The 72,089-nt window shown below is 40.9% G+C and overlaps 4 protein-coding genes and 1 pseudogene across 4 annotated transcripts; all 5 read left to right on the forward strand.

The window, feature by feature from the left end:
* The first annotated feature begins 4,773 nt into the window (after positions 1-4,773).
* Positions 4,774-5,746, forward strand: LOC124251840 (olfactory receptor 52H1-like; annotated as a pseudogene).
* A 16,257-nt stretch (positions 5,747-22,003) lies between these two features.
* On the forward strand, positions 22,004-22,951 carry LOC124251839 (olfactory receptor 52H1-like). The gene has a single exon (XM_046684734.1). It carries the CDS (start codon positions 22,004-22,006, stop codon positions 22,949-22,951), a length of 948 nt encoding a protein of 315 aa, XP_046540690.1.
* A 10,096-nt stretch (positions 22,952-33,047) lies between these two features.
* On the forward strand, positions 33,048-34,007 carry LOC124251841 (olfactory receptor 52H1). The gene has a single exon (XM_046684736.1). The coding sequence runs from the start codon at positions 33,060-33,062 to the stop codon at positions 34,005-34,007; it is 948 nt and encodes a 315-aa protein (XP_046540692.1). The 5' UTR covers positions 33,048-33,059.
* Positions 34,008-56,061: 22,054 nt separating this feature from the next.
* On the forward strand, positions 56,062-57,897 carry UBQLNL (ubiquilin like). Its single transcript, XM_046684732.1, is given in 3 exon segments — positions 56,062-57,638; positions 57,640-57,770; positions 57,773-57,897. Coding segments are annotated over 3 exon segments (1,833 nt in total).
* A 4,953-nt stretch (positions 57,898-62,850) lies between these two features.
* UBQLN3 (ubiquilin 3) lies at positions 62,851-64,827 on the forward strand. Its single transcript, XM_046638193.1, has one exon. It carries the CDS (start codon positions 62,851-62,853, stop codon positions 64,825-64,827), a length of 1,977 nt encoding a protein of 658 aa, XP_046494149.1.
* The last annotated feature ends 7,262 nt before the right edge of the window (positions 64,828-72,089 follow it).

Below are 72,089 nucleotides of genomic sequence, written 5' to 3' on the forward strand. Positions count from 1 at the left end.
ATTTACAATGTCTACTTTGGGAGAAAGGAGGCAGCTATATGTTTTATGCTTTTTCATCTGCCATTGTGAGCCTAGATTATTAAAATTAATTTACAAATTATTTCTCTGTCATAATTTCTATCCAATATCATTCAAAAAACACCTATTATATGAAAGAAAATGTATACAAACTGGGAGTAGAGACATGGAGCAAGTACACACGCTGTTTACAAAGAAGTTTATGACTTAGCAAAAGGAGTAAGTCACATACATAGAGACTTTTCTCAGATAATCCTATGTATTGCCATGATTGGGATAAGGTGTTAGGGAAGCACAAAGGAAGCATACTCAGCCATTCCTTGCAGTCAAGGAAAGTTCCCTGGAAGAGTTCATTGCTGTGATAGTCTTGAAGAACAAAAAGAAGTTGAGCCCCAAGAATAAAGGGAATGGGACCTGCCAGCCAGAGGGGATGGCCTGAGCATAGGTGGGAGACAATGTGTTACAAGTTTAGGTTGATGGAAGTATGATCCATGATGATGATGACCTTGCTCGGAAGGGTTGTAGGGGCTGGACATTAAGAAACATGACAAACACGAAATAAATCAAAGTCTTCAGTAAATATAGGAAACTGGTTAGAATATCAGTAGATGACGTTTATAAACTGTCTCATAGCTTGATGCTATTGTTGACTTTTGAAAATTAATAATTAATCACACATTCTCTTTTTCCTCTTGCAAACTAATTGTTAGGCATAGGAGTCAGACATGGAGAAGAGACTATGAACTTCATTTCTGGTAGTGTTGAATTCAATAATGTGATATGACTGTATATTAGATTGGATTTCTACTATTTAAGTACAAGTCTAAATTTGGGAGGACACGGAAGAATGGGTCAGGATCCATGGAACAATCATGTTAGCTCGTTCATCTGCAGAAGGACACCATTGAATGACAAATGTGGAGATATATATATGTAGACATATGTAGAGAAAGGCCTCCAGCTCTTCTCAAACTATCACTGAGGAAGGACGAGGTTTTTTTTAATTTTACAAAACTGTGGATTAACACTTTTGTAAAAATAAATTACTAGAAAAATAAAATTTAAAAATAACCATGGAACATGCAACTCTCATCTCTATTATTATATTCAAAGGCATAAAATATGTTACAATAAGTATAATCGAAATAAACACAGGAAAAAAATAAAAGACTTACAGAATTTGTACACACTGCTTCTTGAAAGTGCACAAATGAGTGGTTAATGTACAGAACTTACGTCACATTCATGAGATTTGTCATTTTGCATAGATTAAACAAAAACCTGTGAGTGACATAGTGAAAGCCGCCAATTAAAAGCCTCTATGTGCCTTTTGAAGCAATATCGTGTGTATCAATATTTAAAATTTTTAACATGTCAAATGAGCTTGCATTTTGCTTGTTAATTTATCTGACCTAAGTTGTATTTGATGATAGTGCTATTTGTAAGTAATAATTTATGATTAAACTATTTTTTTGTATGTTTTGTTTGGTCAGATGTTGCTGTTCTAATGTTAGTGTGAGGGAAACCTTTCTCACAAAGATCTATTAATAGGAATGGAATCAATGATTTTAAAGCAATTTCATCATTTCAAGGACACATTTTTGTATTTCATTCAAAATTAGCAAGCAATGCTATATTTTCATTATTTATCTTCAATACTTCATTAGTACCTAGTTCCCACGATTTGTCCTATAAGCTATATTTAAATTCAAATGATCATTCAACGAAAGAATTTGATTCTGAATCCTTGAACTTTGTATGTGTGGATTTTGTCGTGATGAAAAATAAAATTTGAAACCTTCTATTAAATTTGTAAGGTGTTCAGTGATAATTTTGTAGATGTGCAATATAAAGCTCATCACTTATTTTATTGAAAACTGTTATTTTATGAAATATGATATTTTGTAAAGCATTTATTATATGCCAGGTACTGTTATAAGATATATATATATATACACATACATACATATATCTTATATGTATTATATAATATATACTACTCATAGAATCATTAAGAGAAAGGTACTACTACCTTTACTAATACAATTAATATTATTAGTAGTTTTATTTTAAAGATAAGAAAGTTAAGACATAGCAAGGTGAAGTAACTTGCCCAAAGTCACAAAGTTAGTAAATGGAAGAGTCAAAATTCCACAAAGATCCAGAACCTAAAAACTTGACCACTACTCCTGATGGTTTTCTCCTCCACATAATAAGAATACTAATAACTTCTTCCTCTAATTCCCATTATATTGTCTTGAGGATGCATAAAGCTATGTGGAAAGAAAGAAGAGGAAAATGAACTGAGCATTTATTGAATGCTCACTGTGTAATAGATAAATAGGTTATATCATCCTCATCTTCTTTATAGATGAGTAGAAAATGGAGTTCATTCAGAGATGCTACCTCTCAAGTGCATTGAATAATTGAGTAGTAGATTCAGGCTTTAAATCAATATCTCCTGGGCCTAATACAGTTCTTTCCTCCACTTGACACTGAAACCCAGGGTGGAAAAAAACTTCCTCAAAAGAAGAATAAATGTTAGGCAGAAAAGTGATGTTAAAAAAATTATTTAAAATAAGAATTTTATGCATAAGCACACATATTTGCATTTTTATTATGATCAGCTTCTTATGCATTGGGACACTAAGGATAAAAAGCCCTTCAAAATAAACTTTTTCCTCAAGGAATGCAGTCTAGAAAGGGAATAAAGGCACAAACATGAAAAGATCTCTAATAAAATAGGAAGGAATGTTCTCAGGACACAACAAAAGAGTGATTTAGTTGAAAAGAGGTGGAGAATCTCAAGAAATGGATCTTCCACTGTGGGCTGAGTATGGGAGTGGGTAGAGATGAGATGTGAACCAGGTTTTCAAGGATGAGTTTGTCTTGGGCTAACCTTCAGGTTGAGTTGCTCTTCTCAATCTCGGAGAACTTCAGGATAGATTACTCTCTGGTATTAATAATGATTAGCAAGCAGTCTACTAAATTATGTACAGATGTTTCTATTTCTTTAACAATTCATTAAAGATTACATAAATCAGTATCTATTAGGTATGAATAGGTATTTTGACTTATTTTAATGATGAATATAATTTTTAAATACAAAATATATTTGGATATAAAAGAGTACTCTATTCTTATACAATTATCTACATTTTAAAGAAAATTCTGTCTGGAACAGACAACGGGAGCCCAGGTTTATTTGGTAAGGGTTTTTGAAATGACATGATCATATTTAAACTGATGATAAACGGAAGTGTCCACCTACATAAGCTGCTGTGTGTTAGCATCTCTGAATTTGGGTATATACACATATATGTTTATGGCCATGTGTAGGTGGTAATAAAAATAAATAATATTCCATGGGATGATGAATTTTAGGCATGACAATTCTCAAATGTTCCCCTTGTGAGAAAGATGTTGAACTGGCAAAGCTAAGTGCCAAAATAATACACAAGTTATTAGATAACATATTAGGGAGAAAATGCAAGTGCATAGTTAGAAAAGTCCTATTTGGATGGTGGATTCCAGATAAGTTATCATATTTCCGCTAATTAGTTTTTTTTGAGATGGTGGCATATCAGAAGGTATTAGAATAATAGGTGGAAGGAAGCAGGGTGGGCATTACTGTAAATTTCTAAAACAAGAAATCAAAAGTGAATTTGAGGAGAGCATGTATTTAAATGCATTGAGACAGAGATGAGAATAACATGGGGATAATAGGAAGATGTAGAGATAAGGATAGGTGAATATAAGACAATTGCTAGGTATAGAAAAGGATTAAGTCGAGGTCAAGTTGGGAGAATTTATTTGGATTTCTTAGCAAGATTTGAAAACATCTGTTTAGCCCCTTCCAAAATCTGCTGGGTCCTCATTCCATAAATAATGGGATTGAGCATAGGTGGGACGACCGCATAGAGGTTGGACAAGAGGTTATAGACATAGCGTGGGATGCGTCACTCACCAAACCTGTAGGCAAAGACAGAAAAGAGGGCAGGGATGTAAAAAGCTAGGATGATACAGACGTGGGAGCTGCAAGTGCTCAGGGCCTTGGCCCAAGCATCTCGAGAAGGGAGGTGGAAGACAGCTTGGAGAATGTGAATATAGGAAACAGTGATAAGGATGATGTCCAGGCCTGTGGAGAGGTCGCAGGTCCTACAAACACTGTGGGCTCTGCACACAGGCATATTCTCTATAGACAGTCACACATGAGCTCTGTGCAAAGTGCACAGTGAAAGGCTCTGCCTGCAGACAGTCTCTGCATCCTCATTCAGAGGCTCTTCACAGAGCTGCAAGACTTTCAGACAACTACAGGACTCAAAAGCATCGCCATAGTCACAAAGTGCTACAGGTTCTGGAAAGAGCAGGAATAGCTAGAATGTCAAAAACAATCTCTATAATCTCTAGCGGCATATGAACTGTAATGAGCTCTGCAAAAGTCCCCGGCTTTGTGCAGAGGGCTGGAGTCCCGCACCAATGAGCAATGCCTCTGCTTAGCAGACTAGGTGGAGGAACAGGGTGGGGGGCAGCGGGTACTGCAGACTCTATATCTCCTTTCCCCCAGGCACAGATGCTGTGACAAGTATGGAGACATTGAAGGCAGCAGTGGCATGTGGAAAGAACACTGGACAGTGTGTGAAAAAAAAACCTGATTCTGAGATCTGCTTTGTCACTTTGAATATGATCTTAGTTGTGGAAAGGACTTAAAGGGAATTTATAGCCTGTTATTCTCAGGAGTCAAATATGATATTTTGTCCTCAGGAAATGACAATCACCATGATGGCCACATTAAATTTTACCAGTTTCAATCCAGGCTTCTTCTTTTGGTGGGGATTCCAGGGCTGGAGCACTTCCACATCTGGATTGGCATTCCTTTCTTCACTATCTATCTTGTGGCCCTTGCAGGTAATGGTGTCCTTCTCTACCTCATCACTATGGACAGCAGCCTCCATGAACCCATGTTCTTCTTCCTCTCAATGTTGGCCTCTGCAGACCTCATCTTATGCACCACGTGTGTCCCCAAAACACTTGGCATCTTCTGGTTGAATGCTCAGGAAATCACATTTCCTGGCTGCCTCACCCAGTTGTTCTTTCTCCACTTCAGCTTTTTCCTGGACTCAGCCATCTTATTGGGCATGGCGTTTGATCATTACATGGCCATTTGCTCCCCTTTGAGTTACACGAGCATCTTGACACCTAAGAGAATTGTCAGGATCATGGTGGGCATTGCTGGTCGGAGCTTTAGTGTTATTTTGCCTGTTGTTTTCCTGGTGAAGCGTTTGCCTTTCTGCAGGACACCTACCATCCCTCACACATACTGTGAGCACATAGGGGTGGCCCGCCTCGCCTGTGTTGTTATCTCCATCAATATCTGGTATGGCTTTGCTGTGCCTGTAATGACTATTATCTCAGACCTCATCCTCATTGGTATTTCCTACACTCCCATCCTTCGTGCTGTTTTCCACCTTCCATCCAGAGATGCCCTCCAGAAAGCCCTCAGCACCTGTTTTCTCATGTCAGTGTCATTCTCATATTCTACACACCAGCCATATTCTCTGTCCTTACTCACCGCTTTGGTCACAGTATCTCTCGCACTTTTCACATTTTATTTGCCAACCTCTATGTGGCAATCCCTCCTGCACTCAACCCCACCATTTATAGTGTGAAAACAAAGCAGATCAGGGAGAAGGTCATCTTTCTGTTCTTTCCTAAAGGGATGTACTGACCTGGGGATGAGGACATGGACAGAGAGATTGTGGGAAGTCAAGTACTCATATTGATTTAATAGAATTACTTATGTAAATGCCTAGCATAAAGCCCTCCAACAATGGATCTAACTCCTCTGAATTTGAAGACCTTAATTCTGTTGGAAGAATACATAGGTAGAATTAGAGAGAGAGAGAGACGTAAGGATTTTTTAAGTCTCAGGAAAATGATAGGCAGCAGATGAAAATATCCTAATTTTCTACCATCAAAAACATAAATGCATAAAAGTTTTACACTTCCTTTGGCACTTTTATCCTGTTTCAAATTCCTCATTTTAAAATAAAGGAACAAATACTACTTAATTCATAAGCTTGCTGTGGGGTTAAATTTGTTTAACACACATTAAGCAAATAAATGCAATAACTATTTGTGTGTTGAAAGTTCCAAGTCTAAAGCTCTATTCTCGATTCTTTCTCTGTCTCACACAGCCAACTCTCCACTTGACAATTTCTCTTGGCTCTCCTACTAAAACTTCAAAATCAACGTGAAGCAAAAAAATTACCTTGTCTCCTCTTCCTTTCTTCACAATCCACCCATTTTCTTGATTTCTCTCTTATTAAATGGTATGGAATTCAACTAGTTTCCCAAGCCAAAGCCTTTCTCTTTATCTCATTTATTTTCTTTAATCATTTAAAAATTGGTTTACCATTATGTCTCCCGAATAGCCTTTAAGTTCATTTACATGTTTCACATTAAAACGTGATCAATACTTTCTCTCTCTCCTGGATTTTTTCAGCAGCATCATTTAGGAATTTGCTACTTCTGAATTCTTTTCTCTGCCAACCATTGTTTGTTCAAAAACTAGAGTGGTCTTACCAAACTCCAACTAGATCATGTCAATCATCTGCTTAAAACACTCAACAGTTTCTCCTTCTGCTTGGAATAAAACCCAAATATCTTATCATAACTTCCAAGCCTTATATGGCAAGATTGGTGCTAACCAGTTATCCCTTAGGGTCCACTGACTCAACTTTCCCCTCTCCTCTGCCTCATTCCTTTACGTGCTCTTTATGTTATAATTACCCTGTATTACTTTCGGTTTTGCAAATAACCTATGTTCTCTTTTCCTTCTGGACCTGCATGTATGCTATTCCCTCTGGAATCTGAAACTAAGCATGAATTTGGTTAGGAATGAGAGTAAAGGGAAGTAACTTTTCAATCTCTTTTTCTTGTTCTGTTTCACACCTACTAGCATAGCTGTAATTTTTGTTTTAAATGGGAAATAAGTATTGATGAGAGCATGGAGAAATTGGAACATTGATACATTATTAGTAGGAATGTAATATGATGCAGTCTCTACAGAAATCAGTTTGCCAGTTCCTCAAAAAGTTCAATATAGAATTATCAAATGACTCAGCAATCCTACCCCTAGGTATATACCAAAGAGAATTGAAAACAGGTGTTCAAACCAAAACTTGTAAATGGATGTTTATAGTTAGCATTGTTTATAATAGCCAAAAACATGGAAACAACTCACATCAAATATACATCAATTGATGAACGGGTAAAGTGAATGTGTTAAATCTAAACAATGGAATAGTTTTCAGCTATAAAAAGGAACGAAGTTCTGGTACACAATATAATGTGGATTTATCTTGAAAACATTATGTTAAATGAAAGAAGCCAGACACAAAAGGCTGACATATTGTTTGATTCCATTTATATCAAAAGTCCATGATAAGCAAATCCATAGAGACAGAAAGTGATAAGTAATTGCCAGGTGAATGGGGGAGGGTGAAATAGAAAGTGACTGCTTAGTGAGTATGAGATTTATTTTGGGGTGATGAAATGTTCTGGAATTAGATAGTGGTGATAGTTGTACAACATTACAAATGTACTAAAAGCTACTAAATTGCACACTGCAAAATGGTAAAAATGGCAAATTTTATGTTATGTGAATCTTACCTTAATAAAAAAGTTAAGTAATATGCTCAATGTCATACAAATAACATCTGATGAACATGCAGCTAATAAATCTGCCTGATTCCAAAGTCTTTGTTTTACCCACTCACTATCCTACCTCCCAATGAAACAGGATTTCTCCAGCATAGTGATCTCACCCTTTTACATCTTTTTGAGAGTCCTTAATGTCTATCTCACAGAGTTGTTGTATGAGGATCCAATGGGAAATTGGAGGCTAGAGCACTTTAGAAATTATAAAATTGTATACAAATGTATTGTGCCACTGTCATTAATGTCATTATGTTCCCTCCTATTAGCTTTCGCTCTCCTTACGGTCAAAGGTTAAAAACAAAACAAACCAAAAACCGCATCCTGTGTCTACAGCAAAGTCCGTCTATCTCCCTCCTCCTTTCTTTTCCCACCAGAGTTCATTTAGCTACAGTGAAGTGTCCTCCCACAGCTTTTCCCTATCATATGGGTACCACCCACTTTGGATGGAGGATGACAACAGACACTACATGTGCGGATCCTCCATCTGCACAGCCCATATTCCAGGCAGTGTGGGCCAGTCTTGCACTTCCATCCTTCAGAAGCCCTTGTGGGAATTTTCAAGGCAATTTTGCCTTGCTACATAATCATAAAACTTCCTTCTTCTCAGCTGTCTACTCAGATTCCTGGCATATTGTGGGTTGTATAGAAAATATTTGTGTGTTTTTCCTGAGTTGACCTTTCTAAATAAATTTTCTCAACATCTTAGGATCCTAGGACAAGAGCAAGTCTTGAGAAATTAATTTACAACCATACTTAGTGGGATAACTACAGATAATGGGAGAACTCTTGAGAGATTTACCTAACTCCAGAAATAAGAAGACATGGCTGGGTTTTAGAACTGGAGATAATGGTCTTATCTTTTCCCTGGAGAGATTTATTTCCCATTAGTCTGAAGGAGACTTTCTCAAAAGGAGAGAAGGTAGGGGGAGGAGGGATAGTCTCTCTGGATTTTATAAGCAGAAAAAATACATTTTTCTTCATTCCTTAAATTTGTAAGCATAAGGCATTTGTATGCATAGGACGTTTGACCTGGCCTGTATTATATAGACCTAGGGATAAGAATTGGGTATGGGAAACTGTTATTATATGCTTTTTAAGTGAATAATGATCATCTGTCCCTGATCCAGAACACTTTGTGTGTGCATTCAGGATAAATTGATAACATGAATATTTAAAACTCAGCACATGCTCAGTACCAGCTTCCAGTATAAATGGTCTTCTACTTCCAACTCAACCACATAAATCTTGAGTGGCTTCTATCTCTATGCCTATACCTGTCTATCCCTCTCACTCTGTTCCCTGTAACCACATACATCCACATATCTAAAAATGCCTATCTAAGTCACAGTAAAATAATGTGTTACCCACCCCCAAACAATACTACCAAGCTTAGGAATATGAAGGGTCATTGGGAAAAAAATGACCAAGGGGAGGTTATCATGAGAATTCAGAAGAAAAGAACCCGGTAGAGTGGCTGAAGCTCAAGGGCAGCAGTAAAGGTCTGAAGTCGTGGTCTGAGCCATCTTTTCGGAGTCAAACCCAAGCTGCAGTTTTTCAGGTTTATTCTAATCCCAGTGTGCCAGGCCTAATAAGAACTAGTGCAGCTAGTGGTGTTGCTGGAGTCTGCTCCTACTGGCTTGAGAGAACCAAGGGTTCAATTCTCAGGAATTTTGTCAGGAGGTCACCATCATATTGGTAGCTTGAAATCAATCATAATGGGAATATCTACACCCCATGAATCAGCAAATCTACTAATCAAACCCCCAAAAGCCAGTTATTAAGCGGTCACCAGCATACCACTGGCTATAATTCTCTTGAAGCTCAGAAATAACAGGCACCATATGTGAATTAGCAAATCTAAAATTCTCAATGTATTATTAGGACTCTGGGAGAGCCAATCTACTATTACCTACTTACCTTCACCTCTTTAATATCTGGAAGAAAATTTCCATCTAAACATTCTTCTGTCAATTCATCAAAAGTTCTCCAAGACTCATTATCTTCTTCCTTCTGCCAATCTTCCTAATTTGTGGTTGAGCAAGCCTGATCGGAAATAAGTAACTGGAGCAAGTCAAAAATATACAACATAGATATAATTGGCTACAGCTACCAAACACTTCTTATTTAAACTTCTTTTAAAATAGATTCGATAGGTTCTCAGTTGATTTTTAATTCTATAAAATTTTATTTTTTGTGTATTCCAAGAACAATTTTGAAAAACATTAGTAAACAAGGACATTCTGTCCTTCAGGGAACACAATCCAGTTGATCTCCTCAAATTTCCCCTCCCAGAGATTTTTGAGAAACTCCCTACCCAGTGCTGAATGGATTTCATCACTGAAAAAGGAACTTATAATGGAATATACTACACTCTTTTTTTTTTTTTTCCAGGAAGATTAGCACTGAGCTAACATCTGCTAAACCTCCTCTTTTTTCTGAGGAAGACTGGCCCTGAGCTAACATCCGAGCCCATCTTCCTCTACTTTATATGTGGGACGTCTACCACAGCTTCGCTTGCCACACGGTGCCATGTCCACACCCAGGATCCGAACCAGTGAACCCTTGGCCCTGAAGGGGCACATGCGCACTTAACTGCTGCGCCACTGGGCTGGCCCCTACTACACTCTTTAAGAAGATAAAAATAAAATTTACAACTCTGCCATCACTTTAAATTGTCTCAAAATTATTAAGTAATCTTCATTAGAAAGGAAATTGATTTTCTCATTAACAAAGAAAAACCTTTTTATTCTGTATCAAGAAAGATCAACTTATAAACAAAGAAAGCATAATTATTAATTATTTAAAAGATAATTACTATTTAATGCTCACCATTTATTGTTAAATTAAAAAAAGAGGTTAAAAACATTCTTATGCTCGGGGTCATTGTTGGACAATAGCAATGCTACATAAACATATATTTGCAATGATAGGAGGTCTTGTAGATGAAACATGGAGATATTAACTACTGTTTCACCTGAGTAGTGAACTCAGGTGATTTTGTTTTATTTTTGTTTTATCTGACAGTTTCTATTTTTCTATTATATGAAAAAATTGTATTATTTTAATGTCAAATATATGGTAAAAATTTGATGAAGGTTGTTTTGTTATTAAAGGGAGTACTAAAAATTTACGCTTTCATTAGAAGTTACTTAATTGGTGCCTTCAGCTCTTAGAGTTTACTCCATATTCCCTTTAATCCATAGTAATGTAACTTCTTTAGGAGGAGCTCCAGGCTCACAAAGCATCTGAAGTTGTCCTTTGACTTTTAAAAATAAACCAGGAAGTCTGGTACTGATTACTGTCACTTGAAATATTTGTTGATGCTATGAGTGAGCATGGCAAAGAATAGGGAGTTACATTTACCAAAGAAAAGAGATGTGTATGAGACAATATACACATATTCTTTACTTTATATTAAGGTATATCCCTAATATTACTTAAAGTTAAAATCCAGTTCATTTTCCCTGCTTACAAAGATCAACTTGCTGGGCAAAGTAACATCTTAGATGTGTTCTCTCAAGCTTTTAAAGTGGAAGAAGCAGTGTGTGTGAGCCCGTACTGCATAGACAGGCAACCAGGAATTCAAAGTCAGGATCTAGCCACCCAGCGAGGTTAAGATTTGAGAAGCACCCATAGAATCTCTAAGTTCCCCAACCTATCAAGAGCTCCCTTTCACCATACCACTGACCCAGGCATATCTCAGATCTGGAGTCCTACCTTGGGTTAAAAGATTAAAGCACTCTCTTGAAATAGACCCTATTAAAAGCCTGTCTCATTCTGGGGCTCCTGACAGCTCATATTCTCATTATAAGTGTTTCCGTGAGTAGAAAACTAGAACAGGATCATCACAGCTGCAAAATATCACAGAGGAGGGCCCTCAGAGGAAGGTATAGGAGTAGTCATTATTCCTGAGAAAGAACATAAGAAGGCTGAGCCTAGAGATAGGGAAAAATGGCTGCAGGGGAAGGAGGGAGAAAATGCAGATCCAGAGAATTTAAAGTATGGAGAAGGGTAGTGAAAAAAGTATACACTAAAACACTACTTACTTTACCTCCTGCCCATGTGGCCAGTCCACAGACACAGGAATGGCTTCTTGCAACCTAGATGGTTACAGTAACTGCTTCAAGACCGTGTATTCAAGTTCCCTGGAATGTTCCACCTGCTGCCACAGCGACCTAGCTCACTCATCTGCATCCATTCCTTCAAACACAGAAAGGAGATCTCCCCTAAGGCATAGAAGGCAGAATGAGCCTGGGATCATTTATTGCTTCTGGAAAGTCCCAAGGGAGGGACCTCTGTCATCTGGTGCCTGGTCTTGCCTCCAGCTAAACTGCAGACAGGGACAAATGAGTCAAGAAAATACTTAATTCCTTTTCTGCTGAATAGGCAATAACATCTTGATTGTCCTGTACTGAGCTGTGAGCCCCAAAGAGGTGTGTGGGCTCAAAATTTAAGGGAGCACTGAAGACCTTGAGAGTGAGTGCCTCCTTAAATTTTTTGTATCCTAGGCATGGCACTAGCTTCTCCCTAGCACCAGCCCTGGAGGGAACACTACTTAATTCACTCCTGCAGCATCCTCCCAGCATACCCAGTGCCCCATCATGTCTGCCTGGACTACAGTGAAAGTTCTCAAACTAATTTTGCTGCCTCTAAAGCTTCATGCTAGGTGCCTCTTACTTCATTCCAGTAGCAAGTCAACACGAGAGCCAGAAAGAACATTCCAATAGGTCAATTTCATTCTCTTACACTTCCAAGTAAAACCCTCCATCAGCCCCTTCATCCTTTATTCTTTAGAGTAAGATCCAAGTTCCAAAGCACAAGAATCGAGTTCTTGCTCAGCTCCCCACACTCTTCTTCTGATCTCGCCTTCCCTCTTCTGAGCCTCGTCCACACCAGGATGTGAAGACAGTTCCCCAATTCTCACCGTGTTCTCATTGGCCTCTTCACATCTGAAATAAGGTTCTCCCTGCCTAGCATGTTACCATTCCCACGGTTTGCCTTGAAAATTCCTATTTTCCCTTCGAATCACAGCTCGAATATAAAATTTGTGACCCTCCAGCTCTCTCTCCTAATTATTACCAGCACACTCCTCTGTGTCCTCATAGCAATCTGTGCTTTTTTAGGTCATATCTCTTGTCACTCTGTATTGGAATTACTTGCTTCCAGTGTGTCTTCCCCACTAATCTGTGATCTCCTTGAGGATGGTAAAAATTGCCTTAGCTGTACCTATATCTGCAGCACCTGTTACACATTAATTAGAGTAAAATCTAATTTAAAAAACTGACTGTTATGTAATGCCCCAGACAATGTGCAAAGCACTTTATAAACAACATCACAATCAGTCCTCAAACCTTGTGAGATGGTTAAGATCTCCATGCACACATGAGGAAACTGAAGATTGGATAGTTAAATAAATTTCCCAATTTCATCCCAAGGGGACTAATGGAGTTGGTGAGTTGCAGCTAGCAGTCAGTGTTTGGCCTCAAGCCCTTTCTCCTTGATCCCTTTTCTGTGCTGTCCCATAGACTGCCCAACAAATGGTGGTTGGGGGAATGCATAAGTGAATGAAAGGCAAACTAGGGCAGGGAACACACTGTTAAGATGAATGTCATCTTCAAGACACTTCCTTGAACAGGTTATTCACTTACTAAAAAAAGGCTTCCATCACCCATGCTTTTTGATACTTGTATTTAATGTTTTTTTAACATGAACCACAAATGAAAAACAAAATATCTGATTCTAAGGAGCTTATTTTTGCATATTCCTCCTTCTTGCCAAAGGGCCTTTGCACATGCTTTGCTCTGTGTCTGGAATGCTCTCCACTTTTCCTTTAGCCTACCAAAGATAATGTCACACAATGCGAAGTAGAAATAGAATTCAGGAATCAGACTAAGTTAGAAAATTCTCAACTTAACAGCTGAACAATTTGGATAAACTTTCTATCTGTCATTTCTCTCACTTGTAACATGGAAATAACCAGGAGATCTACCTCATTGGAAAGAAATGAAGACTAAATTGGATAATGTTTCTAAAGGGTTTGGCTGTGTAATTAACATATAGCAAGAGCCCAATAAACATTATTTTATTACCTTTCAGTTAAAGTTTACTTCATCTTTCAAATATCTTCCTCAAAGAATTTTTTCTTATCCCCCCAGGCATGATCAGAGACCTTTATTGTTTACTCTCATTATACTCTATAGATTTCCATAACAATAATCGAAAGTAATGATTATTGGGGCCAGCCTGGTGGTCTAGTGGTTAAGTTTGGCGTACTCTGCTTTGGTGGTGTGGGTTCAGTTCCCACGCACAGACCTACAGCACTCATTAGGGGCCATGTTATGCTGGTAACCCACATACAAAATAGAGGAAGATTGGCAACAGATGTTAGCTCAGGGTGAATCTTATTCAAGCAAAAAGAGGAAACAAAAGTAGTAACTGTTTTCACACATAAAATCTGTTGATTATTTGAATAATTTCTGTCTTCCTCAGTAAACTGAATACTCCATGATGAGAGACATGGCATCTCTTTTGTTCTGCACCATGTTCCTGGTGTCTAGCACAGTGCTTTCCTCCTAACAGCTGCTCAATATGTCTGTATTGAATGATTGAATGCATGCATGCATGAATGAATGATCTGTTGCCTCCCTACCTCAGCAGATTCATTTCACAGCACTTCTTTAAGTATCTCTGAGTCTACTAAGTGACACAAATTTCCCAGAACACATCAGATCCTCTTACATTTCCAAGCCTTTGCACATGCTGGTCTCTTGGCCTGAAATGTCTTCTGTCTGTCTTCCTCTAATCCTTAAGACTCGTATAAATTAAACTACTACTCAAGATCTTTTCTGATCCCTAGGCTGTGGTCTTACTCCTCTACTCAGTTTCCATGGACATCTTTTGCTTTCCTGTGGCTCTCATTCCGCACTGAAATTTCATTCTATAAATCTATTGACCTCAGTTGGTTATGTCCTCAAGTGAATTGATTGATATTTGTCTCTGAATAAACAGGGCCTACTATAATGCAGGGTATGCTCGACCTGACACATTATTTCTAGTTTTAATAATTGCTTTTTGTGTGAAAGAAGTGATCTTGAAATCCTTTTACAGATATCACGCATGGTGCTTACTGTATTTTACACATGTTAGTTACCTCCCCCATTGAAGTGAGTTTCAAAGTGGATTATTACAATAGAATTATAGGTAACCATCTTTAAGCAGCCTAAGTGGCTAAGAACTCCAATTCCCCTGCCTTGACCATCAATTCCTTACCCACAGGGAAGACTATATAATGATAACTTGTGCTCTTTTTTATATTAGTTATCTATGTTGTGCAACAAATTACTTCAAAAGTTAACAACTTAAAACAATGATAAGCATTTATTGTCACAAACAATTCCTGTGTGTCAACAATTCAGGAGTGGCCTATCTGGGCAGTTCTGTCTTGGGTTTCTTATTAATAGCAGTCAAGATGTTACTGGGGTTGCAGACATCTGAAGACTTGGCTGGAGGGGATGGTCCGGCGGCACAGCAGTTAAGTTTGCATGTTCTGCTTCGGCAGCCCGGAGTTCGATGGTACGGATCCCGGGTGCGGACATGGCACTGCTTGGCAAACCATGCTGTGGTAGGCGTCCCACATATAAAGTAGAGGAAGATGAGCATGGATGTTAGCTCAGGGTCAGCCTTCCTCAGCAAAAAGAGGAGGATTGGCAGCAGTTAGCTCAGGGCTAATTTTCCTCAAAAAAAAAAAAAAAAAAAGACTTGGCTAGAGCTGGAGGATCTGCTCCCAAGATTGGCCACTTATGTAGTGCTGTTTGTTGGCAAGAGGCTTCAATTCCTCCCAACATGGGTTGGACCTGTCCTAAAATCATTGATGCTGACATCTCCCAGAGTAGGCAATTCAAGAGAGACAGTAAGAAGCAAGCTTCAGTGTCTTTTATGGCCTAGTCTCAAAAAGGCACACCCTATTACATCCACCGTATGCTATTTGTTAGAGATGAATCACTAAATCTAGCCCACATTTGAGGGGAGGGGAATTAAGCTCTACCTTTTGAAGACAGAAGTATCACAAAATTTGTGAACGTATTTGAAAACCACCATACTTGTTGTTTATCTGTATAAATCACCTGAGTTCTTCGTCTTTCTGATGTTTGGTCATCTAACTTTGGGAGACCTTTTTGCACCAGGCTATCAGCATCAAAATGCCCTGGCTCCACAGAGGAACCACAATTCGCATATTATTTTTGCCATCATTGATTCTACTCACAATAACAATCGTTCCCCAAAACGTTCTATCTGAATAAATAAAGCACTTATAGGAAACATGGACAAACACCTCCCAAAAGACCAAAGTAAGTTGAGGGCAGCCATTAGATTCCCCATTTTCTCTTTTCTTGTCTAGTAATCATGTTTGTCATGGTCTATAAATTTTTCTGGAAAAGGAAGTGGGGTAGGGGTAGGGGTTTGAACTGGGAGAATATTACAAAAATGTTACAGTAAAAAAGAGATTTTAATGTAAGGTGCACTTCTGTCAAATTGTTCTACTTTGATCTGAGTGTTTTATATCACCATAAGCTTATAAAGTGTTTCTTAAGGTTCAACAATTCAGTATTATCGCTTTTCTTTTCTATATTACGCTATAACCTTAGGAAGACTGTGATCACAAAGGGGTGAATAATCAGAAAGTGAGTATATTTGTAAATGATACAGATATAACTTTTAGGCCTTTTTCAGATGCATAAAGAAAAAGAAAATTATTTCCTAATTGGCATTATAATAGTAACTTAAATGTATAAAAGTGTTATATAAATAAATGTGATACAAATAGATGATAATATTTCTACTACTAATAATAATTGAGAGCATAGATTGAATGCATACTTTGTGAACAACCATGGAAATCCAATGATGAACATTAAGAGTGAGGTCCTTGTCATCCAGGAACTTGATTTCTGGAAGCAGAAACAGAGATCTAAACAGATCATTGCATTATGGTGCAATTAATGTTAAGGCAGGGGTAAAGACAGGAGGGGGCGAAGGATGGCTATTCAAAGGAGAAGATGCTAGCTTTTAAATTGAGTCAGACAGAAAAGAATAGGAAAGATATTCTAGAAAGAAGGAGCAACATATACAAAGGAATGATGCTTGCAAAATTATGTGTTTGTGGAACTCCAAAGAGAGCCATTGGAATTGAATCTCTTCAATTCATTGGAACTAAAGGGTGTTTTGTGGCTGAGTGGTAGGAGATGAAACTGAGGATGAAGTCAAGGGCCTGAAACTGCTAGATCTTGTATGTTATGCTAATGGGAATTTATTTTATTATAAAGGCTTTATAAATTCTCTGCAGAAATGATGATCATATTTCTATTTTGGAAAGATTATCATGGCTTCAGAAGAGAAGATGGATTGGCAGGGTGAAATTGAATTCCTTAGATTAATGAGGACCTAACAGCAGAAGTGACAAGGAACTGAATAGCGGTGATGAAGGAGGAAAGTGGTTCTAAAGATATTTTGAGGTCTAAATCTACAGGACTTGAAGCGTATGTGTGAGGAGTTTTATATGAAAATTCAAATGTTGGATCAATATGATTGATTTCTGATCACCAGGACATTCTCTCTTTAGGCTTGAGTCAGAAAGAAGCACCTGTACCCCTCTTTCATAGATCCATTTGCATTTTCATACTAAAATCACCATTATATGCACTTACACAAATGATTAAATATTATATTAATTATAACATAAACAAAATAACTCACAGACACACGCAGTCCTCTCAAACACACACAGATTTCACTGTAAATGGCTTTAGCAGAAGTGTGGACAGCAGTTGTCATTTTGGAAGCCCCAGTGCATTCTGCTTGCTCAGGATACTGCCTGTCTTAGAGGACCTGAGCCTGCAGGGACTCAATTCACCCTAGCCTTTGGGAACTCAGAACCTCAGGAGCCAGACTCCTGGGAAGTGCCTCATGGTGCAGTCCACAACTCACTGATTGGGTTTGTGGCCACGGTCTCACAGGAGCCCACAAGCTTGAGCACCTTCTCTGAACTCCAGGAAGAGGAATAAGAGGATTGGTTGCTTGGGGATGCCATTTCTGTCTATCCCTTGATCCCCATCAAAGGCCTGGGATTTGGTGAGTGTTAGATGTTTGGCAAGGCAGGCATGGTTTGGAAACCAAGGACAGAGCTCAGGCCCAGATCCTGGGGAGGCTAATTGAAAGACCTAAGGGGGGGGTGGGGGGGGGGCAAGGAGATGCTAAGAAAAGACAGGATGGACTTAGTCCAGTTTTCCCCATGAAATTGACTCTACAGTCTTGGGGTCCAGCTTGTAAACTGTCTTAGAGGTTGGAATACGTTGGGTAAATGGAGCAAACGGGAGCAAGTAGGACTAGGCTGTCCTGAGGACACAATTCAACAGCCCAAATCAAATGATCTGAGAGCTTGGATCCAGAAGAGCAGACTGGGACTCTCAGGTTTCTGTGTGATTTGAAACTTTCTGTCATCATGTGGGTTTCTGCCATCTGTGTGTATTTTCATATGTTTGTAATAATGATGATATTACATAATAGTCGTTATCTATTGAGAGCTTAATATTTTTCAGTCACTGAGTTGAGAACCTTTATCCTGTAATCCTCATGAAAATTCTATGAGTAAACAGACGTTTTAGAGAGATCAAATAACTTGTTTGATATAATAAAGAAAGAGGCACAGATCAAAAGGAAATCCAAAATACTTGACTATAAAATATAGTTTCTTGGGGCTGGACTGGTGGCTCAGCAGTTAAGTGCACACATTCCCCTTCGGCAGCCTGGGGTTTGCAGGCCCGGATCCCGGGTGCGGACATGGCACCGCTTGGCAAGCCATGCTGTGGCAGGCGTCCCACGTATAAAGTAGGTATAAATGATGAATTTCAAGTTTCTGCTTTGGGTCATTTAGTTAATGATATTGATAAACTCTGAAATATTAGACACAGTAGGAAGCAACAGGCTTGTGAAGAAATATGATAGTTTTTAATTTTAATTTTTGAAAAATTAAATTTAAGGTGCCTATGAGATACCCAAAAGAGGATATTGAGGGTGCAGTTGGATAAATGCATCCTGAAAGACCTAAATGAGGGTACAGAATTGGGAGGTGTCAATATATAGCTGTAATTGGGATCTTAGGAGTCGCTGAATTAGATCAAGAAAAGTGTTGAGAGAAGAAAAGAGGGCTTCAGCCAGAACCTTGAGGAATACCGAGATTAAGAGACAGAATAGGAAGAAGAGACAAAGGATGAGATGAGATGCCAACGAGGTTCAGGAAAAATTCAGTGTTGTGATAAAACATTAAGAGGACATTTCAAGATTGAGGGGATCGACAGTGTCAAATGCTGCTGAGTAGTCAAGCAAGCAGTGGAAGGTGGGGCATGGATGTCATTGGTGACCTTAGTGAAAGTGGCTTCAGCAGAAAGGTGAGGAGAGAAATAAGATTAAATGGATAAGAGAATATAATTATATCTTCATAATTTAGACTAGAAGACATTTGAGCTTGTCTTAATTGTTTAAATCCTGAAGGAGCAGAATTTTTAAAAGGCTAGATTGAAGACAAAGGTGAGAAAAAGAGTGAATGATATAGGTACCTGACAAGGTGGAAAGAGTTGAGATAAAGGATATGGGTTTGTTTTTGGCCCCAGATGTGAAAGTGTTTTTTTTTTTTTTCCCCCAATCGTAACAAGAAAAAAGAGAGAGAATAAGTATTGAAATATATATATGTGTATAGATGTGATGTTGTCTTACATAATTTCATATCTAATGACTTCTAATTTCTTTGCCAAGTAAAGTAAAAAATTATGTTTTGAGAAAGAGGGAGTCGGAAGTGGTGGTTGTGCTTAGAGGAGATTCGTAGAGGGAGACTGAGCTGAACAAGACCACGTTATTGGAACACCAGGCATTGTCAAAGGTTAAGTTTAAGGTTGATGATCACAAAATCATGGGAATACACATGTGCCTAGTTAAGAAGTGTTTTGCCAAAATGACCTAGAGTTACTTATTGGACTGACTATTCTAAGAATTGAGTTTTACCAAACATACATGACGGAAGGTCAGTGGAGCTAAGGCAAGCAAATATTTGTAAAACAGCGGTTGAAATGATCAATCATAGAATTTAACCTGGATAAAGAGGAATGCAAAGACACTTGTGTTCTAAATGAATAGTAGTGAAAAAGCGAATGCCCTAGAGGACACAAGGTTGTTGATGGAAGAACAAATTGAAAATAACTGTATGAGATTAGTCAATATTGATTTACAGTATTTCAAGATATGGTCCTGGAATTGGGTGGCTGACCTTCAGTAACAAAATAAAGCCTTCCAGGATGATGTTATGTTACTTTGAGGAAAAAGCTTAGGATAGGTGGGTGACAACGATGTTAAATTCACTGCAGCTAGTAGCTAGACATGTGTCTTCAAAGAATCAAAGGAATTACAAGTAAGCCTGTGAAAGATAATAATAAGAAAGGAGTAAAAGTGAGTAAATGAATAGATTGTTGCTAAGGAACATTTATTTAAAGAGGAGTCCTAAGACTAGATGTCTGAAGGTGGTATGACACAAACCTTCGTTAAGGGGTGTTCCTTTTAATAGTACAAAGTATCTTTTGCTTCATTTAATGCTTCTTAAATTAAATTTTCCTTTTTATGATTTTAATTTTGCTAGACTTGATTTCTTTGTATTTAAATTGTCTGAAGTATACTTGTCCAACCTTTTGTTTTATCCTTTCAGGGTCATTTTGTTTTAGTTTTTCCAAATGTGAGCAGCATATAATTGGACTTTATTTTAAAAGACTTCATTGATACCTATGGTTTTAAGTAAAGGAGTTCAAATATCTACATTTAAAATTGTAAGTATGTGCTTGATTTTATGTTGCTAATTTGTTTCATGCCTTCAGTTTTCTCTGATTTCCTTGTGTGACTTAGTTTTATATCTTTTGCTACACAAATATCATGTATATACCATGTGCCATATACTCTATAAAGCATTTTGGTTATGTGCACAGGAGTCTAGGAAAAGACTCCTTGGGTCTGATTCCGAGCTCTGCCATTTCCTCTTTGTGTGTCCTTTGGCAAGTGACTTCACTTCTCCCTCCCTCAGTTTCTGCATCTTTAAAATGTGGGTAACGTTCCTACCTATCGATAGGGTTGTTAAGAGGATGATAGAAGTGATTTCATGTAAAAAGCTTTAGATTTGCACTGTATATTGAAGGTTCTCAGAAAATATTAACCCTTGTTATAGAGTAGCTTATTTGCTTTTATCCTGACCTAGAATTTAGGATACATAAATTCTATACTCCTTCCACTAGAGGTCAGCTCTGTATTTATCAAAAGCACACTTGAACAAGTTCCCTCATTAAATTCTAAGAGTGGGCTGGAGGCTGAGCTGTATAACTGCTCTCAGATTTGTGGTGAGGCATCAAACATCACACTCTCACAGAACATTCTGGTCTGTAAATCCCAAGGCTCTGTAGTGTCAGGGATAGCAGGAAAATCATGCCAACTAGGGTAGGGTTGGTGTGCTGGACAAACTACATTTCCAGTGTTATGTTTTTCCTTAGCCCCTTCTCTACATGCCCAGCCTCTTCTCAATGCTTGGTATCTAACAGTGTGTTGAGGCAGTCACCTGGTGTGTGACAACAGTATGAAAGAATATTGGCTGTGGAATATAAAGGTCTTGGCTCTGTGAGTTACTAAAGATGAGATCTGAGGTAAGATTCTCTCTGAGAGTCTCCATTTTTGAAAAAAAAAAAAAAAGGAGGGGGATAAAAATACACATCTCAGAAGATTGTTCTAAATGAGATAACATTTTGTAAAAGCCTGGTACATAGTAGGAGTGTGTAATTGTTAATTATCTCCTTATTTTCTCAATTGTGCCCCACGTTTTTTAGTTTCTTTCTATGTCTGAATATGATTAGATTGTTTTTCTCTATGGTCACATCTATACAGCAACAAATTACATTAACCCAAGGAAAACCCAATCATTAAAATAGCAATAGCATTTTATATAGTTTGAATAAGACTCCAGAATGACTCAGTGATTAGTGCCAGCAGTATTGGGTCTGGCAAATCTTTCTTGAAGTGATGAGCATTGCTTTTACTAGCAATAGGAAGTTCTTTCTTGGCAAATAGGAAAGAGGAGGGCTTGGGGTAAGGAGAAGGTGGAGGAAGTAATTACCATACGATTTTCTCATATTCATTATACATAATTTGTTTTTAGGGTGCAGAAGCTATTCATCAGACCTCAATGGCCCTTTACAACCTAAGTAGCTACAACAAAGATGCCTTCACCCTTTTGGGCATCCCTGGACTTGAGCACTACCATGTTTGGATCAGCATCCCCTTCTGCTTTATCTATCTTGTGGCCATTGTGGGCAATAGCATCGTTCTCTACCTCATTGCAGTGGAGCATAGTCTTCATGCACCCATGTTCTTTTTCCTTTCTATGTTGGCTGTTACTGATCTGATGTTGTCTACCACATGTGTCCCCAAAACACTTACTATCTTCTGGTTGGGTCCCCAGAAAATCAGTTTTCCTGGTTGCCTCACCCAATTATTCTTTCTGCACTACAGCTTTGTTCTGGACTCAGCTATACTACTGGCTATGGCGTTTGACCGCTACGTGGCCATCTGCTCACCCTTAAGATACACCACTATTCTGACCCCCAGGACTGTTGTCAAAATTGTTGTGGGAATTTCCTTTAGAAGTTTCTGTGTTTTTGTTCCATGTGTTTTCCTCGTAAATCATCTACCCTTCTGCAGGACACATATCATCCCTCATACATACTGTGAGCACATAGGTGTTGCCCAGCTTGCCTGTGCTGACATCTCCATCAATATATGGTATGGATTTTGTGTTCCCATCATGACAGTGATTATAGATGTGATCCTAATTGCTGTCTCTTACATCCTCATCCTCTGCGCTGTTTTTCAGCTCCCATCCCGTGATGCCCGCCAGAAGGCTCTTGGCACCTGTGGTTCCCATGTCTGTGTTATCCTAATGTTCTATATACCAGCATTCTTCTCCATCCTTGCACATCGGTTTGGGCATAATGTCCCTCGTACTTTTCACATTGTGTTTGCCAACCTTTATGTAATCATCCCACCTGCACTCAACCCTATTGTCTATGGAGTAAAAACCAAGCAGATCCGGGACAAAGTCATTCTTCTGCTCTTTCTTAAGGGGTCCCAGTGACATATACCTGAAGTCCGGGAGGCAGGGCAAGTTCCTAGTGTAAGTCAGGTTAAAGCCTGAACCTGTAGCCGATGCAGAGAAGGGACAGTTGAAAAAATTCCTCATTAATCAGAACTGTGGTTTTGCGTCCTGTGTTATTTTAGGCAGAAGTCTACTCAGTCATTACAGTTACAAAAATGAAATTCTGAAACTAGGAAGTAATATATTTTTTCTTTCTGAAAACTAACATTTTGCAATTTCTTATGACTGATCTAAGGTGATTACAGAACTTTTAATGAAAATGATAAAATGATCAGCATCTGTTTTTTTCATTATAAATATGTTCCTAAGGAATCTGATTTTTTTTTTCAGATTTGTATATCATAGTAGTTTATATGTTATAGTAGAGTAAGGAATTTCTACTTTGATGACCCTGTGAGGTTCTAGATTTTCAGTTTGGTTACTCCAATCCATTTTTAGGCAGCATCAGGTACAGGTCCTGGTATGTACTAGGTGCATAAACAATGTTTATCAAATAACTGAATGCCAAATAATCATGAAATTATTAAATTAATAGTTCAGGTGTTTATTTTGGACAAAGAAAGAAGACAATGATAAAACCTGAAATTCATTTTTCACTCAATCTTGAGAAAGCCAAAGGAGATGTGATTGATCAGAGCCCCTTAAGAATGAACAAAAAGAGGAAGCTAAATTCCTATGGTCAATAAGATGGAAAAGCACGTACAGACTAAGATGTGAGTTGAAAATTTGACCAATTGGAAGCACTGGTGGCCCCAAATCTCTTCTTAATTCTTGTATCATAAAAGAGATGTAATCCTATGTCAAAAATGTATCTCTATTTATATAATTCATTATCTCTTCCAATCCAGTGTATCTAACTTGGTCATAGGGAGGCATTCCATCATTAAATCAGTCAAGGAATAATTATTTTTGGAGTTTGTCAGGTGCCAATGATAGTTGATGTCTGATTTCCTCCCATATCTAACATGTTCTCAAAGCCTATTGCTTCTTTCTAAACCTGCTATTGGTTCACATGTGAGTACCCCCCTCCCTTACCACAATGATCCAAACACTCATCACTTTTCATCTGAATCAAAATTCCTGAGTTCTACATAGTCTCTCTAATTCTAGACTACTTTCTCTTCCCTGTGCTACCACTCCATTCACTTGTCACTGGATTTATATTACTATAACTCTCAACACATAATTTTAATAGGAAAGATATGTTTGTTATTCTTAGAGACTCAAGTTTGCATATATATTCTTTTATTGTGTGATGACAGCCACACATGTTGTTTCCAAAATTATTTGATGTATTTTGAATATGGTAAATAAAAAATACTATGAAGTATAAGTGGAGAGAAAGTAGAAACAAAAAGCAAAACATAGACAAAGATTTCTTAAAAATAAGACAAGAAATAGGCCAATCTACCTTCCACCTACCATGAATTTCAATTCTCTACATATGGGTCAAGAATTCAGCTCTAGTCCATGTGAGAGTTAAGCATGATTTAGTTACATAATTCACAGGGCCTATAAATTAAAAGCCAGTCAATTGTTCAGAGCAGTAAAACCATTCCTGACATGAAGAATAAAAAGAAATATCTTCAGAGAGATCTTAGAGAAAAGACACCAAGTAAAACAACTAATCACATTATAGAATATATAGTTTTATGTGACCCTTCAGTACCTTTCATCTGTATAAAGCAGTAGAGCATTTTACATTTCTATTCAATAAAAGCTAAAAATTCTGTGGGGAGCCAACATAATGCTAATCTTCTTAGGTCTGATTTAGCCCAGATAGTCTAGAATATTCAGAGTACAGAGTGGACCTCAGGCCATTTTTATTCACTCATTCTTCCAACAATATTTATCAAATATTTGACAAACACTTTCTATACTTGAAACATTGTGTAAGGTATTCTGTTTATCATGTTGAACAAAACACTGATGGCCCTTATCCTAGGAGAGTTTGTAATCCAGTGAATGAGTCAAGCTTCAATCATGTAAATACCCATATGAACATGTAACTTCAAATTGTCTTAGATTTTATGACAAACAAAAACAAACAAAATTTAAAAACAGTTCTCTCCAAAGGAGACTATCAGAAGAAACCAGTTTCAAATTAGTGTTCAGAAATACCCTTTCTAAAAGAAAATTACGTTTTCTATAAGAGAGAGAGTCAGGCAAGTGGAGTATGGAGGAGGGGATGTGTCAAGCAGAGGAGGTGAATGACCTGTACACAGAAAACTATAAGACATTGATAAAAGAAATTGGAAAAGACACAAGTATGAAAAGATATCCCATGTTCTTGGATTGGGAAATTTAATGTTAAAATGTCCATACTACCCAAAGTGATTTACAGACTCAATGCAATCCCTATAAAAATTCTAAAGGCACTTTTCACAGATATAAGAAAAACATCCCCAAATTTGTATGGAACCACAAAAGACCCCCAAAAGCCAAAGTGATATTGAGAAAGAAAAACAAAGTTGGAGGCATCACACTTCCTGATTTCAAACGATTTTATAAAGCAATAGTAATCAAAACAGTATAGTGATAACAGTATGGCATAAAAACGGACACATAGATCAACGGAATTGAATAAAGAGTCCAGAAAACTCAGGCATATATAGTCAACAAGGGCACCAATGGGGGAAAGGAAAGTCTATTCAATAAATGGTGTTGAGAAAACTAGATATCCACATGCAATAGAATGAAACTGGACCCTGATCTTACACCACTCACAAATTTAACTTGAAATGGATTAAATACTTAAATGTAAAATCTGAAACTGTAACACTCCTAGACAAAAACATGGTAAAATCTCTCTGACTTTGGGCTTGACAATGATTTTTTGATATGACAGCCAAAGTAGAGGTAAAGCAAGCGAAAATAAACAAGTGGGACTGCATCAAATTAAAATGCTTCTGCATGGCAAACGAAACAATAAACGAAATGCAAAGACAGCCTACAGAATAGTTGAAAATATTTGTAAACCATATCTGATAAGGGGTTGATATATAAAATATAAAAGGAACTTATATAATTCAATTGCAAAAAGAACACTAATCTGATTAAAGATGGGCAAAAGACCTTTTGAAAAGGCATTTTTTTCCCAAAGAAGACATACAAATGGCCAACAGGTACATGATAATACGCTCAAAATCACTAATCATCAGGGAAGTGCAAATCAAATCACAATGAGATTTCACCTCACACCTGTTACAATGGCTTTTACCAAAAAGAGAAGAAATAACAAATGTTGCTGAGGATGTAGAGAAAAGGGACCCCTTGTATAGTGTTGGTGGGAATGTAAATTATTACTATCATTAAGGAAAACAGTACGAAGATTCCTCAAAAAGTTACAAAGAGAACTACCATATGATCCAGCAATCCTACTTCTGGGTATAAATGTGAAGGAAACAAAATCAGCATTTCAAAGTGATATCGGCACTCCCATGTTCATTGCAGTATTATTCCCAATAGCCAAGACATGGAAGCAACCTAAGTGTCCATTGATGGAGGAATGGATAAGGGAAATGTGATATGTACATGTATATACATTGGAATATTATTCAGCCACAATAAAGAAGCAAATCTTGCCATTTGCAACAACATGGATGAAGGGCATCATACTAAGTGAAACAAGCCAAATAGAGAAAGACAAATACTGTGTGATATCACTTATGAGTGGAAGCTACAAAAAATAAAATGTTGAACTCATAGAAACAGAGAGTAGAATGGTAGTTGTCTGTGGCTGGTGGCTGGTGGGGAATGGGAAGATATTGGTCAAAGGGTACAAACGTTTTTTATAAGATGAATAAGTTCTGGAGATCTAATTTAAAGCATGATGACTAGAGTTTATAACACTGTATTGCATATTTGAAATTTTCTAAGAGAGTAGATCTTAAGTGTTCTCATCACACATGTACACAAAAAGGTAAGTATGTGACATGATGAATGTGTTAATTAACTTGACTGTGGAAAATATTTCACAATGTATATGTATATCAAATCATCATGTTATATACTTTAAACATGTACAATTGTATTTGTCAATTGTACCTCAATAAAGCTGATAAAAAGAAAAGTAAAGATTAATGGGTGAATAAACTTTGGCAGGCTTATTTTTATAAAAGTCAGAGAGATTACCAAATGTAAAGACACAGAGCTGAAAAAAGCCTTGGTGCATGGAAGGAACTGGAAACAGTAATAAGGAAGGCCCAGTGAGGTAATAGGAATAGCAAAAGTTGAGACAACAGAATACTGAAAAATCCAGACTATTTCAAGGAGATTGTTCAATACTCTAAAAACAATGGGAAGCCATAGGAATCATAAGCAAGGTGGCAAAAACGTCCAACTTGTATTTTAAAACGTTATTGATAAATCTGTTGTTTTTGTTATGAGGTTTGTGATTGTTTTGGGGGGTGGTGGGTGGATTCAGCAGCCACTGGACACCGCCCTTTCACATACACTTAATCCTCAGTAGGTGGGCAGCCTCTCTGACCAAGGAGAAACCCAACCCTTCAACTGCCTGTAGGAAAGGCAAAGTCAACTCCAATTAGAAAACAACCAATAGAATATTTGTCCATGGGGCGAAGGAGTCCTGTGAAATAACTGATTCCAAATCGTGCAAAATAGCTAAATGGGAGTTCAAGTAATTGATTTGAGCCAAAATTAACATGTATAAACTATTAAAACGAGCATAAAGAAATTTCTACTTAATCACTTATAAAAGAATAACATGATTTCAAGTTAAATAAAATACTGCATACGTGGTGGGAATTAAATAGTGAGAACGTCCATTTTGAAATAGATGATTTGTACTCCTGTATGACCGTACTAGATAGCAGGGCCAGCTGTTCATTAAGGCACCAGTCCTAGAGAATGCTAATACCACCATATCATTTATGTGTAAAATAATAATTGGTTTGTTGCTGTTATTTAAGTGTGAGTGGAGAGTAGGGGGTATTGTTCAAATTTTTAATGTTAGAATTATAAATAAAGAGGTCAGGGGCACTAGAGCATGTTTCTGTTTTAGTCCAACAGAAAATTATTAACTAATTTACCAGAAAACTATTTTCATTAGCTCAGGTTATGGTAACATTAAGCCCTAAATTCTATATAACCTTATATATGGACCATGAGCTCATATAAAACTCATCCATGTTACCTATAACCACTTCTTTTCCACACAATTAACAGTTGAAGACAGACAGATGTCTCCATAAGTGGAGAGAGTATACCAAAGGTAAGAACTGGACATTTTCATGGCTTAAACATACTACTCTTCCTGTAAAAATACTGGCCCAAGAAAACTAGACTTACAGTACATCAAACAAAACACTGTTGTGTCTTTGACTGATATTTTCAATAGTCTTGTCATGTGGGATGTAAAAAGATCACCATTGAAAATGAATTATTTGTACACTGGGTACAAAAAGAAGGAAATGTGCTTATGGATGAGATAAAGGCAAACAAATTAACAATTTTGGAGTCCACTATTCAGAGTTACTGTTGAATATCTTCACAGACATATAGACAGAGAGACTGGATTTACTATACCAGGGAAATTGACATGGCTGTTAGATTTGTGGGATTAGAACCTCTTAAGTATAAATTGAGATCTGGGCCTGCAGAACTCCTGATAGTACCAACAGGCAGATCTAACAGTCTTCCCACAGGAATGTATTTTATTAATTTTTATATAGTTTTCACCAATGAAATGTTTATAATAAATTTTTGATTTTCATTGAGCCCAAAATAATGCAAATGTGACAATCACACAAAGATTTAGACAAAGATAAATGAAATTAGAGGAAATAAAAATTGCTATGACTCTGAGTTCAGAACAAAATGAGATTTAAGCTAAGGAACAACATAATCAGACGTACACTTTAGAAAAAGCAATCTGTTTGCCGTGTGGAAAATGTACTGAGGGAGACAAAAGTGGAAATAAGATGGTCCTTTAAAGGCTATTAGAGTAATTTAAGTATGAGATGTTGGTAGCTGGGCAATGGAGACAGAGACGAGAAAGGATTCAGGAGATATTTAAGAGGGAACAGCAATAAAATTTGTTAAAAAAGAAATTCAGGTGAGTAGTGAGGTGACATTTGCTGAGCTTAGGAGCACTGAGAGAGCAGGTTTGGGAGGGTGGTGGACGCAGTTGGAGACATGATAGTTCTGAAGTTAAAGTGGGATATTTAGCCAAAGATGTCCCAAGAGGCAGCCATTTGATGGCCAACAAGAACATCCTCATGCAGTCCTTCACAGGAAATAGCTGCTAGGATTCGTTACGCTTCTGCTCCAATAGAGACAGTTCCAGTCAACTTTCTTCCTTTCCAGTTTTTCTGTTCATGTCTACATATATGGTCCTCCAAGGAAAACTAAAAGGCACAAAAATCCATTGTAGAACTACAAATGCAGATCCTGGGGCCCCACTCTGAAAAGCAGTAGAATATCTTGAAGGGGGCCATGTAATCATTTTAACAGGTGCACTGTGAGTGCACCACTGTGCTAAGCATTTTCACAAGCACTGTCATACTTGTCAATTGTTATATGTAATCTTGAGAAGTAGGGACTATATATCATTACCTTTTGATAGAGATTAAGTACCTTGTGCAAAGTTCTTTCTCTAGTAAGCAGGGGTATGAGCCTGAAGCCTGGCTGATTTGATAGGTGCAAGCACACACCCACATGCACACATATACACACAGCTAAACACTCACAGAACATTAGCTCTCATGCAAACGGAAAAAAAAAAAACTTGCACTCAGAGGCAGTGTTAACTCGCAGGCATGAGCAGGGTTAATATAAACTTCTTTATACTCTTCCCTTGAGAGTGAGAAGAGAGGGCATCAGTGTCCCTCAGGCCCTATTTCCCTCTTCCTCACTTTGAGCGATGACCAGAAAAAATAAATGAGCAGGGAATCAACTTGACCATCAGTCCCTTCCTTTCCCTTCCACTTATCTCTTCTTTTGGCGAGTCTGTCCCCTTGCAGATTTTCTGTGTGTCTGTCAGCACAATCTCTCTTCTTTCCCTTTGGCCCAGTCTTGAAGATTAGGTGAGTTCTGGCTGTTTGAAGGAGTGTGGTTGGGATCAGGATTGGCAGAGAAAGAGGGAGCGAATGAAAAGCTAAGGACCTCCATTTTCTAGGAGCTATGGACCGAGTACTATAACATTCTTTCCTGATCACTCCCACTTATAAGCTGAGGTCACAGTCTCCAGTACTTGATATATGCTCCATCAAATGGGTGCGAAACGATTAGAACACATGGGCAATTATATAACTGGGTTAAGAATGGCTATGGTAAGTGTCGTTCAGGCAATTTCTGTGTCAGACACGTGACAATCTGTGTTAGACATAGCCCTAACCTAAAGAGTGGGTTTGAGTGTGTGGGTATGTGTGTATGCCCAGGGTGCTTTTGTTAGTTTTTACTCATCTATTTCTGTTCTCTTCTTCACTGTGTGATTTGACTGCTAGTGATAATACTGATGATATAAAATATAATCTAATAAAAAGTAGTAAAACTTACTATGTGCTTATTATGTTGCATGGCACTACAGTAACGAGTGTTTTTTGGGGGCATGTCTTATTTTGTCCTAATAGTGACTAAGAATTAGAGATATTAGGCCCTTTTCAAAAATGAGGAACCCAAGGATCATATAGTTCAGGTAAGCCTGCCCAAGTTAACACAGCTAGTAAATTATGGAACTGGGATTAAATTGCCTAGCTGTCTGGCTCCACAGCATAAACTTGTTGCCCATATTCTATTGAGATACTGTGAACATACTGTGTATGTTTGTACATATCATAATCACATTTAATAAAATTAATACTGATTACTTCTATCATCTAATACCCAGTTCACATTTAAATTTCCTCAATTATACATTATCTTCTATTCTTAGTTTGTTTAAACAGAATCCAATCAAAACTTACATTTGATTGTTCATTAAATTTATTTTAATCTAGAAGAGCATTTTCCTCATCTACGCATCTTTCCCTTTTTTACTGGCACTGACTTGTTGAAAACATCAGACTGTTTTGCACATCATTTCACTTTGTAGATTTGTCTGACTGCAGAATGACAAGCCTCAGAATGAACTATCTTTATGTGTGACCATATGTGTATTTATAAATTCTTTGAGATGACTCTGTGCACATCTGTTGTGTTTGCATGAAAATATAAAACTAGAAGAGATCTTTTCTTACACATGTATAAATAAAAGATGACTTCAGACAAGCTGGAAGAGCTGTTTTTCAAAGTATATGGTTTCAGGCTGCTGATGTCATATATTGTTTGAGTGTGTGAGCAGCACAGAAGAGAGATTTTCAACACGAAATTTGAACAACCTAGCCAGATATCTACTGTTAGCAATAGGTGAGTTCTAGGCCCCCACTAGGTAAGAGGATCAAGATGGAAACGACTAAGCTGGAGAACATGCATATGCAGCAGATGGGGGACTGAGCTGTGGCCCATTATCTGAACTCTGGACTGTGTTCTCAGAAACTAGAACATATGAATTATGGAGACACTATCGAGGAGGGTTTGAGTTTCTACAAGAATAGCATTTTTATTTAAAGGAAAGGGAAGTTCAGAAAGAAAAGAAGAGAGCATCCTGTTCCTGTTTTTGCCAAAAGCAGAAGAGTGGAGAAATTAAGCATTGGTCTGGGAGATGAAAGATATGGTGAACTGGGCCTGAGAATGAGATAAAAAGTGGGGTAGGGATAAGTTTGAACATGAGTTTAGGCCTCGTCTATTCAGGAATCTGAGGTGGATGGCCATCACCAGCTTCCCTTCACCATTCTCCCCATCACAAGCTGACCCCGGAGCCCTTGTCCTTGCTGTATGGTTGGTAATCCGTAGATTATAAATAGCTTTCTATGTAAACACATTACTGGAGAAGAAAGAAAGTATAGAAACTTAATCTTTTAAAAACAACTCCTCAGGTAAAGATTTTTGGAATTTACAAAACAAATGGCTGTGCCAAAATCTAATCATAAAATACTTTGTATATTCCTTGGCCTGTGTGCATGTGTGTGTGTGCATATGTATGTGGTGTGTGCATGTGTGTTTATGTGTGCATGCATGTGTGCACGTGTGTGTGACAACGTGGAAGGGGGAGTTTACGTTTGTGCAAGATTGTGCGTGGGTAACTATGTGATGGTAAAATGTGTGAGAAAATGTAAGTATATATCACAGAATGTTTGAGAATGCAAGTCTTAAGCCTGTGTGTATAACTAAGAGGGTATATGTCCTGGGGTCTATGTGTGTATCTAACAAAATATGTGTTCACAAGGAAACAATCCTGTTTTGGACGGAAATCTTGACTAGTAGCGTTATTAAGGCCAAAGTCTTAGGATATTATATAACTGTATAGTGCACAGGGGGCGGGGAAATGATTTTTTTTTTTTTTGAGGAGCAAGGGCTTATGAGCCTCAGCTATAAGAAACTTTTCTAGTTTAAATTTAAGTTACACCTGTTATCCAGCATAGTGTAGGAACTCAGCTAGTATTTGTTGAACTGAATTAGATTTTTGGAATGTAATAAAGGGATGTTGACCTTGCAAATCTAAAAGCCACAGTGATCAGATAGTCTTGAAAAGAATGGGCAATTGCTGTGAGACAGAGATGACATTCCACAATGACAGAGCAAGCAAATCTTAACCAATAATATCCATAAAGCCATATAAACTATAATCCACCAACCTATTGAAAAATATGCCTGGAAATTCAACTTGTATCAGGGGCATACAGTATAATGAAAAGAACGATTTTAGCCACTCCAAAAGACTCCCGGGAAAAGTTGTGTAAATCAGCAGAGGCAGCCAGAAGAAAGAAGAGATTCCCTTTAGGTAGAATGATTGTAAATCCCATTATATCTGAGGCAATCCTGGTTTATGCATGTTACCTGCCATCATTACAATACCAAACTTTTTTCACTTCAAAGGTGTCCTACTTTGGATGATAAATTAGATAGTCCCCCTATCTTTAGGATTCAGTAATGATGAGTAGTTTTAAGTGAGTAACTCAAGTGACCCTAAATATCCTTTATCACCCTCTGTCCTCAGGACCTGAAATTTGTGCCATTCTAGTCTGCCATGATCATTTTCAACGTGAGCAATTACAACCCAGCAACCTTCATTCTGGTGGGGATCCCAGGCCTGGAGCAAGCGCATGTGTGGATTGGGATTCCCTTCTGTATCATCTATATTGTGGCCATTGTGGGAAACTGCATCCTTCTCTACCTCATCATGGTGGAGCGCAGCCTTCATGAACCCATGTTCTTCTTTCTGTCAATGCTGGCCATGACGGACCTCATCTTGTCCACAGCCTGTGTTCCTAAAACACTCAGCATATTTTGGTTTGGGGCTCAAGAAATCACATTCCCAGGGTGCCTTACACAAATGTTCTTCCTCCACTACAGCTTTGTCCTGGATTCAGCCATCCTGATGGCTATGGCATTTGACCGCTACGTGGCTATTTGTTCTCCCTTGAGATATACCACAATCTTGACCCCCAAGACCATCATCAAGATTATTGTGGGCATCTCCTTTCGAAGTTTCTGCATCATCCTGCCAGTTGTATTCTTGCTCACACGTCTGCCTTTCTGCAGGACACACGTCATACCCCACACATACTGTGAACATATAGGTGTTGCCCGGCTTGCCTGTGCCGATATCTCCATCAACATTTGGTATGGCTTTTGTGTTCCCATCATGACTGTCATCTCAGATGTGATTCTCATTGCTGTTTCTTACACTCTCATCCTCTATGCTGTCTTTCGCCTTCCCGCCCAAGATGCCCTCCAGAAGGCCCTTGGCACCTGTGGTTCCCATGTATGTGTCATCCTCATATTTTATACACCTGCTTTTTTCTCCATCCTTGCCCATCGCTTTGGACACAATGTCTCCCGCACTTTCCACATCATGTTTGCCAACCTCTACATTGTTGTTCCACCTGCACTCAACCCCATTGTCTATGGAGTGAAGACCAAGCAGATTAGAGATAAGGTCATACTTTTGTTTTCTGCCAAGGGTACAGAATGATATTCTCCTGTGCAATGGAAGAGCTAGGATAACTTTAAAGCGTATATTAATGCAGCAAGAATTAAAAAAGTCAATGCTATTTAAAGTAAGAGCTGCCTGTTGCTGCTTTTGCATACCAGGAAAATGGCATGGTCTGTATGAAGGAGATGGTTCTCTGTACAAAAATTTCCTTGATGATCTGTTTGCTTATGGAACATGCAGTTGTACAGGATATGATCAGGAAGAAGGAGATGAAAACAGAGAGCCAAGTTATTCTAAATGGAAAAAGCAATAAAAATTTTGAAATTGAGATTCGCAACTATAGAGAGAGAAAAATATAAGACTAAAAGTAAAAATATCAATGAGAGATTTCTCATTTAGGTTCTTAGTAGATAGATTTAGGACATTTATGATAACAGTCACTTCTGATTATTGTCCATGTTATACTTCTGTAATTCCCTTTAAACGCCCCTTTCCCCCCACCACAAAAAACCTGTTAGTACAAGTCTACTGTAAGCAACGAGTTCCATCAGCAGTGATCTAATGGGAATGAGAGAAGTAGTATATTTATCATTGCCAACAGTGGTAGCACCAGTGCTGGGAGAGGAGGGTAGCTTCTAGGCTCCAAGACACATTGAAGAAGTGAGCTTCAAAGATAGTGCCTAGGAGAACATGACCCCTGAATATAGATGGAGATATGAGACAAAGACTGGGTTTCCCACAATGCATAGATGAGACCTCAAGCCAGTTCATTTGGATATTAAAGTAAAAATTCAACCCCATTGGCCAGAAGATTTGTGGAGTTCTCATCTGCAGAGTATATTTCCTTGATTGCAAGAGAGAAGCTATTACAAGACACATTTCTGCAGTGAGGAGGGAGGTTGAGGAGGGGAAAATTAAACTAAAGTAATACATCCAAGGCAAGATGCATCCAAATTTTATAAGCATTAGAACTGAGAAAATAATAAATGTTGTCAGCAAACAATACTTCTAGAGTTCTTTCAATAAATCTTTTTTTGAAAATTATCTAGTTCCTAGAAATTATTTATTGAGTACATACTGTATATTAAATATTCTAAGCATTCAGGATATGAAGGCTAATAAGACAGAAGAGGCTCTACCTTGCTTCTATAGAGCTTATATTCTAGAAAGAGTGACAAAGAAGAAGCAAGAAAACTAATAAATCCACTACATTCAAATAGTAATATAACCAATAGAAAAATAAAGCTGAAAAGGTGATGGACTAAAACTGGACAAGGAGGATAACAGCAGAGAGGATAGCAAATGCAAAGACCCTGGGGCTGGAAACAGCTTGACATGAACTGAGGACAATAAAAAGGCCAGTGTGGCTGGAGCAGAGTGAGGTGGGGGTAGGGGATGAGGGCTGAGGAGCAGGGCCAGACCCATGGGTGCCAGAACCATCCAAACCTCATTCATGGAAGAAGAAACTGAAGCTTACAGGCTGAAAATGACTTTTCCGAGGCACACAGCAAGGAACTTAAGTATGTGGAGCTAGAATAGAATCTGCTGCCCCCCGTTCAGTGATATTCCCATTGAACACAGCCTCGTGCTTGTGAAAACAGACACCAGAGGAAGGGAAAAAATATTTAGGAATATCAGAGCCTGTTTTTATGAACTCTAATTCTCTTAAATGAAGCCACATCTGACTAAATGGGGATTCTGCTTTCTGTGCAAGCTTACTAGAAATGCTCACAAATATCAGAAGAGATTATTTTTTATTCTCTTCTGGTTATTTCCATCTTGCTGAGAAAATGCATTGGCCATGAGCTGAAATTTTAAAAAGTTTACTGAAAGAACAATAAAAAGACACTGAGATTAGATAATTTAATAGTATGTATTTCTTTCTGCCTGGAAGGAACTCAAACCCAAGATTATTCATTGACGTGCACGAATGTCTCCTATGAAAGTTTAATAACCTAGAAGAAACAACAAAGGAAGGAATTGTCTCCTTCACTGTCTTCTTTTCCTCCTCCCACCCTCTATCTTTGGCCTAATTATCTCTTATTATTTTTCTATCTTTCCTAGGAGAGTTCATTTATTTCTATGGCTTTATCGCCTCTTTGCCGGTAACTCTATATCTTAGTTTTTGTACTTGGTCTTTCTGATAAATTTCAGTGACTGCTTTCCTACCTCAAAGGGTCAGTACTAGGATTAAAAGAAAAAAGTAGATGAATGTGCTTTGCAGATTATAAAATACTGCTCTAATATTAGCTGTTATGTTAGTATTTTCACGAATTACCACTGACATTCTCACCTTGGACTCATCATGTTTAACCCTGAGCTCGACATTGTCTTTTAAAATCCTCCCACCTCTTTATTCTTTCTGGAAGGAGAAAACAGGTAAGGCCCAGTTTTGCTCTTCCCTCAAATTCAAATTTACTGTCCTAGCTGCCAATGGCTCTTTCCAGTGAGACTAGACGCAAATATTCTATTGCATTTTCAGACCATGAAGGAAATTACATGTTCTGGTTTGGATTAAAAAAGAATAATTATACAAAAGTCAGGAGGTATCTTTCTCACACATAAATTATCTTATGTCTTTTCCCTTTTGTAAATTCTCCATCTGTTCCATGAGATATTAGCTATTAAGACCCTATCAATTGGGGTGTTGACTCCTTTTATCTTCCCATTCTCAGAACTTAGAACTATATTCTACACTTAGATCAATGAATGTGTCCCTAATACCTTCTTCTCTAGATTTTCTACATCTAACCATTCTGTAAGTCTTTGTGATTCCATTTCTGCTGTTTCTTGGATTTTAGCCCTACTCACTTGCCATCTCATTTGCCCCCATCTTAGCCAGATACTTGCAACTTGTACCCAGACAAGATATTACATATACTTTTTTTTGTTTTTTGTTTTTTTCGCTGAGGAAACTTCTCCCTGAGCTAACATCTGTTGCCAATCTCCCTCTTTTTTTGATTGAGGAAGATTAGCCCTCAGCTAACAACTGTGCCAATCTTCCTTTACTTTGTTTGTGGGTTGCTGCCACAGCATGGCTATCAGATGGTGTAGTTCTGTTGCAAGGATCAAACCTGTGAGCCCCAGGCCACCAAACTGGAGCGAATCAAACTTAACCACTATGCCATGGGGCCAGCCCCCTGTTTTTCTTCTTATAATGTATATTTCTATTTTTTATTTTCTTTCCTCCCCAAAGCTCCAGTATACATTTGTACATCCTAGTTGTAAGTAGTTCTAGTTCTTCTATGTGAGCTGCCACCACAGCATGGCAACTGACAGAATGGTGATGTGGTTCCATGACCAGGAAGTGAACCGGGCTGCTGAAGTGGTGAGCACCAACCTTTAGCCACTAGGCCATCAGAGCTGGCTCCATATACATTTTATGTCATATGCCAGTGACAAAAAGATGTGTTCAGAGGAATACTGTGGAGCTTATTAACAGTGAGTAATGGAATAGATTTACAATGTCTGCTTTGGAAGAAAGGAGGCAGTCATAGTTTTCATGCTTTTTTATCCACCATTGTGAACCTAGATTATTAAAATTAATTTACAAATGATTTATCTATCATAATTTCTATCCAATATCATTCAAAAAACACCTGTTATATGAAAGAAAATGTATACAAACTGGGAGTAGAGATATGGAGCAAGTACATATACTGTTTACAAAGAAGTTTATGACTTAGCAAAAGGAGTAAGTCACATACATAGAGACTTTTCTCAGATAATCCTATGTATTGCCATGATTGGGATAAGGTGTTAGGGAAGCACAAAGAAAGCATACTCAGCCATTCCTTGCAGTCAAGGAAAGTTTCCTGGAAGAGTTCATTTCTGTGATGGTCTTGAAGAACAAAAAGAAGTTGAGCCCCAAGAATAAAGGGAATGGGACCTGCCAGCCAGAGGTGATGGCCTGAGCATAGGTGGGAAACCATGTGTTACAAGTTTAGGTTGATGAAAGAATGATCCATGATGATGATGGCATTGCTCAGAGGGGTTGTAGGGGTTGGGCAGTAAGGAATATGAGAAACATGAAATAAATCAAAGTCTTCAGTAAATATAGGGACCTGGTTAGAATATCAGTAGATGAGGTTTGTAAACTATCTCATAGCTTGATGCTATTGTTGACTTTTGAAAATTAACAATTAGTCACACATTCTCTTCTTCCTCTTGCAAACTAATTGTTAGGCATAGGAGTCAGATAGATGGAGATAAGAATATGAGCTTCATTTCTTGTAGTGTTGAAGTCAAGAATGTAATATGACTGTATATTCAGGTTGGATTTCTACTATTTAAGTCCAAGTCTAAACTTAGGAGGACACACCCGAGAGTGAGTCAGGATCTGTGGAACAATCACCCTAGCTCGTTCATCTGCAGGGGGACACCACTGAATGACAAATGTGGATATACGTATATGTGGACATATGTAGAGAAAGGCCTCTAGCTCTTCTCAACCTATCAATGAGGCAGGACAAGTTTTTTTTAATTTTCCAAAAATGTGGATTAACACTTTTGTAAAAATAAATTACTAGAAAAATAAAATTTAAAAATAACCATAGAACATACAAGTCTCATTTCTATTATCACATTCAAAGGCAGAAAATATGTGACAATAAGTATAACCAAAATAAACACAGGACAAAAATAAAAGACTTACAGGAGTTGTACACACTGTTTCTTGAAAGTGGGTATGTAAGTGGTTAATGTAGAGAACTTATATCATGTTCATGAGATTCGTCATTTTGCGTAGATTCAACAAAAAACTTGTGAATGAAATAGTGAAAGCCACCAATTAAAAGCCTGTGAGTACCTTTTGAAGCAATACCATTTGTATCAATATTTAAAATTTTTAATGTGTCAAATGAGCTTGCATTTTGCTTCTTAATTTATCTGACCTAGGTTGTATTTGATGATAGTGCTACTTCTTGGTAATAAGTTATCATTAAACTACTTTTTGTATGTTTCTTTTGGTTAGATTTTGCTGTTCTCGTGTTAGTGGGAGGGAAATCTGTCTCACAAAGATGGATTAATGAGAATGGAGTAAATGATTTTAAAGCAATTTCATCATTTTAAGGACATTTATTTTACATTTCATTCAAAATTAGCAAGCAATGTTATATTTTCATTATTTACCTTCAATGCGTCATTGCTAGTCAGTTCCAACAATTTGTCCTACAAGCTATATTTAAATTCAAATGGTCACTCAATGAAAGAAATAGATTCTAAATCCTTGAACTTCCTATGTGTAGATTTTGTCTTGATAGGAAATAAAATTTGAAACATTCTATTAAGTTTGTAAGGCGTTCAATGATAACTTTTGTAGATGCGCAATACACATCTCATCACTTATTTTATTGAAAATTGTTATTTTGTGAAATATATCTTAATATCCTATAGAAACCATGATCTTCCAAACTTCTGACTTCTATATTTACCTCTAAAAATTATCCACTATTGACAAACATATTGCATGAATATAAGAGTACCAAAGATAGTCAAATAGGAAAATCTGGCTGTCCAATTAACATCCTGAAGAAGTTGGGACCCAATATTTTGCAGAAACACTGAAAGTTCATTCAATAGTTCAAAAATCTAACTAGAACTTTGCCCCTCGTTAACCATTTTTCTTCATCAGGTAGTAACTCTTCTTTTTGATCAGTTCCCATGTTGTCACCCAATAAAGAGAATAATCTTGAATTTAACACGTTAAGTTTTATATGACTCTCTATTCTTACTATAGCACTAAAAACATTATTCAGTTCAGCCAACTTTTTTTTCATAACCTGCCTTTTGATTTACCTTCTGAAGTAAGCTCCTTTATCTTGCTAGCTACTGTAGAATGTTTACCTGTACCTTTTACTTTTCCATCAGAACATACTTTTATGCCAAACCTAAAACTTAAACTACATCCGTTGACATTGTATCCTTCATAATTTTATATACAGTTAAGAGTTAGTTGGGCTGATTAGTAAGAGTGTTGAAAGAATAATTCTTCCTGCACAGCACTGTCATGTTCAAATAACATATAATAAAATAATTATCATGCTAGCAATATCATTGCCCTCATCAAGTTGCAATGAAAAATCCTTTGGCAGCTTTATTTTTTCTGTGAGTTGGACTTCCATATCATTAGCTAGTTCCTAAGTATGTAAAATTATGTTCCCATTGGAAAATGTGCAGCCTGCTTAGGGCGGGTGCTCCCACAAGAGGTGGTTCAGGTTGGATTCCTCACTCAGAACTTGCAGGAATAAAGCATCACACTTGCACAGGGGCCTTGTTGCTTATGCTCTCTGGGCCATATCTCAATAACTGCTTCAGGATATTTTAGGTCATAGTGTACACACATGCACACACCACACACACTCCACGAGGAAAAGGCCCAACATCAGAAGAGCTTGTTGGACTATTCTAGAATATCAAAACTCATGATTACAACAATATAAGAATTTTTTTGTAAGTTGTGAATTTGTTCTGTGACAGTGTGAACACAAAAAATTTCATTCAAACTTAGTCCAAAAAAACATATACACTGTGAATGACATATTATGAAATATCTGCCTTTACCACGTTCTATTATGTACCTCTAAATGGAAGCGAGTGCATATTTTGAGGGAGAGGAGATGTTGTGAAACTAATAATGTCTATTATTAGGGTCAAATAGCTGCCCTATGTGGGTCCAGCAGGTTCCTTAGACAATCAGAGCTTGTCCTCAAGCTGACTCTTTCCACGTCACACAATGTCAAGACACCCTCTGAGGTGCTTAGGCACGTTACTCTAGTCTTCACAACTACCTTTTTGGGAAGATATACTAGTCTTCGTTGTACAAAGTAAAAAACTAAGGTCAGATGAGTTAAGGACCTTGCTCAAGGATGCTCAGTAGTAAAGAGTTATTCAAAACCAGGTCTGCCTGATTCAAAAGCCCAGGCTCTTTCCACCTAGCTGCTTTGTCTCTTTGTAGGATTAAGGGCAGAAACAATACTGAATAATGATGACTGTCCATCTGTAGATGGCAATTGTGTTTGGCATTTATGTAGAGTGCAGTATGTCTTCATTTAAGTTTGCTGCTGCCTCATCCAGTGTTTCTGCAGAGACCTCCCTGCTCAGCCTCTACCTTTCTCAAGGCCCTGAGCATGCTAAGAATATAAACCTGGGGACCGGGAAAGTCAGCAGAGATGACTACAGACTTCTGCTAATTCCTCATTAACAGTTCACAGCTGCGACTAGAAGATTCTTAATCCCGCCAGGAGCTCAGGGAACAGGCCCCCTTGAGGGACTTAGAAAAGAGACCCATAAATCCTTCTTACCCACACCAGCTCTCTCCCAGGATTACCACCAGAGTTTCTTTGGAGTCTCCTAGGTCTCAGGTGCACTGACTGCTAAATGGACAAGCTGGAGCAGCAGAGACTCAAGCAGCATTGGGCAGATTGATGCTGAACACCCATTCCTCATCTTTAATCCCATCTCTGCAGCTGAGAAGTAAGAGTCTCCTGTCCCATCAGAGGCAGAAATTCATCAGCCAAGATCACAAAAAGCCTATACAGAATTGGGGGCTCCTGAAAAGATTTCCTTCCTATCCCCTACCTAGATTTATTCCATATTGAGCCAAACACTGAAGTCCTGCTAAAAGTGCTAATCCTCAAGGAGGTTCTCTAGGAAGCCTCTTTATCCTGATGAAAATGAGTTGTTCTGACTTTTTTTCAAAGAATAACTTTGGAGTGCAAAGGAGAGCATGGGGTGGAGGACCAGTGTGGCTGCTAAGTTTGAGAACTGGGACTAAGACATCAGCACTCCCTTCCTCTCTCACCATTCCTGTATCAGAAGAATGTGGAAAAGTGGAGGCTGGGGACTGGGAGTGGGGTTAGAAGACAATGTCACCAAATTCCTCATTTTGTTTACAAACAGTCTTGTACTCCCCTCCTTTCCTTGGGTCTCTTGGCAAAGGAAGTTCCTTCTTTGGTCTAATCAGATCTAATCTCACTCTTTCCATCTGCATTTTAGCCAATTGTTTTTCAAACTCAGGACCATTCTGTGTTCAAATATCCTTAGTTCAGCCCCCAACTCATCTTATTTTCTTAAAGATATAATAAAAGATTTTTTATCACATTATGAAATTGGTGAGAGAATGCAGTGGAAAGGAACTTGAGAGGAACATGTTCCAGGAGTAATAAAACTGCTCAGGTAACAATTACAATACTATTCAACATGTGTTGGGCATTAACTGTGTTTCAGTTACTGTCGTACCCTATGTAATGGCTCTACATACATTACCTTAGTTATCGTCACAATATTCTTGTATAACACTTACATTTATTATTATCCTCAATTTAGGGATATGGAAATTGAGGCATAGAGAATTAGAGTATCTTGTCCAAGGTAAAACAGCTTATATGTGGCGGAACTAGGCTTTGAACCTAGATGATCTGGCTTCAGAATTGGCTCTGGGTCTTAACCACTGTGCTGAAGTGGGAATAAACATGAATAAGAAAAATGGACCACTGTGCCACCATTCCCTCCCACTCTTGTCTCCTCCAAAATCAGGGTGGGGATCACATGTTTTGGTTAAACCATGGTTCAAAGTGATTAATCAACTCACCTTAAACCATATAACAAACCCAAGCATGAACACGTGTTGTATGAGTTCATTTCTTGAACTCTTTTTCACTATGCCTTCTTTTTCCCTTAATGCTTCCAGCTGCATTTAATATGTTCTTTGATGTTCTGTTCCTGGGGTGAATGCCTTGTCCCTCCAACCTCTTAGGCAGGACACAGTAAGTGAATGACTGAGCAGAAAGGCTCTGAAGAGCCAGCGACACTTGAGAAGGATAAATAGAAAAACAAGACGGGGATGATGAGCTCTGGCCAGGAACCCAAGGGGAGGAGGTGGCAGATGGCAGGAGGCAAGCTTCAGTCTGCAGCTGGTTCATGCAGATCTCTGTACCACCAGTGCACCCAATGATTCATGCCAGTAAAAAGGAGATGCATGTACAAATAGAATCAGAATGACAGCACCCTCAGAGTTGAAGTGGAAACCCAGGGTCAAATAGAGCCATAGAATCTGTATGGGTTCATTTCTTGAACTCTTTTCACTATGCTTTCTTTTTCTGTAAATGCTTCCAGCTGCATTAATATGTTTTTTTGATGTTATACTCTTTCCTGGAGAGAATGTTTTGTTTATACCTTGGAGATGAGGTGAGGGACTGGGCAGGCAAGGAGAGCAGAGCGGGCAGGTGGAAGATGAGAAAGGTGCAGCTGTACTTGCAGATAACTGGACACAGAACAGAGGCTAAGGCTGGCAGGTGAGAGGGAGTTCCTGGCCCATCTTCCCCTCTCCACTTAGACTATGCAAAGAAATGGAATGAGCAGAAGTGTGGGTTGTGGACATGAGGGAAATGGGGAAGTTGCCCCTGGAATTTTGTGAAGAGGAAGTGTGCTTGTAGGGCCCATACACCCTGAGTACAGAACTTTCTTATGGGGCCCATGACTGGGTACAGGTGTGCTTGCCCTGTGGTTTTAGGAAAGACATTCCCAGGCTCTGAAAGAGCTGACAATTTTCTTCCCTCATAAAGGCTGGGCCTGCCCTGTGGGTCCTGGCTGAATGTCCCCAGGGTTCAGAGGAGTTCTCAGTGCCCCCACTGTGAGAGGGGCAGAACGATACCTCATGACTCAACAAAGACTCATCCTTCAGAAGGAAGCTCTGGTTTCTAAGCCAACAAGCCTTCCATGTGGGAAAGTCTACCTGATTTTTTACCTGTCTCTACTCTATACGAGCCAAAGCCTGAGGATTTAAGAGAAGGTTCAAGAGGCAGCACTGTAGAGAAAGCTGGAGCATACACAGACTGTGGGAAGATTGATAGCTTCACCAGGGGCCAGGGACCCTATTCTCTGCTCACCTGCCCCAGGCTCCTCAGTCCTCAGGACAGGTTAAAATACCAGACAATATATCTCATGAAATTCATTAAGTCTGATCTTTAGTTAGAGCATGGGAAGCACACCTTAGCTTAGATCTTTCTTCTAGGCTGTTCTTTGGCTATTTAAACCTAGGTAAATAAAGTCCTCACACCTTCACCATTTTAACCTTACCATCACTTGCACTGTCATTGTGGCATCTGACCCCAGTACCTTCCACTGAAGCCTGACCTTGATGTTCTGCTGTGTCCTCAGTGGGATCAGAATTTTTCTAGACTGGGTTCGAGAGAACCTAAAGGGTCTTCTCTTGGACAAAGAACAGAAGAAAGAGGAGCCACAAAGCTAAGTCAAGTGTGGATGTCTATACTGGTCAAATAAGGAATTAAAGTTTCATGACCTAGGTACATAGAGCTATGATGGGTCATAACTGGAGAGAGGGATGTCAAAGGCTGTGGGCAGCTGGGAAAAAATACTAGACAGATTGGGAGGAATGTGACATTTTGAAGAGTGAATCTGATCTAATAAGTGGCTTCTGGAGAAGGATCTTAGAAGAAGAGCTTGTCTGAGCATCTGTCCATGAATGGAGTAGGAAATAGCCATTCCATTATTCCTTCCTTTTGACTTAACATCTCCCTTAGGGTGGAGGGAGCTCTGAGGCTGTACTGCAGTTGGAGAGATTAGGCTTGGATAACATGAATGCCTTCCTCTGGGACAGGTGATCAGGAGAAGCATACTCTGATGTGCCCTTGTAACTGGGCTGATGAAGAGACATCCCAGCCAGAGAAGACTGTCAGAAGAGCATGGTCTTCAGTCAGATGAGTTTTGATTCAAGTCCTAGTTCTTCTATTTACCAGATGTGTTACTTGAAGTAAGTCTGTTAACCTCTCAGAAACCAAATTGCTTGATTCATCATATGGGAGCATTAGCAAACCCACAGACAGTTAGGGAATCCAAAGATCAGCATATGCCAAACCCCTAGAACAGTGCCTGACACAAAGGCGGCTCTCAGCAAATGCTCTAGCATCCTATGGCCTCATCCTCACCCCTGCTTATCTCAAATATCTGTTGAACTTGCAGATTTCCTCTCACAGGCCCCCTTCTGACCCTGCAGGGTCAGAACCAGGTAGAACCAAGAGATGGAGCTGGATCCTGCACTGCCTACTCTCAACCAGACTGTGCTCATCTCTGGGCCTGGGCCCTTTGTCCTGCTGGGAGTACCAGGATTGGAAGCCTTGCATGCCTGGCTCTCTGTGCCTGTATGCCTGCTGTACGTGGCAGCTTTGGCAGGGAATGCCCTTCTACTGGGGCTGGTGGCTGCTGACAAGGCACTTCAGGCACCTATGTATCAGCTGCTGGGGCTTTTGGCAGCCACTGACTTGGTTCTTGCCACATCCACAGTGCCCAAAGCTCTGGCTGTGCTCTGGGGCCTGTCAGGTAAGATCTCCTTTGGGGTCTGCCTAGCCCAGGTTTTTGTTGCCCATGTGGCTTTCATTGCTGAGTCCTCAGTGCTGCTGGCCATGGCTGTGGACTGCTATGTGGCCATTTTCCAGCCATTGCGCTATGGGGCACTGCTGACCCAGCGTGTGGTAGGTATAGTGGCTGTAGCTGCTGTGACCCGTGGTGCCTGTGTCATGGCACTTGCTGTTGTCCTGCTCCACAGATTGCCTTACTGTGGCCAGTGGGCACTGCCCCACACCTACTGTGAGCACATGGGTGTGGCTCGGCTGGCATGTGGCGACACGCGCCCCAACATCTGGTATGGCCTGGCCACCACGCTGCTCTCTTCAGCCCTGGACCTAGGGCTCATAGGCACTTCCTATGCCCTTATTCTCCAGGCCGTCTGTCTCCTGCCATCTCATGGTGCCCGTCGCAAGGCCCTGGGCACCTGTGTGGCTCATGCCAGTGTCATCACTCTTTTCTACACACCCGCCCTCTTCTCCTTCCTGGCTCACCGTTTTGGCCACCACACAGTTCCCAGCCATATCCACATCCTACTGGCTAATCTTTACGTGGTGGTCCCCCCTGCCCTTAATCCTGTGGTCTATGGAGTGCGTACTTGGCAGATTGCTCAGAGGCTCAGGCACTTGCCTTTGCTCTGCTAGGCAGGGACAGTGAGGGATGTGGGCCCTGAGTGGGCCTCCCACAGGAATGAATGAGCACCCTATTTTCTCCAGGATGTGCTCTCAGATGACCAAACAGTGCTGCAGGAGCTGTCTGGGCAGAGATCTAACCAAGGCATCTCCATCATCTGCCGATAGGTGGTCTTATGCTCATTCCAGCTCTAGTCCCATCATATGGGCAGCGTACACATTCTACTTACCTCTCTGAGCTGCCTGGATCTACTGTGCCTAGACTATTTCTGTTTTTCTAACTCTGTGTTGATCGCCATGGATATATCACGTACATATAGAAGAGGTTGTACCTAGATCATGACAGATAAGAAGGCCCAGGACACAGCCCAGGAATCAGGGTCTTGTCTTTCTCCATCACTTTGCCTATCCAGAACCAGACTAGTGAAAGTTGGCTGTGAGTGGGCCTTTTTTACAATGTGTGACACTAAGAAGGAGCTCCATGTTTGCTGAAGGGATGAAGACAGGAGGGGCTGGGGAAATGGCGCAATGTGAATAAAACAACTTAGTTCCGGAAACAGACATGGTTTCTGACCTGGGTCATTAACACCTAAATCTTGGTGGACTATACCATGACTGCCTTCCTAGGCTTTTTCCCCACTTTTCTCAGATACTGAACTTTCTCCTGCTTTTCCAGCTACTACCACTCACTAGTTTTAGTTGGCAATTACAGCAAGATGACCCCAGCATTAGTTGCCATGCTTCATATTCTGTTCTTCCACCCTTCCTTCCCTCTATCCCTCCCTCCCTAAAGTTCTGGTAACACCCAGACACTCATTCTGGATGGGTTTCCTGCTCCACACAGCTTAGGTTTTCCAACTCATTCCTCTCTTATCTCCCTAACCTCTGTAGGTCCTCTGGACCCCAAGGTTACAGCAAGACCAGGCCAGAGGTGATGATGGAGAATGGATCCCTGTCTTGGGCAGGGAGTTAGAGGGTGAGAATCTGTAAAGCAGTATAAGAATGTGATCTCTTATCAAGGATTGCCCAACAGAGCGCTGGGTGGGTCTTCCTGGAGTCAAACATTCAGTCAAACGTTAAGCTCTCAGACCCTTTCCCTAGAAGGGACATGGAGGCTTCCTATGCCTTTGTCTACTAAGTATTATGTGCTGGGCAAAAGGTTCTGGAGGATATCACAAGTAAGCAGAGGGCCTCCACGCTAAGTGCCCGCAATATTTGAAGTTGAGGGTGCCGTGAAAAGTAGGGAGCGATACAGATAAAAGAACTACACAGACCAAATTCCTCAGTGGAGAAATGGAGGTGACCACACTTCATAGGAAATCTGATATCTCCCTAGGCATTTGGGTGGGTGTGAGACTCTCCACTGCCTGAGAAGTACTCAAGGGAGAAGGCAAAAGAGGAGAGAATAATTTAGGGTGGCCAGCACTAGGAACACTGAGCTTTATTCCTTGTGCAGGCCTCAGGAAACAAACTCTTCGTTTTCTGTAGGGATACCCCAGTTAGGAGCCCAGAGAACTGGAGGTTCCTTGCCTGGTTAGGAGTTATTGGGAGGGGGCTTTCTTGGAACACAGGAAGTAGAGGCTGCTGGCAACAGGAGCTTGAATTACAGGACATATTTGAATAGTAGGGTAGGATGGAAATGTTTAGACTGCTTAGAATAGTGGAGGAGACAAATTTCTACGGGTGAGGGAGGGCATATAACAGAGCATGCCAGTACAGTCTTGCTGAAGCAACCCCCTAGATATACAGCTTGGCCCTCATCCAAGGGTGCTTGATGAAGGCAATGGCTTCTGTCCTTGAGACTGAGCAGGTAGGGTTGCATTTCCCTCTAGATAGTCCCTCACTCAACGTTGAGGGAAAGACCATAATCCATCCCAAAGCCCCGACAGGAGTTCTCAGGTTTGCCTTAATCTTCTTGGGCAAGGGGGCATAGCAGGGTGGGAGCAGATGTCAGCTTGTGGATGGATGAGAAGGAATCTGTCTGTAGTGAGAAACTCACTTCCACCCCATCTTTGGAGGCACCAGTCTGTCACAACCCTTTTCTCCTACTTCCTAGCTCCACACCCTCCCCATACCCCGTGGCACATTCAGTTCTTTCAGATATTGAAATCTATGCCCCTCCTGCTGAGACTAATCACTTGGGCCAAGGTAAACACCTAGGGGAGCTCAAAGGTCTTACTCCATTCTTGCAGCTGAAGCAAGATGCAACCTGTCTCAGCTCTCCTGACTAGTGGACTTCTGCTGCCTCTGGTGCTCCCAGGACAGCCTAAAGCAGAGGCCAAGAATGGAGGGATCACAAGCAGATAGAAAGATGGTTCTGTGCTTTGGACTGGCTTCCTGCGCTGCTCTGATCCTTTTCAAGAACCCTTAGATTTGAGATAGAGTGAAGGTGGAAAGACCTAGAGATGGATGAAAGGAGGATGGGATACCCTGTCTGCTCTGCATCCCTAGGTTTGGGCAGGCATAGTGTGAAAGAGGGAAAACAGGATGAAGGTGAGAGAGGAGGAAATTCTGGGCTGCAACCCTGCTTTTTATGAGGCCTTGTTTTCTGAGGAGTCTGCAACCCTTTTCCTGCACTAAGGATGTTAAAATAAAATATGATTATCTTCATTTACACACAAGGACACTGGGACACAGAAAGATTAAGTAATTTACCCATTGTCCCAGGACCAGAAGTAGAACTCAGGCAGCATGCTTCTAGCATCAGTGGGTCTGAGCTCTGAGTAAAAATGTAAGTAAGAAGACAGGCAAAAGGAAGAAGACCCTGAATTATGCATCTCTCATCCCTAGTTCCTTTCTCCCCTCCCTCTATTTAGCCGAGACAAGGCAGCTGCCTCCCACCCTCACCCTGACGACTGGCATAGCATACCCACCTCAACATGGCTTGGAGCTTTGCAGCTCCCTCAGGCGTAAAACCACGGGATCCAGAACAAACATGAAACCTGGGGGCAGCTTGCAGCCTTGGCACTTATTAATCATGGGACTTAGTAAAATATTATTTAAATTCTTAGAACCTCTGGTTTTTCACCTACAAAGTGTGGGCTACAAGTCATACCTTGTCATAGTCTTGTGAATGCTAAGTTTCAGTCCAGACTCTGGTTCCCACGTGCTGGCAATATTAATTTCCCTTCTTTGATAATGTGGAACTCTTTGTATCTGCTGTCTTTAAGACAAAGTGAAGTTGTAGGAATCTACTAAATCTCTACAGTGGGGATACTGCAGAGAACTGAAGCTCCCAAGCTGATTCCCTAACATTTCTCTTCAAACTAGCTTTCCTCTCTCCCCCAGAGCATCAAGGAGAAGTCTGCTTCCAATAATGTGAAGTATAGCCAGATCCAGCCAGGGCGTAACATAGGGTGAGGGTGGCCACACCAATAGAAGCTGGAAGGGGGCTGCACTTCAGTTCTGGGAAATCAAGGAATGGGTATGTCAAACTTAAAGGCAGAAGGATGCCCAGACAGGCAAGAACAATCTCTTGTGCAGAGAAAGCTCTTCTCAGGCACTCCAGAGCAGGGTCAACCTCCTCTTCTGCCTCATGTTTCTAAATAGCACACTGTGCCCCATCATACTTCATTATGGTTAATGTTCCTGTGGCCATGCTTTTGCAGCTGGTGAGATATGTGCCAGGCTCTGTGGATAAGGATGGCATATGCAAGTGAGTGGTTCACCTGCCCAATGACCTCCTCCCCCTGCAGTAGCTGGAGCAGCTATGGAGCGAAGCCCAGGAGCTTATGGGCAGATATGAGCAAGAGATGTCCAGGGTGAGTGCCAGAGCTGCGGGCTGGTGCTGGGGCTGGGAGTTACACAAGCACAGCCTTTCCTTGAGCATAGGATAAGCCCTGGTGATAGACAAGGAGTGGAAGGAAGCACAGCCCTCATCTTTGAGAGGAATCCTTTGTATGAAGGGAAAATTATGTACTGTTCTTGAGACCTTCAGTGGTAGTAAGAATATAAAGAGGCTTATGTAGGAAGTAGGAAGCTTCTTATACTGATGGGTGAATTAATGAGTATGAATCCACTGGAAGATGGGAAGAGCATATGGAACAATAAAAGGCTTGGAAGTGGGATGACCAGTGCAAAGGAGGCAGGAAAGAGTTTGAAGAATTAAAATAGTGGCAATAAGGGGAGAGACTTGTGGGCCATGCAGTTGAGTTTGGAATTGATCCTCTAAGTAAGAATGAGTGACTAGAAATGTTCTATCAGCCATGGGATATGGTCAGTTGCATTTTGTAATGGTCATTCATGGAGCTTCTGGGGAAGGTTGACAGGATGGGGCCAGACTGGAAGTTGGGAGCCTGTCCATTCATTTATTCACCAAGCTCTTCTTTACTGTGCGGCTTTAACCATCAAAGGGAAGAGAGAATCTGAATGGTGCAGGGAAATGTTTAATGGAAGCAAATAAGGTGACAGATATGAGAATATTACGTAGGCTGAATGGCAGTGAGGGATGTGAATGGATGAAAGGAGCCACAGATCTTGAGGTTTGGGGGAACTGCCTGTCCAATACCCCTTGCTCAGGTCAGTGAGTATGCGCGCACCATTGAAGACCACGTTAACCAGGTCCTAGAAATGAACCACGCCCTGGAGTCCAGGAATCCTATTGTCCTTGGTGTCTCCTATGAGGCTCCAGCCTTTAATTTGCTGCGCCTGGAGCTGGAGGGAGCACAGGAATGGTGACCCAGCTTAAGGCTAAGGGAGGAATTAGTGAGGCTGGGAGCCCCCTCTACCAACTTTAGAACCAAGTACCTGGATGGATTAAAGAATCTCTCTCCCCTCCATAGCCTACTGTCTAATCTAATTTCAGATTTGACAATCACTTCTTTCTAGGGAAGAAGACCCTGAGCTGAGAAATATCGAGCCTGAGTTCAGTTCTTAAGAACACTCGATGACCCACATTCCTGGCATCTCCTTTCTGTAACTGGCTAATGATGGCCTCACACTTAAGCTTCTGGCTGACTCTGATCAGTGCAGCTAACATGCTCTCCGCCAGGAGGTGCATGTCCTTGAGGGCCAGCTAAGTGAGCCTGAGAAGGAGAAGGAGCAAGAAGAGGCCTCCAGACATCCTGGTTCACCTCTGCCCCTTGGTGAGGCCTCAGACTGAATTTCCCAAGATTTCATCTCCCCAAGGACAGGGTTGGGCATGCAGGATTAGCTACAGTGTACTGAGGGGTATGTAGTAAAGATCTTTATGTAGAATAAATCTTTCATTTCCTTGTTTGGTGTATCACTAAGGGATGCAAACAGAGATTGGTACACTCTCACACGTGGGCATACCCATACACCTTAACATATAAGCACACCCATAATCAGACATATACACTAACATCTATTCATGTAAAATGACACCTGTCTATACACTTACATATGCACTCAGGTGGATGGACATACACTCAAATGTACACATGGTTATTATGTTTTCATACTCTGCTCCCTGTGGCTTGTGTCCACACCTAGCTCATACCTTGCCTGCTTACTTCTCTAGGTTCTTTTGCCCATGGAGGCCTCCAGAAAGTCAACATACCTCTTGTTTTCCAGCTCAGTTGGAGAGGCTGTTCATATAAGGCAGGTGCCTGGGGCCTGGGCTCAGCATCCAATCTAACCTTTTCCCTCTACTACCTTGCCCCTCTGCATGCAGACGGCAGGTGAGCCCAGGATGATTTCTCTTTTTCAACCAGGTTTATTCCAAATGTTCCCTACTGCTACCCTAATGTGTTTTTTGTGGCCCCATCCCAGCTATTTCTCTCTATTTGAGGTGTGCCGCTGGACAAACTTAGCCTAGGCCTGACAGATTACCTCTTAATGTTCCCTTCATGGGTTAAGGACGGCCCAGACTCCCATGTGCTTCCTTCACAAACCTACTGTCTGAAATTTCTAATCCCATGATAATCAAAAACTGGTTTTATCCCTAGTCTGATCTTATCTCAAGAACAAATTCCTCTACACCTGAGCCTCGGAATCCTAACTTCTGTTCAGAAGAAATTTAGAGGATGAACTTGACCAAGCTTGAGACTTGAAGTCAAACAGGTCTAAGTTTGAATCTCATTACTGCCACTTATACTAAGTGACCTTGGAGAGATGAAATTAACATCTCAGACACATTCTTAGCCAGCTGTAAAATGAGAGCAGTTAACTATATGAGAATATCACATGAGATTACATAGAAAACTGTGGATAATGTAGTAGGTGTTGCTAAATATTTGTTTGATGTAAGGATGGCCAAATGAATCAATGAGTAGATGAATGAGCCCTTTAATAAACTGGCAGCCTGGCTCGGAAGAAAGTCATAACTCACAGAGGAGGTGTTTAAAGTCAGTAAACAGACAAGTGTGATATTGACCCAACTGAGTATGAGGTCATGGAAGGAAAGGATGAATGCAGGTTGAACCAGTCATTGAAAAACTCTAGTTGAAGCTCATCTCAGAAAGATTAGTTTTTATTAATTATTATGCTCTCCAATCCCTGCAGACATTTTGTAGCCTATGAAAGACATTTATGTGTTTTTGCTTTTTAAATCCTTTCAAAATCTCTATGGGTAAGGCAGGACTTACTGCCCAATGGTAAGAGATGGCAATATTGATGGGTCAGGGATAGTTAAAGGGACTTTCCAAAGTGACCTCATGAGCAAAAATCTCCCTGAATCCAGCTCCAGAACTATGTCCTGCCACAGGACACCTTTGTCTCGAGGGCAGGTGGAAGGCAGTGGAGTTTAGGTACAGATTATCCATAAAGAATTAAAAAATAACAACTAGCGCTTGTGGATTGCTTGCTTGAGATGACTACTCTACTAAATGTTTTATTTCTATTATCTCAGTCAGTCCTGACAATCAGTGAGGCGGATTCTTTTGTTGTTCCTTTTATAGATTTTACTCATGAACTGAGTGACCTGGAGCTATTTACTCAACTTTTCTAAGACCCAGTCTACTACTCTGTGGGGATAAAACCTACCTTACACTGCTTTTTATAATTAAATGACATAATGAACTCACACTGCCTACTAGGCATTGTTGCTGTTGATGCTATTATTACTGTCAACAGGTTTTTGTAGTTTTTTTTACCATTATTTATTTTGTCATAGTATAAGTAAAAGAGGAGAGATTAAAAACCAATTCTATTTCATTCCAAAGCCGCTGCTATTAATTACAACACCTACCTGCTCATCTTTTATAGAATTTTGTTACCCTGATGATTCTGGTATGCGACTTGGCCTAGGTACTTTGACTACTACCAGCTGCACAAGTCCTGTGACGACCTGGTACTGCTGAAGAACTTAGAGGAGCAGACGATGGGCTATGGTGATGGCAGTGGCAATACTACATACAATGACTTCATGTACTTTAACTGCCATAGCCCAGGGTACACGGCCAGGTGGACCTTTCCTCCAACACCTTGGTTCTGCAGTGCCTATTGCCTGGTGCCACCAACAACTACTTCGCCTAAGCTGGTATGCCCAGGAAGGACTTAGATTTTGTTGGTGATGAGAATGCGCTCTGGGTGCTCTATTCCACTGAGGAGAGCAAGGCAACTCGGCTGTGGGTTGTCTCAATGTCAGCACCCTTGAAGTGAAGAAAACCTGGCACACCAGTCAGTACAAGCCAGTCCTGTCAGGGGCCTTCATAGCCTGTGAGGTGTCCTATGCCCTACACTCACTGAGCACCTGCCGAGAGGAGATGTTCTATGCTTCTGATACCAGCACTGAGGAGGAACATCATCTCAGCATCCTGCTGGACAAGATGTCAGAAATACTGCAGGTCATCAATTACTGCCCCTCAGATCACAAGCTCTATGTCTACAATGATGGTTACTTGATACTTATGAACTCAGTTTCCTGACACTGAAGCTCAGGCTACCAAGACCACCAGCCAAAAGGCCCTCTGGGACTTGGATTCCACCAGAACCTGTCAAACCCAACAAGCCCTCCAAGACCTGAGACCCCAGGACAGAGCATGGGTAAAAGTGCATTCTCCTCCAGGTGGACATCTCTCCAAAATGGCCATCAGCCCTAATTATTGGAAGGCATTGATTATATCTAGTTAGTTCTTTATAATTAAAATCTTAATCAGTACATTCAAGTTTTCTTTAATAATGGTCCAGGTGGATTTGATTAAGTTTTTATTGGGAAACAAAAGACTATCTGGGAAATGTTATCCACTCCTTACCAGAATCCTAGAATTGTAGGTGTTGGATTCATAGCTTTAAAAACAAATAGTATATTTTGTATTTTGAAAACTGTGAATCCAGCTCCAACAATTGTAGGATTCTGTGAGCCAGATTTAGAACTGTAAGTCTCAGGTTGAGATCCTCTGGTTCCAGTGCAGAAGATCCAGGGGAGCTGGTCAACAGAGTGGGATATGGGCCTTTTCTTTCTTATCTCCAACCTCCTGTGGGGTACCTGGGGAGAAAAGGGGGAGTGTCTTGGTGTGAAATCAATGTTTCACTGTCCTGAATCAATCTCACCTTCAGTGTAATTGAGAGGAGGCTCAAGCCTGAGTCTTGCTCTAGGAAGTGAGTAACTGATAGCTGAGCATAAGGAGGGTCTGACATGGATTGAGCTGGAGGTCCAGATATCCTCAGTAAAGAATCCATTACTGTGATAGCAGGAAGTCTCCTGACCAACTGCCTGTAATTTCTTTGCTCATCTTTAACACTCTGACAACATATGGGCCCAGACTCTCTACTTGCCACTTATCTATCTGCATGGTGCAACTCCCCTCCTGGCATGTGGATGGGATGTTCAAGTTTCAGACCATAAAGTCTTCATAGTCACACAGAGGATACCAGGATACCAGAATACTTCACACCGTGTCATGCTTACACTTTCACACATATACGTTGACAAGTATATATCCAATCAGAGATATGCATTCTCCCTCTTACGTATACAATGTTTTCATCTACGCCCAAGCATTGAGATAAATATACATTTTAACACATCCACTAATAGAAAAATCCATCTGCTACCCAAATAAAAACCAGACACTATCCTCCAAATTTGCATGGAACTGAGAATCAGGCTTTTTAGTTACCTAAAACTGTCCTGTTAGAAATTTCACTACTAATCACTTTCGCCCTTACGTCCTAATTTACAGACATCTGTCCTCCTTAATGCTTTGACTCAAGGGTAGGCATTTTACATCAAGCTAGGACTGAAACAAATTATTCTAAAAATTCTATTATAATGACATGTAGAATAGACCAAGTGATAAGTGAATAAAAAATACTTTTCAAGGAATGGCTTATTCACCTGTGGTTTCGAATGCCCCCAGAGGAAGCCTCCCTGGCTAGCCCTGCTCCCACTTCTAGGATAGAGGAAAATTTTTTCCACCACATGGGAGCACTCTTAAGTCTAAAGTCCCAAAATATAGATCCAGAGAAAAACATGACCTCTTCTTCCATTTAAGAACTTTTATCTTACTCCATTTTCCTTTCTAAGCCTCTACTTTTTCCAGATCACTAACAAAAATAATCCTATAGGGGAGATTCCACTCTTACCCATAGGTGTATGGTTTTATCTACGGCTTCAGTAGAGTCAACTTTTCATACAGCAAGCCTGATATCCCTACAAGGGACCCACACACAGTACCACAGAGAAACACACGTCTCACATAAGCAAGATGGCCTTTTATTTTTATTTTTTAATAGTTCCATCCTGAGAATTTTGTCCCCAGTTTTCTGGAAATATGTCTTGTTTTATTATGGAGACCTGGGACCCCCAAATATGTCCTCTTTCTCCAGCTAGTCCTGGCAGAGACTGTGGGGCTAGAGTTGACATCACAATATCTCTTTTCTGCAGAGGTTATGCTCTTGGTGGGTGGGGCAAGGGGAGGGGCAGCCCTGGGAGGAGTCACCTGCACTTATCCAACCTTGTACCAAGTATGAATCAGTAGCCACAACAGGTCTCAGCTGGGCCACATCTGGAGAACTGGGGTGGGGGTACAACGTCGTAAAATACCTGGTGCCTCAACTCTTTTTGGGCAACAAGTAAGCTAGCCTGTGGCCTGAGAACACAACACCTGAGACAGAGACCAGCAGAAATATTTGTCTGCCCTCACTCCTTTGCCCCTGCTTCCACCTGCTCCGCATCTGCCCACCCACTAAGGTCCATGCCACATCTCATCTCTCGAACACCCAGGATGGCTGAAAGTGGGCGTCCTTCAGGTTTGCCTGCAGACAAAAACATCTCTTCAAGTGTCACTCGAGTGATAGTGAAGACACCAGGCAAGCAGGAAGACTTTATGATAGCTGATGACACCTTGGTGAGGCAGTTCAAAGAGGAGCTATCTGCTCAATTTAAATGTCAAGTGGACCAACTTGTGCTGGTCTTCATGGGCCGCCTTCTCCAAGACCATGACACACTGAGCCAGAGGGGCATCATGGATGGTCACACCATCCACTTGGTCATCAAGTCAAAACATGGCTCCAGATCCCTAGCCCAATCCTTCCCCAACCTGCCGACCAATGAGCCCTGCCATCAGGACAGAAACACCATAGGAAACAGCAGTGGGGTATTCCAGCCTGCTAGGGTGAGTCCCACCCCATTGGAATCAGCCCTCTTTGTGGAGCCTGATGCACTCAAGGTGCATATGCAGGACCTGGAAGTTGGTAGTCCAGAGTGCATAGCACAGATGCTGGAGAATCCTACCATCCAGCAGCTTCTGTCCAACACGGACCTCATGAGACAGTTCTTCTCAGAACACCCAGATATGCAACAATTGATGCAGCAGAACCCAGAGGTCTCACACATCTTTGACAATTCTGAGATCCTATGGCAGACCGTGGAGCTGGCCAGGAACCTTGCCGTGATTCAAGAAATAATGCAGATCCAGCAACCTGCACAGAATCTTGAGAATCCACTGAACTCAGAGTCACACCTGGGCTTAGAGACAATCCCAGGTGGGGACAATGTCCAGACATTACCAATGGGTCAGAGCTATGCTGATTTCAATGACCAAATGGTCAACAGCTCACAAGATCCCTTTGGGGGCAACCTTCTCTCAGCCCTCCTGGAAGGACAGGTACCTGAACAAATCCAGTCCTCATCCCCATCTCCACCACCACCCCAGGAATGGCAGGACCAGCTCCCACAGCTTCCTACAACTCAAGTCATCTATACTAGTTCCTGTGGTTTATCCCCCATCACTTCAGCCAGTGCTACCTCCAACAAGGTGAACCACACTTCCAGGACCAAAACTGACACCATGGCCCAGAGTCATACCTGTTCCATTCAGCAGTCTGCTGGGGTACCAGCCTTACCTAGCATAGAGCTGACCCAACAGCCCCAGGCAGAAGATAAAGATGCCACCAACTCTCTGGATAGCTCTGGCCAGAGATTAGAAGATGATTTCCAGCTGTCAGATGAGCAGACCAGCTCCCAGATCACAGGAACCATGATGCAGTTGCTTTTGAACAACCCCTACCTGGCAGCCCAGATGATGATGTTCATGAGTATACCCCAGGTGAATGAACAGTTGAGGCAGCAGCTGCCCACATTTCTACAGCAGACCCAGCTTTCCAACATGCTTAGAACTCTAGCCAACCCTAAATCATCACAAGCAATATTGCAGATTGAGCAGGGTCTGCAGCTGTTAGCCACAGAGGCTCCTGCTCTTCTACCCTGGGTTGCACCATATCTATGGGGCCTGGGTTGGCTTCCTGCACCCAGTTGCAGTTACTCTGACACTGCCCTGGGCCTGGGATGTACCAGGCATGGCTGAGGACAAAGGTCCTGAGTGCTGCCACAAATCTGAAGCAGTTCTGCTGAGGCTACCGTCTCTAGCTGGAGACTCTTCCCACCTTCTACAGGTCCCCAAGATTTTTTCAGCAAGCAAATGGACTCTCTCGAGGCCGTTGGAATTGGGAACCACCACGCCAACTTGTAGGTACTTGTTGCCACAGAGATGGACACCAGCACTGCTATCCACAAGCTCAAGAGATCCTAGGGATTCTAACCACCACACCTACCTATTTATTTGTTATCTGCCTGCTGATCCATTTGACCACCTCATCTGCCTTTTTCACCTCTTCTGACACTTCCAGCCAGGAGAAGTCCTGAAATAGGAGAAATCAAAGGACGCTTTCTCTACTGTATACTAGGCCATTGGCCATGGCTGGAAGATCTGTCAATAAAATGGCTACACCCACTTGCCCCCATCTAAGGTTTAGCTTTGTTTCATTTGCAAAAAAGGCGTCTATCTGTGTGTGATATCCTTGTCTCACTTACCATACATACATGAACACACACACAAACCACATGCATATATTACTATAGAGTTAGAGGCTCATAGTTGTACACATAGAACCATATGCACAGATGTCATACCATGCTCACATACCCAAGAACATGCATAGGTAGCCTCAGACAGGTGTGCACACACACACAAGCTCACATAGCCAAAGATTCATGTATGTAGGCACATAAAGTCAACACACAGTACATGCAGCCATGTGCATAAATAGCTACACACAAAAACCTAGAGACACAAAAACAGAGCCACATGTAGAGGATGACAGTCATAACATACTCATACAAAAGGGGAAAAATACAACATACATAGATCCAGCTATTTAGTCATAAAGACCTCCTTGATGTCTCAAGTCCAAATTGTTCAAGTTTGAAAGTGGAAGAAGAGTGGCCTGGTGGGCCAGAGTAGGAAAAATCCACATTTCAGCCAGATCTTGGTGAGTCCTTATCTTCTGAGTAGTCTCTTACTAATTGCCATTGTCACAATCATAGGGTTTTGCTGGACTGTAACTAATCTCTCTTTAGCACAGAGAGATAGAGCTGCTGCCACCCTCACTGCACATTCCAGTCACTGCAAACCCATGCCTCCATGGTGCATGGCACCTTCCAAGAATATCACATCCTTCAGCATATCTAATGTTTATAGCTTATGTTTTCTACAGTTAGCCAAGGTCCCATCTCCTCCTCTTTCTGCTTTACCAAGAGTATACCAGCCAATTGGTATATAAACAATTGTGGTTCAATTATTCCATTGTTAAGTAATTTAATAAGCTCTTGCCATAATTTAATAAATCAAACATTGTTTTAGGCATTGAAGAAATAGCAGTGACAAAACAAAAATTCTTTATTTATAGAGTTTACTTTCCTTCATGGAGACACAGGCAATATTCAATTTAACATGTATATTTTAGGTGGTAATAAGTGCTATGAAGAAAAAAGAAGCAGGATAGGCTATCCTAAATAGGGCATCATCACAGAAGGCCTCTCTGAAAAGTGACAGTTGAGCAGCAATCAGAAGGAATTGAGAGGGCTGAGCGTGAAATTCCATCAGAGAAGTATGTTCTGGGCAGAGAAGGCTGCATAACAGTAAAAGCTGTGAAGCAGGCTCATTCTTGCTGTGGTTGATGAATAAAAAGGGGAGGGGCCGGCTAGTGGCACAGCGCTTAAGTTCACATGTGCCGCTTTGGGGGCCCGGGTTTTGCCAGTTTGGATCACGGGTGCGGACATGGCACCGATTGGCAAGCCATGCTGTGGTAGGTGTCCCACATATAAAGTAGAGGAAGATGGGCATGGATGTTAGCTCAGGGCCAGTCTTCCTCAGCAAAAAGAGGAGGATTGGCAGCAGTTAGCTCAGGGCTAATCTTCCTTAAAAATAAATAAATAAATAAAATAATAATAAAAAAAGAATGACAAGAGGATGGTGTAGCTGGAGTGGAGTGCACAAATATGAGGGGGAAAATAGGACAGTAGAGAAATCATGAAGATTGTTGTAGGTCTCATGAGGACTTTGGATTTTACTGTGAGTGCAATACAAGTGTACTGCTGGATTTAAGCAAAGGAATGGAGTAATTCAATATGCAAGTCTGGATGCTGAGCAGGGAATAGATGTGGTAGAGGAAAAAGTTAGAAGCAAAGAAACTAGTCAGGTGGCTTTTGTGATACAGCAGGTGGGAGATGGTAGTGGCTGGGACTAGGGTGGGAGCAGTGTAGGTGGTGAGAAGTATTCAGATTGTGGTCTGCAAAGGTGATCCACAGAGATTTGTGTGCTCCTCACAGACCACCCATCCTCCAGCTCCGACGTTGCCATCAGCAAAAATGAAGGACGGGCCCACGAAGCTCCCAGTGTTTCTAGTAAACCTACTGCCAAAGACTCCCACCCCATTGCAACCACCTACCAAAAAGATACATCTCAAGAAAAGAATTATAGCTAAAACCGATTTTTCACCTCCCCATTAAGACATCTTATCCAGTCAATTAATCTGATTAAAGCTTGTACACTGTTGGCCTCAGTTTACATAAAAAAGCCCAGGCTCTCCAGGTCATCTTTCTGATTCTCCTCTCAATACGCTCTGAAAATCCCTCACCTGGCTCCCTTTTCCACTTGTCTTCAATTCTCCAAAACTTTCCACCCTACCATTTAGAACTCATAATGTAGCAACAGCACAACCTTCCATCTACAACCTTCTCTCAATGTTTCCTCACCTTTTTGCTGTAACTGCAATCTGGCTGTTCGCTGAGGATCCTGCTTCTCCAGCGCTGGCTGTTTCATTCCCCGTGAGTTTAGAAGTGGGTAGGTGGCCTCCTTGCACCTCCTTTTGCTTCCTGACCAGTTTTCTAGCTCAACACTACTCCGTGATCTACCAATATAATCATTCTGGCCTAATACTTAGCAAACTCATCATGATTATAGACAACACTGCTTAATCTCTGTGTAGACAGAGAAAAGCATACAATGTGCTGATAGTCTCTTTAAATTTACTACCAAAAGCTTTAACTGGTCTGTTAAAAATCCTACTGCATTTTCCTGCTCCAGTGTTTTGCACCAGAATCTGCATCAAAATCACCTGAAGGATATGTTAAAACAGATTTCTGAGTTTCATTCCAAGGATTTCTGATGCAGCGGGTCTAGAGTGGGGCCGCATATTTTGCAATTATAAGAAGTTTCCAGGTGATTCTGACGCCGTAGGTCTGGGGACTTCACTGGAAGTTCCCAGGCCCTAGCGAATTCATTACCTTATTCTTCGAGATAATAATTTCATAACTTTTGTACTTTTCTCAATCTTTCAACACTCCCTTTTCTTTTCTCAGTCTCAGCTGATGTTTTGCTTATTCCAATCAGAAAACAAAAGGGATCGGAAGTGACTTCCACCTGCATCCACCATTAAATCAACCAACTAACTTGCATCTATACCCGCACACCCTGCGCTCCATCTTGTTATAATGAATAAAATGTCCATGCTCCTAAATCAAGCTGTCTACTTGGGCACTTGATCCTAACCCCTGTAATATATCTATTCAACAACTTACTCTTGTGATTATTTTCTCTTTCTTCTTCATCATTTTTTCCTCCTCATTGGATTATTCCCATCAAAATAAATACATGATGTAATATTCTCAGCTTAAGAAAAAAACAAACGAAAATGCTTTTACCCCCACATTCCCACACAACCGTCATCCTTTTTGTCTCATTTACAATACTCTTATTAGGTCCACTTCCTTTCCAATTCATTTGCTTTTAAACACACTCCAGTCAGGTTTTCTGCCCCACCATCTTTCCAAACCTGGATTCATCATGGTCCCCAATGTGCTTTTGTCAAATCCAGTGGTCAGTTCTCAGTCCTCATCTTATTGATCTATGAGCTTCATTTGACACAGTTGGTGACTCTCTCCATTTTGAAACTCTCCATTTGCCTTCCCTCTCTCCCTCTTTCTCTCTTTTTCTGAAGTGTTTTATTTGTTCTCAGTTTCCTTTGCTGAACTCATCAAATCTTTCAGAATTCTAAATATTGTAGTGTCTGTGACTCAATCTTTTTACTTCTATTCTTTTACTATACTCACTAATCTCATGACTCTGAATATTTTGTCAATGTGACGAACTCAAGGCTCATGAAATTGAACTGCTTTCCTACATTTCTATTTGGATATAAAACAGACATCTCAAATATATGTAAAACTGAACACTCAATTTTCTGTTCAACAACATTATTGCCTGTTTTTTTTTTAATCTTAGTAAATAGCCAATTCATTCTTTGAGTTCTTCTGGGGGATAATAATAATTTTTAAAAAGTAAAATAAAAAGTTCATGTCATCCTTGACGCCTCCCTCATACCCTAGATCCTTCCCATCAGAAAATCAATACTTTGAAAATATATAAAGAATTCATGGCTAATGTTGAATCAGAGAGAAGACAGGAACATAGAATGCCCAGAAGGAGAGGTTGGACTGGGGAGTAGCTGAATTTGGGTTTTAATGGGATTCGGGAATTAAGAAGACTTTCCCAATTGTCCAATCCTAGTCTGAGTCTCTGCATACCACATACCAGGCTGCGGGAGCAGGACTCTTGGTTGACAAGGCAGGGTCAGCCCAGGCCACTCTGAAGAAGGCAACTGAGATAAAGGGAATAGGAAAGTTAAAGGGAGGGGGAGACAGAGTTCCCAGGGATCCTCTTTGGAGAAGTCTCAAGAATCCATTGTATGAGGCTGTGATGTCAGTGCTGAGGTCACAGAGGTGAACTTATGGAGTGGGTTCCAGCCCAGAAGGCTTCAGGGGTGGCCGTTCAGCAAGATGAGGGCAGTTTTGAGCCCTGTATAAGAGGAAGCACGGGGCCACAGCTGATTGGTATGTGTTCCCCAAACTGGACCCTTCATCTTGCCTTTGCCCCCATACACATCAACTATAGATCTCTTTCCCAAGACTTCAGCTTTCCCTCCCCTGACCTCAATATCTCTTAAACCCATAATCCTCCCAGAGCATCCTATCCAAGGGACCTCATTGCTCCTTCCATGTGGACCTTTCAGTTCTCCCACCCTGAGATTTCACACCCTCTTCTTGCTCACCTTTCCTACTTTCACCATGGCGCAATGCTGATTTTGGTCTCCCATCCCCATTCCCTAGCTGTGTCCCCACAGACCTGGGCCTCCTGCTGCCCACCATGGCCAAAAGTGGAAAGGCCCTGCCACAGGGCAACCCAGCACTGGTTCAGGATCCCCACCTCATCAAGGTGACAGTGAAGACACCCAAAGACAAGGAGGATTTCTCAGTTACAGACACTTGTACCATCCAGCAGCTGAAGGAAGAGATATCCCAGCGCTTTAAGGCCCACCCTGATCAGCTGGTCCTAATCTTTGCTGGCAAAATCCTCAAGGACCCTGACTCGCTAGCACAGTGTGGAGTGCGAGATGGCCTCACTGTCCACCTGGTCATCAAGATGCAGCGCCACGCCATGGGCACTGAGTGCCCAGCTGCTTCAGTCCCTACCCCAGCCCCAAGCCCTGGATCACTCCCTCAGCGAAGCTCCATTAATCTAGCAGATGGGCCACATACTTTTAGCTTAAGTGTCCTCACAGGTCTCAGTGGGCTGGACCTGGCCCCTGGCAGTTTCCCTGACCAGGCAAGCTCACTGATGTGGCAGCAGGTATCTGTGCCTGAGTTTGTGGCTCAGATCATTGACGACCCCTTCATCCAGGGTCTGCTGTCCAACACAGGCCTGGTACGGCAGCTGGTTCTTGATAATCCCCATATGCAGCAGCTGATCCAGCACAATCCTGAGATTGGGCATATTCTCAATAACCCTGAAATCATGCGGCAGACACTGGAGTTTCTACGCAACCCTGCCATGATGCAAGAGATGATGCGTAGCCAGGACCGGGCGCTCAGTAACCTGGAGAGCATCCCTGGTGGCTACAATGTGCTTCGTACAATGTACAGAGATATTATGGACCCAATGCTAAACGCAGTACAGGAGCAGTTTGGTGGCAATCCCTTTGCTACTACCACTACTGCTAATGCTACCACCAGCAGCAGACAACCTTCAAGGATGGAGAATTGTGACCCTCTTCCCAACCCCTGGGCTTCCACATGTGAAGGCCCCGGTGGCAGGCAAGGCAGGCAGCCTGGGGACCAGGATGTATCAGAAATTAGAAACAGGGTTCCTAACATTCTGGGTAACATACGGCTCTATGACTACCTCCAGCAATTATATGAGACCCCCCAGTCCCTGGGAACCTACCTGCAGGGGACTGCTTCCTCTCTCAACCCAAGCCAAGAACCACCACCACCAAGAAACCAAGTTCCCCCAGCTCCACCCTCATCCCAGGAACCTAAGCCAGGCCAGACTCTCCCCAAGGAGTCAGTAACAATCAAGGGAAAGTCTTCCTGCCCAGCATTCCTGAGATACCCCACAGAGAGCAGTACCAGACAAGATGGAGGCCAAGATGGTGCAGGGAACAACTCCACTGGCCACAACACCAGCATGCCTGATCTTGTCTCAGGGCTACTGGGTGCTGCCAACAGGGTCCCATTTTTTCCTTCACCACCTTCCTCCATGGCAACCACCTCTGGAATCCCTGAGCATGCCTGGCTGCCACCACCAGCTTATCAAAGATCTCTGAGGCCAGCCGGAATGAATCAGGCCCCACAGTTGCAGGATGAGATGCACCAGCAGCTGCCACTGCTGCTGCATCTCCAGGCAGCCATGGCAAACCCTCGTGCCATGAAGGCCCTGCTACAAATTGAGCAGGGTTTGCAGGTCCTGGCTACTGAAGCACCTCACCTCCTACTGTGGTTCATGCCTTGCCTGGCAGGCCTGGGAATTATAGCAGGAGGTACAGAGCTTAGAGAGGGTGCCCTTATGCCTGAGGTCCCTCCCTCAGCCACAGCTCCTGAGGTCCCCTCAGTACAGGACTCCATGGAGCTAGGCTTCCATTGTATTCCCTTCCTTCAGACGTTGCAAGCCCTAGCTAGTGCCAATCTCCAGCAGCTGCAGCCCGAGACTCACTTCCGAGTTCAGCTAGAGCAACTTCGAGCCATGGGCTTTCTGAATCCTGAAGCCAATCTCCAGGCCCTCATTGCCACGGGGGGCGACGTGGACGCTGCTGTGGAGAAGCTGAGGCAGTTGTATCAGCCCTAGCTATTCAGACCATATCTTTTCCTCTGTGCCTTTTCATACCCCACTGCTCCAGCTCCCCCATTACTGAATGCATCTGCACTATGAACCAAATTTACTATGATGCCCTTTACTGTGGAGACAAGTTGACCCAGGGTCAATGAGCAAGAATGAGAGCCAGAAGAAGAGTGGGGGTGCTGTAAGTGACCCAACCACCCCTGCCACTGTACCATTGTGGGGTCCCAGCCTGAGCTCTGCTTATGCCTATCGTGAGATGCAATTACATCTGATCTCCAGTGTTGTTTGCTGCCTGAGTCTGATTCTTTGTGGGCTGTGAGAAAGGGGGAGGATATGGGTGGAGAGGCGGTGATAAGAGCTGTCTCTGCCTGGACAGGAGGGCTTGGAGGGGAAACTGAAAGGTTTGAAGTTAGAAGATTCAGAAGCATGGAGAACAGAGGAGGGTAAGCTGAGGCTTGCAGCTTTCCTGGCATCATTCCAGAGGTCCCCCAGTCTTGGCATCCTGTGGGAGCTGCCGCCATGTACTCTTTTATTTGGAGTTCTCTACCATTATCCTGACTTAAAACTGGACACAGTTTCTTATTTTTATTGCCCTTGAAGACTGTCCCACAAGGAGGCTTTCACTTTCTGGATTTGATGCTGATTCTACTTTTTTTTTTTTAAAGATTGGCAGCTGAGCTAACAACTGTTGCCAATCTTTTTTGTTTTTTCTTTTTCTGCTTTATCTCCCCAAATCCCCCCTGTACATAGTTGTATATCTTAGTTGCAGGTCCTTCTATTTGTGGCATATGGGACACTGCCTCAACATGACCAGATGAGCGGTGCCATGTCCATGTCCAGGACCCAAACCAGCGAAACCCTGGGCTGCCACAGCAGCGCACAGGAACTTAACCACTTGTCCACAGGGCCGGCCCCCTAATGCTGATTCTTAAGTGGATAGAGGTAGAGCAGGATTCAGGCTGAGTCCTAAACTTCCCTCATCTCACCAAGTTTACAAAGTTACTGTCCCTAGTAGCCAGATAAAGAGAGTTGATTTCATTGCCCCAGACTCAGCTTGTCCTGGATTTTGTCTTTCTTACAATGCCTAGCTCAGAAATTGAGTACCTATTCTGTGCTCAGCATCCTGCTAAGGATTAGAAATTCAATGTAAGTAAAAAAGACATGATCCTGCCTTCACGAGTTTATGATCTGGTAGCAGGAACTGTTCAAATTGTATTTGAAGGGTACTCATTGCATATAATCACAAACTATGGTAAGTGCTATAAAACACAGGGAGCTATGAAACAGTATTACAGGGGCTTAATCTCATCTGGTGACAGTCTTTGTGAGTATGTACTCCAATCTTAAATCTGAAAACTGGTATAAATGAAGTAGATCAAGATTTGAGGGGGGGAGGGAAGAGTATTACAGTAGAAGAACCATTCTGTACAAAGGCACTGAGGTAGGATGTGCATAACACAGGCGGTGCCCTCAGTATCTCGGGCTAAATTCTTGCTTGCACGCGGATGCTTCCCATTTCCTGTGCACTTCTAGGGTAAAAGCATTACAATTCATAAATCAAGCTGGTGAACCATGCCTTCCAGGACACATAAACATATCCATGGTCTCACACTGGTAAACACACTATAGAGGCCTGCACAAACACACAATGCATATTCACACTTGAATATACCTTCACATGGGCACAGCCCGTGTACACACGAACAAGCATGCACACAAAGCACAGTCTGTTAAAGCTTTATTGCAGAATGGGAGTGTAAACATCAAAAACGTTAATGCTGTATTCCTGTCAAGGAAAGAAACGCTCTTTGATGGAAGGATACCGCTATGGTAAAAGCGGCCATGGTGTTAGAGACTCAGTGTTGGGAGTCCTTTCAGGAACTAGGAGAAACAGAACCTACACCTGGAACCCAAAGACCTGAACCAACCTTTTACCTTTTAGCTACCAGCATGTGGCTTCCGATGAGCTTTTTGGGCAACTTTCCCCACTGTTTCAGGTTTCTTGTGTTCTCTAGGCGGAGCACAAGATTTCAAACCTCCCTTTTCCCCCAACTTCACACCTCATCAGTTGGGGAGTTCTTTTCCAGATCAAAGGAACTGTTGTCTGTGGTGGTGCTAAGGGGAAGCAGAGGGAAGTCTTGCTTATTTGTTTCCAGCAACTGATAAGACATGTGCTCCGGGGCTGACTCTGTGACTGGGGAAGATGTAAAATGCAATCTCTAACTTCCACCCTGGGAAGGCTTGGTAGGTCTGAGAAAAAAACCCAGGGAAAGAAATGTTGCTGCTTTCATCTTCCTTTCATATGGGCCAGGGGAAGCATGAGGTAAACCCCAGCTCACCAGGGCAGACAGCAGGTAGGAACCTGAATCTAAAAATCCTGGCTAGGGAGGAGAGCGCTCATCTAAACCACTGTTTTTTGGTCATATTCTATTGAGAGTCCTCTACAGTTGATTGGGTGTTTGGAGTCTTTGCTCTAGCCTCATCAGAGACTGAACTCGTCAGCCCCATGCCCAGCCCCATGTTGGTGTCCGGGAGGAAGAAGTTCCTAGGGCAGGGACCGCCACTGACGTTATACCTAGCAGCTAACAAAGGGCCTAGTACATGGAAAGCACTTAATGAAGGACTGAATAAATGGATGCTGAATGATATATGAGGAAATGAGCCAGCAAATGAGAAAGTAGCTGAGGAGACTAGGTAGATATGAATCAAACAGAGTCTATCACGGGACCAGGGCTTGTGCCTGGGGAAATAAAGACTGTCAGAGTTTTGGGAAAAGCAGATCCCTGCAGACGGATGTTACTGAAAGGGCAGGCCTCCAGAGATGGACCATTTGCAGTCCCAGCTCTGATCCTCACATCTGTCAGCAGTGGTCCAAGTCAAATATCTGGACCCTGGAAGGATCCCACACTAGGGGGTTGTATGTGTGGAGAAGAGGAGCAGAGTCAGAGTTTTGGTCATACTGGGCCTAGTGCCTGGCTCCTCCTAGAGAAAACGTACCCTTTCTTCAGACCAAGAGATTTGCTAAAAAGCAAAATATTGTGAAGTCTGCCATGCTGTTTGCATCACAAATAGCCATCAGGTAGGCGGACAGCAATTTAAGAAAAAGGTATTTTCCAAACAACAGAAAGTGCTTTTATACAGCTGTGTTCTGTGTTTTTTTCAGATATTTCCTAATATCTCTGTCATAAAAACATACCACATGTTTTCTAGATATTTTAGGGTTTCACCATATTTAGTTTTAAATAATAGTTAACACTTATCGAGGCTTTCCTATATGCCAGGCTCTGTTCCAACCTCTCTACATCTGAATCTATACAGTAGTCCCTTAATGCAGATAGTATTATAATCCCTATTGTTCAGATGAGGAAAATTGAAACACGCAGAGAGGGAAAGAACATTGCTTAAAGTTATACAGCTCTTGTGTGGCAGAGGCAGGATTGGAAATTACACAGTCTACTTCCAGAGCCCACACACTTAACCACTGCACTAAATCAAGTTAGTTAATCCTCCAATCCTTGCTTATAAAAGGCGAAGGAGAGGCAGGATTTGTGGTATTTAGTTGGAATGTTTGCACCCCTGCAAATATCTACACTGGATTGAAATACCATCTTTACCTACATATGTGTATATGTGTATTTATGCTTGTTTTTTTTTTTTAATTAATCCACTAGTACCATACTTCTTCAATTATTTTAACTTTGAGTTTTTTTTTTTTTTTTGCTGAGGAACATTCACCCTGAGCTAACATCCATTCCAGTCGGCCTCTATTTTTCAGTATGTGGGCCGCCAGCACAGCATGGTCACTAACAGAATGGTGTAGGTCCACATCTGGGAACCAAACCCAGCCACCAAAGTGGAACGTGCTGAACTTAACCACTAGGCCATCAGTCTGGCCCATTCACTTTGAAATGTTTAATGACAAAAAGTTCAATGCTTTGCTCTTTGTTCTTTTTTAAAATACTATTGTCTAATTTTGTCCATCTATTTTTCTAAACACACTTTATAATAGATGTCAAATTTCAGAAAGGGCCATATGAGATCTTGACTGGCTTTCCACTACATTAACAAAGTACAGGAGAATTGAGAAATTTACAAGAAATATTTTCTTTTAGAATAGGGAATGTTTCTGTTCAAGTTTCATTTGCTTCTCTATAAAGAGCTGCAGTTTCTTTGCATAAGTCCTATACATTTGGTTGTTTAAACTTTATATTATTTTGGTTAATTTGAGTTAAACTTTTTCCGTTATATTTTCATGATGGATATTGCTGTGATGAAACTGTGCTGTCACCAGTTATGTTATGAGTTCTTATTTCAGATAGACTTTCCATTGATTCTCGTACAGCAAGCATATGCATCTTTGATAAAGAGTCATAAAACTTCCACTCTTCTAATTGTTAAACCTCTTCTTTCCTAAAAGCATAATTTGATTTGTCTTCTCCATTTAAAAGCACTACATAGTAGATAATATATGTAAGTAAAATAAGAATATAAAAACAAGCAATAATTCCACTCCCCAGATAGCACTGTTAATCCCATGGAGGTTGTCGTTCCACATAGTTTACAAAACTGTGATTATATCGTACAAAGTATTGTAAAGCTTGTCTTTTTAACCTTATAATATATCATGAAGCTTTCTTTTCAAGTTGTTTAGTAGCCTTTTGCAGCTCAGTAGTTCAACAAATACTTCCTGAACACTTATATGCTAGCAACTGTGCTTGGTGCTAGGAATACAAACATGAGTGAGATAGATATGGTTCCTGCTCAGAGGAGGTTAAGATACATTGGAGACAACAGATCTCAAGTGAACAAATAAGAAATGGACATAATAGCTAACACTGAGCACTCACTAAGAACTAGGCACTTGTGGGGAAGGGGAGAATTCCCTCCCGGCCCTTTTACCTTCTGGTTCTTATGGCTGGTTGAATAATTAAAATGACATAAGGAAGGTTAACAGGAGAAAATCAAATAAAGGTTAACACATTCATATGGGCAATTCACATCAGCGTGAAGAATTCCAGAGCTAGTCAAGCAAAAAGATATATACATGTCTTTTGGACTAAGCAGAAGGAGATAGAGGTCTGAGACTTCATGGGGGAGAAAGCAATCTACAGGAGGATGAAAAGAGTTAATATTTGGTAAACAAATGTTTACTGGGCCATCTATAGACAATGGAACCCTGGAAAGGACTTTGATTAAATGGGCCTTGCTAGGTTCCTCCCTGTCGACCACACCTAGTTTGTATTACACTAGAGTTATCTATGGTGATAGTTCTTTCCTGAGACAGGCCCTTCTATCTTAAATTCTTTTAGGCAGTTTGGGAGAAGATCAAATGTTTTCGCTGAGTCTTCTGAGCCTTGATGATTTTCAGCTCAAAATAATCTGCGTACCAGGTTGATACCTCTTGGGGTGATCTGCTCTGATCCCCATCACACTGTTCTATAAGCTTTATACATATTAACTCATTTAATTCTTACAAAAACTATGTAGGGTAGATATTATTATTAAATCTATTTTACAGATGATGACTAAAGTAAACCAAAGGAATGTTAAGTGTCTAGTTCAAGGTTGCACAGCTAGTAAATGGGGGCACTGGAGCAGGGGTTTGAACTAGTGTTTCTAGAGGCCATGCATTTAATCTCTATTCTATATCACTTTCTATTACATAAATAAGTATTGAATTACAATTAAAATAAATGTCATGCAGGAAATAAAAAAGGCATTTTGCTAGTGTATATAAGGGGAGTAGAGATATATTATTAGAAGAGTAGTCAGTGTGTATCTCTGTGGAGGGAGCATTTGTGAAGAGACTTCAAGGGTAAGAGAAAGCCAGCCATTCAAAGAGCTGGGGGAAGAAAGTTTCAGGGGGAGGAGGAAGTATAAAAAAGTTCCCTGAGTTTGGTTAGACCTCGATACACTTGAAGAAAAAGGAAAGATCAGTGTGTCCAGAGTACAGAGAATGAAAGGGAAAGTGCTTCAAGGTGAGGTAGGAAAGACAAGGGAGCACAAGATCATGGAGGGCTTTCATGCACAGAGTGTGGATTTCATTCTTATCTTATGAATGAGAGGGTGACATGGGTGGAAGCTGAGTCCAAGCAGAAGACCTCTGCAGGCATTGAAGCAAGAGATGGTGGTGCCCTTAGACTAGGGTTCTCTACAGAACGTATGGCAAGAAGCAGACAACTGAAAATATCTTTTAGAGATAGAATTTATAAAACTTTCTGATAATATTGGGTGTGCAAGTTTAAGGAAAGGGAAGAATTGAGGATTCATTTATTCAGCTAATATTAATCGAACACCCTCTCTATACCAGGTCTTGTCCTAGGTGCTGGAGAAAGGAAGTGTTCTAGACCAAAAAAGCCCTACCTTCAAAGAGCCAACAGAGAGGGGACAGACACCAAGTACTCAAATATATAATTTCAAGCAAAGGGAGAGGCTAAAAAGAAAGTAAGTAGGGTAAGGAGACAGAGATTGACAGGTAGACTCCTTTTGGGTGGTAATCCAGAAGAAGGTCACCAATGAGAACATAAAGTAGAGAGGTGTGATGAACAAATAGTCAAATGAAAGTCAGGAGCAAGAATTCCTGGACGAAAGGGACATCAATGAAAAAGCAGGCAGGAGCTGGGTGTATCCTACGAATACAAGAAGTCTGCTGTGACTGGAGCAGGGTGCTTAGGAGATGGGCTCAGAGAGGCAGAAATGGGCCACATTATTAGGGTGTTTTAATCTTGGTAAGGCATTTAGATTTAATTAAGTATAATAGGAAAACCTTTGGTGGTTTGGGGTAAAGACGTGAGGTCAATAGATCCATATTTTTAAAACGTCACATTGGCTACTTGTAGTGTAAACCCCGTCAGTTGTTTTCTCTGTTTGTAATACAAGTGCCTGACTTAAGTTTTGATTGCCCAGTCATCCACTTCAAAGAGGGCAATCTCAAAAAAAAAACATTGCCAGCCATGGCCTAAATAAAGAACCAGCCCCTCTCCCCATATTTCTTTTGTTTTAGAGATGATAGTTGATTTCCATAACTGACCATCTGGACTGCTTGTTTTTTCTCTTCCTGTAGTTTAAACTCTCACTCTTATGTTTTAAATCCGCCAATAAAGAATGAACCCATGAAACCCTAGGCCCCCAACTTCTACCCCAATAAAAGCAGAACCCCCAGCGTACATGCTCTCTCTCTACTCACAACCTTGCTGTGTGGCCCCAGGTGCACTGTGTAACTGCCAGGACTTGGGAGTAACAAACTTTGTCTCCTCAAAATTTCCTGA

Source organism: Equus quagga, chromosome 14, assembly GCF_021613505.1.
Source record: "Equus quagga isolate Etosha38 chromosome 14, UCLA_HA_Equagga_1.0, whole genome shotgun sequence".
NCBI lineage: Eukaryota > Metazoa > Chordata > Mammalia > Perissodactyla > Equidae > Equus > Equus quagga.

Bases quoted from the DNA above. Each gene is read 5' to 3' on its own strand.
- LOC124251839 (XM_046684734.1), top strand. From the start codon at position 22,004: ATGGCCCTTTACAACCTAAGTAGCTACAACAAAGATGCCTTCACCCTT.
- LOC124251841 (XM_046684736.1), top strand. From the start codon at position 33,060: ATGATCATTTTCAACGTGAGCAATTACAACCCAGCAACCTTCATTCTG.
- UBQLN3 (XM_046638193.1), top strand. From the start codon at position 62,851: ATGGCCAAAAGTGGAAAGGCCCTGCCACAGGGCAACCCAGCACTGGTT.